Below are 72,089 nucleotides of genomic sequence, written 5' to 3' on the forward strand. Positions count from 1 at the left end.
GGCTACTGACAGCCCAGCACCACCACCACAGTCTCCACCGATTAGTATTGATCATCATGTAAAAATACCCTATCCTCAGAGGCTCGGTAAAGTCAAGCTTAGACAAGCAGTTCACCAAGTTTCTAGAAGTCTTCAAAAGACTTCACATTAACATTCCTTTTGCTGAAGCTCTAGAGCAGATGCCAAGTTATGTGAAGTTTATGAAGGAAATTTTGTCAAAGAAGAGGAAGATGGAAGACTATGAGACAGTGGCTCTAACTGAAGAGTGTAGCGCTATTCTACAAAAGAAACTCCCTCCAAAACTCAGAGATCCAGGGAGCTTCACTATTCCTTGTACTATTGGTAAAATTGAAGGAATAAATGCACTATGTGATTTGGGAGCCAGTATAAACTTAATGCCTTTGTCAGTGTTTAAAAGATTGCAGCTGGGTGAAGCAAAGCCAACTACTGTAACTCTTCAATTGGCAGATCGATCGCTAGCTCACCCTAGAGGAGTCATTGAGGATGTGTTAGTAAAGGTGGACAAGTTCATCTTTCCAACTGATTTCATTGTTCTGGATATGGAAGAAGATAGTAATGTTCCTGTCATCCTGGGGAGACCTTTCTTGGCAACAGGGAAAGCACTAATTGATGTTCAGAAAGGAGAGTTAAAGCTAAGGGTACAAGGAGATGAAGTTGTATTTAATGTGCTCAAAGCAATGACCTATCCTACGGCTAGTGACAACTGTTTTGCAATTGATGTGGTGGACCAGTTGGTGGAGACAAAGACGCATGCTGAAGACCCTCTTAATCTGACTTTGGTACAAGAAGAGGTGGTGGAACAAGACGGTAAGGAAGCTTATGAGTATGCTTTGTGGCTCGATTCTTATGGACCGCTGAATAGAAAATATTATGAAGAGTTAGGAGTCATACCAACAAAGCCTACCCCATCTACTGAAAAGCCTCCTCAACTAGAGTTAAAAGTCCTACCAGAGCATCTCAGGTATGAATATTTGGGAGAAAATAAGACACTTCCTGTTATTGTGGCTTCTTCCCTATCTTCTGTAGAGACAGATAAGCTATTACGGGTTCTAAGGAAGCATACAAAAGCCATTGGATGGACTTTAGCAGATATTAAAGGGATCAGCCCTTCAACTGTAATGCATAGAATCTTAATGGAGGAAGGAGTGAAGCCACCCATTGATGCACAACGTAGATTAAATCCACCAATGAAGGAGGTTGTCAGAAAAGAAGTCTTGAAGTGGTTAGATGTCGGGGTAGCGTATCCTATTTCAGACAGTAAATGGGTGAGTCCAGTCCAAGTTGTTCCAAAGAAAGGAGGGATGACGGTGGTAAAGAATGAGAAGAATGAACTCATCCCAACCAGAACTGTCACGGGATGGAGAATTTGCATTGACTACCGAAAACTCAACAAGGCCACAAGAAAAGATCACTTTCCACTCCCATTCATTGATCAGATGTTAGACAAGTTGGCAGGTCAAGAGTACTATTGTTTCCTTGATGGGTACTCAGGGTATCACCAAATAGCTATAGCACCGGAGGATCAAGAGAAAACAACATTCACATGTCCATATGGTACTTTTGCTTTTCGACGAATGCCATTTGGGCTGTGTAATGCTCCAGCAACATTTCAGAGGTGTATGATGGCCATATTTTCAGATTTAATAGAAAAGTGCATCGAGGTGTTCATGGATGATTTTTCAGTGTTTGGCTCATCGTTTGACCAATGTTTGAGTAACTTGGAATTGGTTTTAACAAGATGTGAAGACTCTAATTTGGTGTTGAACTGGGAAAAGTGCCATTTCATGGTTACAGAAGGAATAGTGCTAGGACATAAAATCTCAAAAGAAGGTATTGAGGTTGACAGAGCCAAAGTATCTACAATTGAGAACTTGCCTCCTCCAGTTTCAGTTAAGGGAGTTCGAAGCTTCTTGGGTCATGCCGGGTTTTATAGAAGATTCATCAAAGACTTCTCCAAGGTGGCCAAACCGCTGTCCAATCTTCTTGCTAGTGGAGTACCTTTTGAATTTGGGAAAGATTGTCTTGAAGCATTCCAGATTCTCAAGGAGAAGTTAATCTCAGCACCGATCGTGACTACACCAAACTGGGAATTACCTTTTGAAATCATGTGCGATGCAAGTGATTATGCTATTGGAGCAGTTTTGGGACAACGGGTTGACAAGGTATTCAGAACCATTTACTATGCAAGCAAAACCTTGAATGATGCCCAACTGAACTACGCCACTACAGAAAAAGAGATGCTGGCTATAGTGTTTGCATGTGACAAATTTCGACCCTACTTGATTGGCAACAAAGTGATAGTGTATACAGATCATTCAGCAATCAAATACTTGATGACTAAGAAGGATGCCAAACCACGACTGATTCGATGGGTTCTTCTCTTGCAAGAATTTGATCTAGACATAAAAGACAAGAAGGGTACTGAAAACTTGGTGGCAGATCACTTGTCAAGATTAGAGCTGGAAGAAAGTCAGAATACAAAAGAGGTACAAATAAATGAACAATTTCCCGATGAACAACTCTTTAGTGTGAGGGAAAGTCTTATGGTACCATGGTATGCTGATTATGTTAACTACTTAGCTGCCAATATCACTCCTCCTGAGCTATCTCGCCAACAATTAAAGAAATTCTTTTCCGAGGTGAAACATTACTACTGGGAAGAGCCAATCCTCTACAAGCACTGTGCAGATCAGATAATAAGAAGGTGTGTGCCTGAAGAGGAGATGTACTCTATTCTTAATCACTGTCATGCTCTACCATGTGGGGGACACTTCAGTGGAACTAGAACAGCTGCCAAAGTATTGCAAAGCGGGTTCTTTTGGCCAACGCTTTTCAAAGATGCTAGTACTTTTGTGAAGGCATGTGATCGTTGTCAGCGTACAGGAAACATCTCAAGGAGAAACGAAATGCCTTTGACAGGAATCTTGGAAGTAGAGTTGTTTGATGTATGGGGGATAGACTTCATGGGTCCTTTTCCTTCATCGTTTAGCAATCTATACATTTTACTAGCTGTGGATTACGTATCAAAATGGGTAGAAGCTGCAGCAACACCAGCTAATGATGGAAAAACAGTTCTTCGGTTCCTTCAGAAGAATATATTCACACGGTTTGGTACTCCCCGAGCAATCATAAGCGATGAAGGGAGTCATTTCTGCAACAAACAGTTCGAAGCACTTCTTTCAAAGTATGGTGTTCGTCATAGAACTGCCCTTCCCTATCATCCGCAAAGTAATGGCCAAGCTGAGATTTCTAACCGGGAAATAAAGATGATTCTGGAGAAAACGGTGCAGTGATCAAGGAAAGATTGGTCGAGAAAGTTGGATGACGCATTGTGGGCCTACAGAACAGCGTTCAAAACGCCAATCGGGATGTCACCATATCGGTTGGTGTTTGGAAAGGCGTGTCATTTACCGGTGGAGTTAGAACACAAAGCTTATTGGGCAATGAGAACTCTAAACATGGACTTAAAAGCTGCTGGCTGCGTAAAAGACTACTACAGTTAGATGAGTTGGAAGAATTTCGAAATGAAGCTTATGAAAACGCCAAGATTTACAAGGAAAGAACTAAGAGATGGCATGACCGAAATCTAGTCAGAAAGGAGTTTCAACCTGGTCAACAAGTTCTACTCTTCAACTCAAGACTAAAGTTGTTTCCTGGTAAATTAAAGTCAAGGTGGTCAGGGCCATTTACGGTGATCAAAGTGTTTCCCTACGGAGCAGTAGAACTAAAAGGTGAAAGTCCTAATACTTTCAAAGTGAATGGACAGCGATTAAAGCTCTACTTGGGAGGTCAATTTGATCAAACCAAGTCCGCCATGATTCTGGCGCCACTGTGAAGATCTCGATCAACGTCTAGCTGAGCGACGATAAAGTTAGCACTAATTGGGAGGCAACCCAAGTGTTCTTTTGATTTAGTTGAACTCTTTTTAAGTTTACTGTTATTTTTTTTCTTTTTGTTCATTCTTTTTCGTACTGAAAAAAAAAAAAAAAATTTGTCAGTGGCCGCGGCGATGGTATGTGTAGCCGCGGCTAGATAAGCCTTACAGAGAGGGCCTTATTTTCACGATTTCTAGCCGCGGCGAGGGGACATACCGCCGCGGCCAGATAAGACTTACAGAAAGGGGGTCATTTTCACGGAATCTCGCCGCGACGAGGCTACATGTGGCCGCGGCGAGAATGGTCAGATTTTATTTAAATACCCCAAATCCCTAACATTTCAAAAATCACACCCCATTCAAACCCTCTCTTCTCAACGCCGAAAACACCACTTTTCACCATTTTTTTCTTCATCTAATCCCATTCAAAACTCCTTTCCACCAATTCTAACCATAAACTTTCATCAATAATCATCCTAAACCCTTATTTCTCTCATTAAACACTAAATCCCACTCAAAATCAACCCCAAATCCCTAAAACCTCACCCAAAAATTAAAAAAACCTTATTCATCCTTTTCTTTCTCAAAAGCTTCAAGATGTCAACAATGGAGGATGATTAAAGGAAAGATTGTCATTGAGGTATTGATTCTAAGACTTCCAATCCAATTTTTATTGAAGAATTTGTGAATTTGTTGGATAGTTTTGGATTATTTGTGGATATTTGGGATTTTTGCTATATACATTGTTGAAATTGATTATGTGAATATAATTGGGTTAAAATAAAAGGGATTTAAATCCCGGGAAGTCAATTTTTAAGGGGAAGTGCTGTCGAAATTTTGAAAAATCTTGGGAGTTAGGATATAATTTTTGGTGAGATGGGTCCAAAGAGGTCAAGAGTTAATGAGGAGGGAGCTTCATCATCCAACCCACCTAGAGGACGCTCTAATCTTGATAGAGTTAGGTTTACCAACATGGATGCTCAAGAGCGGTTTTTGAAATTGAAAGATAGGGCATTCATTGAGGATAGAGGGATAGACATTGTGAACCTAAGCAAAACTGTCAACATTCCCCTTGCTTTTGCATCTATTAGGGATCAAATCCTACATAGGCAGTGGACTAAGTTCGTAGATGTCACTGAGCGTGGTAATCAAACTCTAGCTTTGGAATTTTTAGCCAACTGGCCTGAAAGAGAAGATGGCAAAGTCAGAGTTAGGGGGGTTAGAGTGCCTGCTACCACAGCCGATATTCATGCCCTTTATGACCTCCCAACTTTCACTGTGGAGGAACAACCCTTGAAACGGCAATTTCGAGAGAGAAGTTTGAATTATGTGGATATTGCTGAGACTCTAGGGTATCCTGGCCTTAGGTTCCATGAGCTTAATGGAGAACCATACCAATTGTACCGATGTGAACTCAACCCAGTGGCCAAGGCTTGGCTTTACTTTGTTAGTGCAAGGATGCTCCCCAACAAGCATTTTTCTGATGCTCAAATAGACAGAATTAAATGGGTTTACGACATTATGAAAGGGTATAATTTGAATGTGGGGGATATTGTTCGAGTGACCTTTGACATTATGGTTGAGGGATCTTCCGGTGGAGGACTTGGGTTGGCTGGAATAATCACTGATCTGTGTGAGAAACATGGGGTACCGCAGTACTCATATGATACAAAGGCACCGCCACAGCGCCCTATTAACTTGGCGACTGTTCTTCGCTTCAAACCTCCTCATCCTCATGGTCAACCGCCAGTTCAAAGAGGTCCTCCGGCAAGAGAAGAAGAGGAACGTGAGGACATCGAACCACCACGTCTTGTCGGGCCTCTTGACCCTGCCATGCAGTACACTCACGATCAGCTGAATTATCTGATTCAGCAAAACATGCATATGCAAAATTACATGGCCCAGAGGAGTATCTTCGATGAGCAGCAGGTGGCTCAATTGAATACACTTGTCACGAGGATGAATATCGGTGTGGACGAACCGAACTATTTTGCCATGCCACCCCGTTTCAACCCTTATGACCAGCCACCGCCGCCAAACCCCTTCTAAGGGGCTCAGGTAAGTTTCTCTCACCCTGTTTTATTTTCACACATTGGGGACAATGTGCATTTTGATAGTCTTGCGTGATAGCTAAATTGAAAGATTGATTGAATTGTTGTTATTCACTTGTGCAATGGATTAAAACATAACTGTGTGCTTGACTTGCAACTGTTTGAATTAAGATGGATGTGTGCTAGGAAGTGATTCATGTAGATTTAAAACATTTGCTATTCTCACATATCACCTCTGTTCTATTTGGTTTGTGGAATGATTGATTGTACATGGAATAGAATTTGTATGACATACTCTCTTGAAGCGAAATCCTTGATATTTTTTTTTTGTTTGGAAAGTGATTTAGGCAAGTTTTCTTTGGAACGATTGAGCCTTTCAAGCCTACCTAAAAATTTTTACCATAGTATACCCAAAGTTGAGCCTTAGCCTGTTTTTAAAAATTTTTCACCACTTAACTGAGCTGAATTCGTATCTTAAATTCTTTTCACCCTGAACGTAACTTATTATGCCATGAGCCTTGAAGCAAGTTTGGGGGGATAAGTGCTGTAAGTGGAAAAATAAAGTGTAGGAATGAGAGATTGAAAAAAAAGAATAATATTGTGTGCTGTGCCTATGAAAAAGAAGAAAGAAAGAAAAAAAATGTATCTTCTTGAAAAAAGTTAAGAAAATTATGAGGTACACACATAAGAAAAATTGCAATCTCTTATTTCTGTTTTTGGGATATATGGAAAGAAAGCAAAATAAATGTCTAAGCTTGTTTGGTTAATAGTGCTTATGGTATAGTATAGCCTAAATGACTTCTCACCTACCCATGTACCTAAGCCATGCGATGTTAACCGAAAAAGACCTATTGATTCCAAATAGAAATTTGTCAACATTAGTGGAGAGAGGTATGTCGTTCAAAATTATTGATCATGTGTTAGTGGGATGTTGGAAAGTTTAGAACAGTTGTGATATTGATGGCAATTGCGATGTTTTATGTTTGTATGAATTACTTACTTGTAAATTGCACATTCAACTTAGTTCTTAGAGTTGGCAAGTTGAAATTCTGGTTATTGATGGATTGAAGTTGTGCAGGTGGTGGTAACAATTAAATTGTTGGAAAGTTTAGCTATCATTGTCAGTTTGTTTTTAGTTTAGTCCTAGTTTACTCGAGGACGAGTAAAGAGTCAGTTTGGGGGAGTTTGTTAGGCTATTTTTAGCCTATGTTTTGGATCTAATTTATGTGCGTTTTTAGCTGTGTTGGGACGGAATTACGCTTGTTTTCTATGTTTTCAGGTTCTTTGGAATAAAAGAGGTCTCGGGTGCAGAAATTCGTTAAAAGATGTGCTGAGCCGAAGAAAACACAATTTCTGAGTAATTGTGCACATCTGGCCGCGGATAAACACAACCTGGCCGCGGCTAGATTTCGAAATTCTAGGAGGCTTCAGTCGCCGCGGCGATGAAGAGGCTCGCCGCGGCCATTTAAAAGATACAGAGAGACCCCTTATTTTCAATTATCTCGCTGCGGCAAGAGGAAGCTTAGCCGCGGCGAGATCCCGTACGGACCAGGGGCATTTTCGTCCATCGAACCCTAAATTTCAGCTATAAATAGAAAACTGCGATTGGAAGTCTGGGAGAGCGATCAGAAACCCTAAAATACAGCTGAGAGCGGCAGGAAGAGCACAGAGATTGAAGTGAAGATCCAGAATTCATCCACCAACAGTTCTTTTCTTTATTCCTCTTTAATTTATTTATGTTGAATATTGCTATAGGAATGGTTATGGATTTGTTTCTGAACTAAATTTCCCATTTAGGGAGGATGATGATTGTTGTTTAATGTTTTGCCTAGTTAATGTTTAATTACCATTCCTCAATTCTTGTGTGTGAAATTATCTTAATTTGTTCTTAATTTCATGTTTAAGATTGATCACCTTGTGCATGCTCTATGATCTCAATTCGAAATCTGAAAAGTGAGAATTGAGAATGCTAAAATTAAGATAATCGATGTTCTATGTGAAACGAAAGTATTTGCATGACTTATGTGACGAGTAGATTATTACTTAATGCTGATTTCATGTTAGTTTAATTAAGGAATTAATTAGATAACATGTGATTTAGAATCTAGAAGATCTGAAAGGAGCTAGGTTATTTCATAATCTGTCATTCACTCCAAGAATAGGATAGTAATTAAGCATTAACGATTTGGGTAAACAACAACAGGATTCTCCTCCCTATTATCTCATCTTGCTCAACTTTCAATTGTGTTATTAAGTTTTCTGAATTTCTTTCATATTTTACTTTTTTTTAAAATCATAATTGCTTTTGATTTGCCGAATAGAATCATAAGTATAATTTAGTGGTATTTAATCCAATTCCCTGTGGGATCGACCTCACCTGTGTGAGATTTACTACTTGATTGCGTATACTTGCGTAGCGTTTATAAAATATAGCAACACCTAGCATAACACTGAACCCAGTAGTGGACTTTCTGTCGTCGAGATTGCATGCCTAATCAGCATCTGAGTAGGCAGCTATGGTCATAGATGTAGTAGGTTAAAACACCAGGCCAAGGTTGGTGGTTCCTTTGATGTATTTGAGCACTCTTTTGCATGTATTCCAGTGAGTGTTTGTGGGGTTTTGCATATATTGGCTTAAATTGATGGCAAATGAGAGCTCTAGTCTGGTGAGGGTTAGATATTGCAGTGAACCTATGATACTTCTGTACAATTTGGGATCATGAAATTGATCATCTTTGGTGGTGAATAGTTTTTTCTTGGACACATAGGGGTGCTGCAAGGCTTGGACTCTTCCATATTGGTTTTTTTTTTTTTTTTTTTTTTTTTTTTTTTCAGAATGTCCTGAGCATACTTGGACTGGTTTAGATATAGCTTGCTATCAATTCTGTAAGCCTGAAAACCGAGGAAGTAGCTAAGAGATCCCAGCAGGCCTAGCCCTTTAAGTGTGCAACCTGATCTATTACACAGGGCCCACACAACAAAAGGGCCCAATTTTCTCTAATCTCTCTCTCTTTTCTTTTTTCTTTTTTTTTTTAAGTTGATTTCGGTCAGCAACTCTTTCAAAAAAAAAAACGTATATTAATTTTAAGGCCAATATTTTTTGGTTTTTTTAGCTGACTTCGGTCAGCACAATAAAAAAAAAGTTTTTTTTCTTAATTTTTTTTTGAATATTTTGAAATATATATTTTTCTTTTATAAACAAACTTTTCCTGGTCAATTAGATTTCTTAATTTTTAGTAAATTAACGGTACTAAATTTATTAATACCATTTAATTCTTTTATAAAAAAAACCTTTTATATTCACCTACATGACTATATAAATATATATATATATATTTAATTTTAAGTTTTTAATCAACATCAAAAATCAAAATTGTTTATTAGAATTGAGAGGAAAGACATCATATACATTTTGCTATCATCTATATTTTTAGTTTTCTTTTTTTTTTTTTCTTTCTTTATAAAAAAATAAAAGAATTGGAGAATAATACCATTCATTGGAATTTTTGGAGACAAATTTATCAACGGTTAATAAAAGGTATGTCTTTGATATTCACTCTTTGTTCATGTATCTATATTGTTTATTATTTTTAATTTCATATCTGTATTTTTGTTATATTTGATCTACTAGACTACTAGCCACCATCAATCATATATATATTCATATCTTAATTTTTATAATTGACAGTGTAGTTAGTATTAATAGTTAGTTAGTTTCTTCTTCTTTATCTTTTTATCTTTTATTTCTTAAAAAAAAACTAAATATATCTATTTATATAATTAATGTTGAAACTAATAGAAAAAAATATGTAATATGTATATGTTATAAATTCACCCTTGTTTAATACTGTCAATCAATCACATCTTTGTAATTTTTTTTTTAATTGAGATTAATTATTAATTGTTATATAGTTAATTACTGTTTATTAGTACATTTACTTATTGTAATAAATATTATTGCATAAATTAAAAAGTTAATTTTAAATGAGCATTGGACAATTGGTGACGGTGAATTTTCTCAATTTGAAGTTTTAAACTTTGAAGACGGAATTAACAGCGAATATCAGGTTTTTTCGTCCCTTTTTGAACTTCCAAATTAATATTTATTATTATCTTGATTGTTCTTTGAAATATTATATTAGTTGTTGTTATTGTGTTTTTTTTACTATGTCTCCTAAAATTAAAAAATATGAGTCTGGGTATGAAAAACGTAATAAAAAGAAAAAAATTGAGAAGTTAACTCAATTTCAAAGAGGAGCTCTTGATAAATTTATTATAAAAGAACTACAAGTTTCTTTTGAAAATCATAATCATAATGTTGTTGATATTGAAATTTCTGAAACTATGTTGCCTATTATTGAAAATCATAGTGAAAATGATGATGTGGAAAATAGAGGTGACATGCCTATTGAAAATAATAAAGTGGAACATAAAAGTGATGTGCCTATTGAAAATGATAATATGGAAAATCAAAATTTTGATTCTGAAAATTGTGATGATGATCATTTGAATAATTCACTCAAAAATAAAATTTTAGAGGATAATAATAATGACAATGCAGAGCAAACAAACTCATTTAAAAATTTACTTGATATATTTGATCCAAGAAATTGAGATGCTCTTGATTAAAAAATGATTGATTTATTAGTGATGAAGGGTCCAAAAAGAGATTGTTCTATTATGGCTGGTCCTAAAGTTAAATTTTCTAGACGATTCACTGCTAATTTGTATACTAGAATTTTATCAAATGGAGAGAAGTGTGATAGAGATTGGCTTGTTTATTCAAAAGAGTTAGATAGAGTATTTTATTTTTGTTGTAAAGTTTTTAAAATAGGGATTGTTAAAGGACAATTAATAAATGAAGGCTTTAGTGACTGGGTGCATATTGGTGAAAGACTTAGAGAGCATGAGATAAGCATGGAACATGTTAAAAATATGACAACTTGGTACGAATTGCGTCTAAGACTCCAAAAGAATCAAACCATTGATAAATCGACTCAAAGACTAATTGAAAAAGAAAAAGATCACTGGAAAAAAGTTTTACAAAGAATTATTTTAATAGTTAAATTTCTTGCTAAACATAATTTGACCTTTCGTGGATCTAATGAGAAATTATATCAAAATAGTAATGGCAATTTTCTGGGCTTAATTGAAATGTTGGCAGAGTTTGATCCTGTTATTTAAGAACATGTTAAACGTATTACAAATGATGATATTCACATTCATTATCTTGGACATAATATCCAAAATGAGTTAATATTTTTGCTTGCTTTTGCAATTAAAACTAAAATCATTAAGAAAGTTAAACAAGCAAAATATTTTTCTGTGATACTTGATTGTACTCCTGATGTTAGCCATCAAGAGCAAATGTCCTTGATATTTAGATATGTGGATGTTTCTCCACATTCTGTTAGCATTGAAGAATCTTTTTTAGGATTTTTAAATGTGAATGATACAACTGGTCAAGGACTTTTTGATGTGCTACGAAATGAGCTGAAAAAACTTGGTCATGACATATTTGATGTGCGAGGGCAATGTTATGATAATAGGTCAAATATGAAAGGAAAACATCAAGGTGTATAAAAGAAATTTTTAGACATAAATCCAAGAGCCTTTTATACTCCTTGTGGTTGTCATAGCCTTAATTTGATTTTGTATGACATGGTTGAATCGTGTAGTAAAGCTAGAGATTTTTTTGGAGTTATTCAACGCATTTATACAATTTTTGCCAATTCTACTAAGAGATGACAAATTTTAAAAGATAATGTGAAAGGATTGACTCTAAAATCATTGTCATCCACTCGTTGGGATAGTCGTGTAGAAAGTGTTAAAGATCTCAAATGTCAGATTTTAGAGAAGCTTTACTTGAAGTGTCGAAAAATTATTTCCTGGTCGTATTTTTGGTATGGAGTCTGTTCCTATCGAATTGTTACATTGTTTGGTAACAGATTTTGTTGGTTAATAAAATATTATTTTCCATTCAAAAAAAAAATATGCCTCATAAATTATATATAAATAAATTGGGTAATAATGTATAAAATTTAAAAAATATTTATATTAAATATTTAAGTGGTTGGAGAAATTACACTTTATACTCTTTTTATATTGTTATTTTTTATTTTTATCCTCTTTTTTTAAAGTTTATCATTTTTTTTTTAAATGTTGTAGTATTTTTTAACTTACACCTAAGTGGTTGGGTGGTCGATTGTTTATGCTGGCTGGCTTGATTGGGTTGCTGTGACAAGGCAAGTTTAGATTTAACGGCTCAACAAGAACAGGTGTATTTTTAATAGTTATTCTAGAGTTGTTAGAATTATAAATGATATAAAGAAATATTATAAAGTATAGATTGCATATCGTGAACAATTGAAAATTATTTAAACAAGAGAGAGACTACTTGTTGAGATTGCAAAGTAGGTAGTTGTTGGGTTAGGACTTTTTGATTGGTTGGAGCTGGTATAATAAGAGTGGCTCATATAATAACAAGTGTGATAGGAGTATAATAAGAGTGGCTCATATAATAACAAGTGTGATAGGAGCTAGTGTGTTGTCACTTTCATGGAGTGTGACTCATTTTTATCAAAAAGTAAAATAAAACTCAATTAAAAGTGACAGCTTTTGTCACTATAATATATATATATATATATAAAAAAGTTTAAAAAAAAGCTGTAATATACTGTCAAAAGAAAAAAAAAGTCTGCCGTATAAAATTTAAATTATATAAACAGTAAAAATATAAACATTACCGCCTCACAGTATATATGTAAAAAGTTGGCAAAACTAAGTATATTATGTAAATTTCCAATAATTTATTAATTTTTTGGCCCATTAATTTTGTCTTGTATTATACATTTAGCTGGTATTTAGTGAGAAAAAATGAAAATAGGAATGGGTTATGAAAATAAGAATAAAATTTAAAAGGATTAATACTATTTTGGACCCTAAATGTCGCAACAGTTATCAACTGAACTCTCTATTTTGTTAAATAAAAAATTTGATATGATATTTTCCAAAATGGTATAAAAAGTACCCTATTTTCGATATTCTTTTTAATATAACCAACTCGAAAATATTTCCTAGCAAGAGTAGAAGTAGAAAGCATAACCAAATTTGTCATAACACTTCTAGATCGAGTTGTTATTAAGTTTTATTTTGATTAAAAAAAATCAGTTTAAGGGTACTATTTAGTATTATTTTATAAAATACAAGATCCAATTCGTTATTTAACAAAATAGAAGGTTCAATTGGTAATTTTTAAAAACACAACATCCAAAATAGTATTTACCCAATTTAAATTATTAAATTATTAAATTTTTTTTTATTTTGTATTAGAATAATCTTTCCTTCTAATTTAAAATGTAATAATTATTCTACTAAAATAGTGAAATGGTCATTGACATTCCATTTCGTTAAGAACATTGCTATGAAGCACTAGATGAAGTATCACCTTATAATTAGTTAGTAACAAAGTGAGACATGATATTAAACTATACCAATAATAAAATTACACCTCACAAAAATAGTGTCGGGTACCCTTTTAACATTTCTCTTTGGTTAAATATGCCCATCATATTAGAGCATGTGATAGTTGTTGGTTATACAATTTAAAAGCTTATCATTAAATAGAACTTTGACTATTTATAACAAATCAAAACTTGAAAAATAAAAGCTAAATCAAAACTCATATCATATTTATCTCTTTCCAAAGAAAAGAAAGAAAAACTAATGGAGACTACAAAAGATTCATCAACATCATCAATTGTGGTTGTAATGGTTCCATTCCTAGCTCAAAGCCATTTGAATCAGCTCCTTCAATTTGCCCATGTCGTTTCATCCTCATACGACATCCCAGTCCACTACATTAGCTCAACTCTTCACAACTCACAAGTCAAATCTCGAGCCTCAAACCCACTTAACCAATTAACCAAAATCCATTTCCATGATTACCCACTTCCAATTTCATCACCAATTTCCCAAGAAAATCCATGTTTTTTTGAATCCAAGTTCGTTAAAAATGCTATCCCTTTATTCGAAGCCTCCACCCACCTGCGTCAACCTGTTTGTGATCTTCTCAAATCACTATCTCCATCCACAAAACGACTTGTCGTAATTTATGATGTTGTTATGGTTTCGGTGGTTCAAGATGTCGTTTGTATCCCAAACGGAGAAGCCTATTCATTCAATTGCGGTTCTATTTTTGTTGGCTTTTCGTTAATGTGTGAAGCGTTGGGACGAAACGACATCGTTCCAATGTATAACAATATGCCCTCTTTGAAATCGTGTTTCTCTAATTTTATACTTGATTTTATGAAAAGGCAACAACTTGGGGTGGTGAATTTTCAAGCTGGAGAGATTTACAATAGTTGTAGAGCTATTGAAGGAACTATTCTTGAAAGTCTTGTAAACGACATTGGTGGGGAGAAGAACAAGGTTTGGGCTGTTGGGCCTTTACACCAAACGACAGTGAGTAATAATGAGCTAAGGAGAGACCAAGTTCAAGACAAATGGTTATTGGAGTGGTTAGATAAACAAGAGTCAAATAGTGTTATGTATATCTCTTTTGGAACCACATCTGTTTTTTCAGAGGAAGAGATTGAGGAGATTTCAATTGGGTTAGAGCTAAGTGGGGTTAAGTTTATATGGGCATTGAGAGAAGGAGATAAATTTGATGTTTTAGGTACTAATGAAGAAGGTGAAGGAGCCCTATTGCGGAAGAAATTAAAGTGTATTTTGTTATTAAATGAATGAAATTACAATAGGGAGAGAAGGCTTATATAGCCACTGATACAAAGACTGAAAAGGAAAAACCAGAAAAATAGGAAACAGTTATGAAGCATAACTGAAATAACAGACTCAACAGTAAACGGAATTACTAACTGAACCCAACTAACAAGCTTAGAAGACTAAGTTCTGTTACCCCCCCCCCCCCCCTCAAGATGGACCATAGATATTACTGATGGCCATCTTGGAGAGATGAGTAGTGAGAGTTGTGGAGGGTAATGGCTTTGTAAATGCATCAGCTAATTGAAGATTGGAGCTGACAGGAATGAGCCGAATGGTTGATTTGGCTATTTTTTCTCTTATGAAGTGGCAGTCCAATTCGATATGCTTGGTGCGTTCGTGAAAGGTGGGATTGTTGGCAATGTGAATGGCGGAGAGGTTGTCACAATAGATGAAAGCCGGTGTTGGTTGAGCAATGTGGATATCGTGAAGAAGATATTGAATCCATGTGATTTCGCTTGTGGTTGCAGCTAAAGCTCTATATTCTGCTTCAGCAGAACTCTTCGAGACGGTTGGTTGTTTCTTTGTTTTCCAAGAGACAAGGCAGTCACCAAGAAAAATGCAAAAGCCGGTTGTGGAGCGACGAGTGAGGGGACAGGAGGCCCAATCCGAGTCAGAGAAGCCTCGTAAATGCAGAGATGAAGTGGCTGAATAGAAGATGCCTTGTCCTGGTGAGCTTTTAAGGTATCGAAGAAGGTGATGAAGGGCAGTTAAGTGAGGAGTTCTTGGGGAAGACATGAATTGACTTAAAGTATTAACGGCATATGTTATATCAGGCCGAGAGAGAGTCAAATACAGAAGGCGGCCAATGAGTTGTCGATAGTGTGATGGATTGTCAAGGAGATCACCCTCTTTGTCATCAAATTTTTGCCGAGGATCCATGGGGGCCTTTGCTGGTTTGCTGCTGATATATCCAGTGTCAGTAAGTAGTTGAAGAGTGTACTTACGTTGTGATAAAAAAAAAGGCCAGAAGTTGCTCGTGCTATTTCGAACCCAAGAAAGTACTTAAGGGGTCCTAATGTTTTAAGTCTGAACCTGCTTTCAAGAGTGGTTTGCAGAGTGTGAAGAATGGTTATGTTAGGACCAGCAAGGATGATGTCGTCGACATACACAAGGAGAGCGACAAAATTGTTGTTGGATCCTCTTGTGAATAGAGTATAATCGGCTTGGGACTGTGTGAAACCTTCATCAAGAAGAGCAGCAGTAAGCTTTTTATACCATTGTCGGGACGATTGCTTAAGACCATAAATCGATTTGTTGAGCTAGCAAACAAGATTAGTGCCTTGAATTGTTGATGGAAGCTTCAACCCTTGAGGTAGTTGCATGTAAACTTCTTCTTCTAAATCTCTATTAAGAAATGCGTTGTTTATGTCGAGTTGGAGAGTGTGCCATTGTTGGATAGCTACAATGGCAAGGAGCAATTTGAAGGTGACCATCTTTGCCACGGGTGAGAAAGTGTCAAAAAAATCAAGACCCTCTTGTTGAGCATAGCCTTGAGCAACTAATCGTGCTTTGAGGCGTTCAACGCTGCCATCGCTATTATATTTTATCTTATAAACCCATCGACATCCGATTGCGTGTTTGCCAGGCGGTAAAGGAACCACTTTCCAAGTGTTGTTGGTAATGAGAGCGAGCAATTCATCATCCATAGCCTTCAGCCATTGTTTGAATTGAGCAGCCTGTTTGTAAGTTTGGGGTTCGAATTCTGCTGTAACTGCAAGAATGAAAGCTTTGTAAGCTTGTGAAAGGTTAGAATATGAAATGAACTTGGCAATAGGATGGGGTGTAGGAGAATTGTCCTGAAATATGTTGTAACACTCAAAGTCATCAAGGTATCGTGGTGGCTTTCTGGTGCGGCTGGTTCTTCTAGGCTGAACTGAAGTTGTTTCAGTTTCAATTGGTGCTGCAGGATTGCTGTCAGGCTGAACCGAAACTGGTTCTGTGATTGCTGGTGCGTTAGAATTGGCAGCAGAGTTTTCATTGTCAATATCGACTTCAGTAATGTTATTGTCCTGCAATATTGGGTTAGGAGAAACAAGACTAGTATTGTGATGTGGATAATCATCCACATGTGTGTTTGTGATGTGAGAATTAGGGAGAATCAATAAAGAAAAGGGATCAATAGTAGATTTCTCAGTATTTAGTGTATGGAAAGGAAATATATGTTCATGAAAAATAACATTTCGAGATATAATAATCTGTTTTGAATTAATGTCATACAATTTATAACCTTTGATACCTCGAGGATAACCTATAAAAATGCAAGTCTTTGCACGAGGTTGAAATTTGGTTCTATGGGATGTAAGAGTGGATGCAAAAGCTAGGCAGCCAAAGCATTTAAGGTTGTTGTAATCAGGAGGTTGATGAAATAATAGTTCATAGGGAGTCTTGTTACCAAGATTAGGAGAGGGAGTCCGATTTATCAAAAAAACTGCAGTCATTATGCAATCTGTCCAAAAACGGATTGGAATTTTGGATTGAAAAAAAAGAGCCCGTGCTACATTGAGAAGATGTTGATGTTTTCTCTCAGCAACGGCATTTTGTTCGGGTGTCTCAACACAACTGAAATCATGTAAAATTCCATGCTTGGAAAATAAATCTTTGAAAGTCAATTCAGGAGCATTGTCAGACCGAAAGCATTTAAAAACACAATTAAATTGAGTTTGTATGTATGCAAGAAATTCAGGTATGATAACATGAACATCGGATTTTTGTTTAAGAAGATATATCCAAGTGAACCTTGAATGATCATCAACAAGAGTAAGAAAATACTTATGATCAGAATAAGAAGGCACATGATATGGTCCCCAAATGTCACAATGTATCAAATCAAAACATTGTTTAGAAAAACTAGTATTATTAGGAAAAGGTAACTTCCTTTGTTTAGCAAGAGGGCAAATGTAACAAGGTTGATTTTGATGTAAATTTCTAGTTTTACATGGCAAAGAATTCTGTAATAAGCCTAAGCATTTATCAGATAAGTGTCCTAATCTCTTATGCCATGTTTCAGCTGAAACATTGAAGGTGTTGACAGAAACGGCAGTGGTGTCCAAGATATAGAGACCATTAGCCAATTCACCTTTGCCAATCATCCTCTTGGAGTTGATTTCCTGTATGTAAAAATTATCAGCAAAGAATTTCAATTTAAAAAAATTTCCATGAGTCAAACAACTAACCGAGATGATGTTGTATTGAAAGTTAGGAACATAAAGCACCTCTTTGAGAACAAGTTGTTCAGATATTTTCACATGTCCACTTTGGTATACCATTACATGATTATTATTAGGCAAAATCAACTTAACAGAATTGATTGGATGTAAATTTAAAAACATTTTTAAATTGGAGCAAATATGCCTAGTCGCACCTGAGTCAATAATCCAAGATTTATCTTGGGGAAGAATTGAACAATTTGATAAAGCAATATTACTTTTACCTACTGATGTACTGGGATCTGTAGGATTGGGATTTGTGGTTTGAGCAGCAAGAAGGTTAAGGAGTTGCTGATATTGATTTGGAGTTAACTGAGGCAGTATAGTGTTATTTTCACTTGAGGCAGAACAGTTTTCAGTTGAAGTGTGAAACTGGTTTGCAGTAGCCTCTTTTCCCTTGCCATTTTTGTTATATCCAGGTGGATAACCATGGATTTTATAGCACTTCTCGATAGTATGACCATGCATATTGCAGTGAGTGCAAAATGGTCTTCCCTTCTTAGGATGATTGTTCTTAGATTGTCCTTGAGAATCTGGTTTGCCGACTGCCTTTTCGCTTTGAAAGGCAAAGGCCATATTTGAATTGGGATCTGTAGAGAGGTTCTGGCTTCCTCTCTGATTTTCTTCCTGTGTTACCAAATGAAAAACACGGTTAATTTCAGGCAAAGGATCCATGATAAGAATATTACCTCGAACTTGGCCATAAAGATCAGATAATCCCATAAGAAAAGACATGATATATTCCATGTTATAGTGTTCTTGTAGCTTCTTGACTCCACCACAAGAGCAATTGTTGCAGGTGCAACTTGGTCTGAAATTACTTAATTGTTCCCAAACAGTCTTAAGTTTGGTAAAATACAGGCTCACAGATTGATTTTCTTGTTTTAGATTCATCAGCTCCTTCCTGAGATTGTATATGTGAGCTCCATTTTTCTGTTGAAAACGAACTTTGAGGTCTTTCCAGATTTCTGCAGCCGATTCATCATAGAGGATGCTGGAGGAGATTTCTTTAGAGACTGAGTTGATGATCCAAGAAATAACGATATTGTTGTTTCGAATCCATGCGTTGTAAAGAACTGGATCAGAAATCGGTGGTTTGGGGATAGAACCATTCAAGAATCCTAATTTATTCTTGACAGAAATAGCTAATTCCATTGCTCTGTTCCAGGCGATGTAATTATCTTGTCCTGTCAATAATTGGGATACAAGAACGTTTCCAGGGTTATCACCGTGATGAAGATAATATGGATCTGAAGGATCCTCTATTGGATTTCTCATCCTCATCAACTGTGTATTCGATCTGTTGTTGACAGCTTGATTTGAATCATCTCCATCATTGATTCGAGCTGGAATTTCCTCACCAGAATTGGTTTCTTGATTATCAGAAGCCATGAACGGAAAGGAACTGAGAAGAAAGAGAAGTGTCGATGAAGAGATGAATTCTTCACTTCAGACACGATCGTCGCCGGAGAAGAACACGGCGAGAGGAAGAAGATGAAAACGAAAAAGGATCGGAGGGAAGCTCAACTTCCCTGCTCTGATACCATATTGCGGAAGAAATTAAAGTGTATTTTGTTATTAAATGAATGAAATTACAATAGGGAGAGAAGGCTTATATAGCCACTGATACAAAGACTGAAAAGGAAAAACCAGAAAAATAGGAAACAGTTATGAAGCATAACTGAAATAACAGACTCAACAGTAAACGAAATTACTAACTGAACCCAACTAACAAGCTTAGAAGACTAAGTTCTGTTCCCAACTTCCAATTGGGTTTGAGGAAAGAATGAAGGGAATGGGAATTGTGGTGAGGGAATGGGTGTCCCAAGTGGAGATTTTGAGGCACAAATCAATAGGTGGGTTTATGAGTCATTGTGGATGGAATTCTTGTATGGAGAGTATAAGTATGGGAGTGCCTTTAGCAACTTGGCCTTTGCATTCAGATCAACCTTTGAATGCTTTGTTTATCACACAAGTGCTCAAAGTGGGTGTGGCTGTTTTGGAATGGGAGCAGAGAGATGAGGTTGTGAGTTCATCCATGATTAGCAGAGCTGTTAGGACATTAATGGTTTCAAATGAAGGTGGTGAAATGAGAAAAAGGGCTGAGGAATTGGGTGGTGAAGTTAGAAAGTCAACAGAAGAAGGAGGTGTCACTCGTATGGAATGGGATTCCTTCATTGCTCATATCATTAGATAGATTGAAAGTGAGATGATAATATTGTAGGTGGAAAAACACAGATAAAATTCTATCCGTTTTAGTATTCGAAATAATTTTTTAGTCAAATTTTTTTCTCATGGTCATGTAAATTATAGTTATTTAAAGCATTCTGCAAAATTTTAAGAAATTCAGAAAAATTTAACACATCGAAAATTTCATTCAAACAGTGTGTTACACTCGTAACTATTTTATTCTATACGCGTGTAAAATAGACTGTTTGAATATTATTTTCTATATTATTGTAAATTATTCCAAATTTCTCAAAATTTTGTAAGATATCTTAAATAGCTATAACGTACATAAATATAAAGAAAAAAAATAGACTAAAAAATTATTCTAAATGCCAAAATAAGTAGACACTGCAATAGTACATCTCTTTTAAAAGGGTCCATTGTATAATTATCCTATATTATATTAATTAACATTGTTTGAGAACTTTATTTCTTTATGTTTCATTGCCACTGTCAATAATATTTCTTTATTTATATAATGAACACTACAATAAATTTAGAGTAATTTGCGGTGATAATACTTGAGTTTATCTTCTAGTTGCATATTAATACCTAAGAATTTTTTTTTTGGTGGTAAAAATACCTTCAGTTAAACTTTTGTTGCATTCGTAGATAACTAGTCATTAAGTGCCAGGTCACCATCGACATGTCACTCTTGAATTGATTCACATCATTTAATTTATATTTTGTATTTAAAAATTATTTTAAAATTAAAAATTTATTTAAAAATCATTTAAATATATAAGAAAATCAAACTTAATTTATTTAAAAAAGCATAATTAAAATAAATAATTTATTAAACATACTTTAATATTCATTTAACTTCATCCATCATCTCAACAAAATGAGAAAAAAAAATCATCGGCAATTTGAATACTATTTGAGCATTTTGAACTCAAAAAATTTATAAGCAAAACTCTGTTAAATTCATCTTCAATCCTCTTCCCTAACCCCTTCCAACATAAAAGGAAGAAAAAAAAAATCAAAATCAGTTATATTTACCTTTTTTTTTAATCATTCTACAAATTTTACTCTTATCGTACTTCACGATAGTTTTCATTCTTCTTTAATAAAAATTTTATCCTAACTTTTCCACAAACTTACACATCCATCTACAAAGAACACAAATTTATTATGTTTGAATTTATGTCTTAGTTATGTGAGTGTGTAAAGATAATTTATTAAAAAGAGATATATTTGAATTAAATTTTATTTAGAAGTAAATTTGGTTAATGTATAAAAAAATTGTATTCTTCAACTTTTTCCTTTGTTTTTTAATATATAGTGGTAAATATCTAAAATTTGGTATTTTGAAAAGAAAAAAAAAAGAGTCTCCTTTTTCTAAATAAAATATTTAAATATAGTATTTTAAAAAATAAATTGGGTCTTTGCTTACGAAAAACAATCGTTCTTTTAACAAATAGTAGTAAAAATTAACAATATGATATTTTTGAAAATTAAATAAGGGATCTTTTAATATGAGGAAATTATTTTGTATACCCACCTTATTTTATTTATTTTACTTTTATTTTTATATTCTTTAATATATACTCACTTTTATAAATAATGTCCCTATTATACTTAATAAGTTAATATAAATTATGTGATAAAGTTAAGTGAAGGGTGAGCGTATATTGGACAACTCACTCACAAAAATGGTTATATTTTAATGAAATATAATATGAAAGTATTTTTAATTAATGAATTCATAAAAGATGTATTTTTCAACTTATCTCTTTTAATTTTATGTCACGGTAGAAGACCTTGGGTGAGTGTTCTATTTGTCTTACCGTTGGATCGGTGGCCTGGTATTTCAGTTAACCACGTATACAAGGTCGACCCTGAAGAAATAGAGGCTCAAGACGATATAAAATTTTAAGCTCCTTAATAAATATATAAATATATTAATTAAATTAAAAAAAAATTGATCTAAAAAAAGTTACATGCTACATATCATAACATAAAGAAAATAAAATAAATATAGATAAATCTAAAATAAATTATAAAGTATTACAAAAATTAATAAATTTGTATTATTTAATTAACTGGATCATTCATGATAAAAAATTTATGTTGCTAAAATTTCAATGATACAATAAGATATATAAAAAAGAAATAAATTACAATCAAATCAAATAATATTCACGTCCTCAACTAATAAAATCTCATTTTTCACTAGGCTGCCATTGTGCTAGGCCAAGTTTGGACACTTTAATTGTTAATTTTATTAAAATATAGCTATTAAATAATGAGATTTTAAAAAAATTTAATGGGCCCTAGGAAGCGCCCTAAGCACGACCCTAGTCAGCCTATAAGAGTCGGGCCTGCACGTATAATAAAATAAATTAATATTGTAAACTATTTGAATTTTAAAAAAATTTATAAGAATTATTATCTCTCCATAAAAAATAAAATACTCACATCACATATTTTGTAACTTGCACTCCTAGTTTTATATTTTTTTAATTTGATAAGAGACTCTTCAACCACTTAAATTTAATCATGCAGCAACACTCAAAACTTTTATTATTATTGTTATTGTTATTTTAATACCATGCCATACTCATTTGGGTTTATTTTTATTTTAAAGAACACAATTATTGGTTACAATTTACAAAGAAGCTTATTAACTCACGAGAGTTACCAATGATTATAAAGCAAAAAGAACTTGTAATCTCTTTCCAAGAAAACAGTGTGAAAGAAAATTAAAGCCCACTAATGGAAGCTACTAGTGCAGCCTTGAAAGATTCATCAACATCATCACTTGTGGTTGTAATGGTTCCATTCTTAGCTCAAAGCCATTTGAACCAACTCCTTCAATTTGCCAATGTCGTTTCCTCATACGACATTCCAGTCCACTACATTAGCTCAACTCTTCACATCGCTCAAGTCAAGTCTCGAGCCTCAAACCCAATTCACCAACTTACCAAAATCCATTTCCATGATTACCCACTTCAATTTTCATCATCATCTTCATTACCTATATCCCATCATGAAGACCCCTTCTTCAATTCCAAGTTCGTGGAAAACGCGATCCCTCATTTCGAAGCTTCACCAAACCTTCGCCAACCTGTTGCTGAGCTTCTCCAATCACTTTCTCAAACCACGAAACGACTTGTCGTTGTTCACGATGTTATGATGGCTTCGGTGGTTCAAGATGTCGTTCGTATCCCAAACGGAGAAGCCTACTCATTTAGTTGCGGTTCTGCTTTTATTTTCTTCGCAAGTATCTGTAATGCCTTGGGACGAAACGACATCGTTTCGATAAAGAATATGCCGTCTTGGGAATCATGTTTCCCTGCTGTGATAAAAGGTTTTGTGGATAGAGAGATTGAGGTGGTGAAATTTCAAGCTGGAGAGATTTTCAATAGTTGTAGAGCTATTGAAGGAAGTTTTCTACAAAGTCTTGTAAACGACTTTGGTTGGGAGAAGAAAAAGGTTTGGGCTGTTGGGCCTTTACACCAAACGACAATAACTAATAATAAGGACAAGTGGTTATTGGAGTGGTTGGATAAACAAGAGTCAAATAGTGTCATGTATATCTCTTTTGGAACCACAACTATATTTTCAGATGAAGAGATTAAGGAGCTTGCAATTGGGTTAGAGCTAAGTGGGGTTAAGTTTATATGGGCATTGAGAGAAGCAGATAAATTTGATGTTTCAAGTACTAATGGAGAAGGTCAAGGACCCCAACTTCCAAATGGGTTTGAGGAAAGAATGAAGGGAATGGGAATTGTGGTGAGGGAATGGGTGTCCCAAGTGGAGATTTTGAGGCACAAATCAATAGGTGGGTTTATGAGTCATTGTGGATGGAATTCTTGTATGGAGAGTATAAGTATGGGAGTGCCTTTAGCAACTTGGCCATTGCATTCAGATCAACCTTTGAATGCTCTGTTTATCACACAAGTGCTCAAAGTGGGTGTGGCTGTTTTGGAATGGGAGCAGAGAGATGAGGTTGTGAGTTCATCCATGATTAGCAGAGCTGTTAGGACATTAATGGCTTCAAATGAAGGTGGTGAGGTGAGAAAAAGGGCTGAGGAATTGGGTGGTGAAGTTAGAAAGTCTACTGAAAAAGGAGGTGCCACTCGTATGGAATGGGATTCTTTCATTGCTCATATCACTAGATAAGACTGAAAAAGTAATGAAATATCTTTTACATATAAAATTTGGATATGTAACATGATTTCTTTTTATAATGTTTTCTTTTGTTTTAATAAAAACTAAAGGAATGTTAACGTTTGACGTTAACAATTATCATTTCTGAAAGAAAAAGGAAATCTCCCCGTAACCATTTATCGTATAATATAAAAATGGTTTTGCCGAATCAAACCAACACTCGTATAAGATGAAAATCAATAAGGATTTACCGTATTAACGCACCATTTAAAATGAAAAATCTCGAATAGAAAAATGATTAAAGCAAATCAATCATCTATATACAGCGATGTGGGAAATTTACAACTAAAGTGGATATTCAAAACAATTAAAATTTAATCAACAAACAATTAGCAATGATAAGATTAATAAACTACAAACAATAATTAGAAGAAAAACAAGAATGAATATACTATTCAAACAAGAAACGATTAAAGTAATAAAATAATAAAATCAACACCAATATATATATATAATGGTTTAAGTCTTATATATTTATGTGATCTTTGGTTTTACTCTAGTTTTGGAATACTACTAAATATTCTTTATGGATTGAGCAAGAATAGAGTACACTACAATTGAGAAAGATTTTCTATTGAATTCTCTCAAAGTGTTTAACTTTTACACTCTTACCTAAGAATCTTCTTCATCTATGGAAAATTCTTCATACAAATCCCAAAACCAATCTCTCTCTTTTCTCTATACCCCTATCTCTCTACCTCTCAATCTCTCTCTTCAAAACTTGTGTGAACTAGTTATCTTCTAAAATAATAAATGTTGGTGGTATTTATAGGCTCATGATAAAGATCCTAAGTCGGTGATTGCAAGTGCTAAGTTGTTAAGTTAGTTACGACTTACAAACTTAACAAACTCCTCATAAATGTATCTCCACGTCAGCATAAGTCATTAGTGCTTCTAGATGACATGCAAGCTTCCGGACCACGGTCCAAAATGCACACTGAAAGGACTTTCCAAATAGGAATGGTGCCAGTTGGAGTTAACTATCCAATAAACCCTTCAAAGGGGGGACAACTAATCATCATGAACTCCTTTCCGGAGGAAGGCTAGCTTTCCCTGGAGACCCCTTCCGGGTGGACATGATAGACATCTGGGAACTTCCTTCTGGATGACAAATATCAATCCACGAGACTTCTCCCGGATAGACAAGTGTTGGGTTTTATGCCCTAAATAAAACTCATTTCAATATAATCAGATTTGTTTATTAATATAGATCAGAAATAACATTTAATGTTGCATGGTTCACATGATTTATTTCATGATTATATGTACATAATGTATAAATTCATCTGAAACCCTTTTCACATACTTGATCATGTTTATTGTGCCGTCAACACATTGGAAAGTAAACATGACTATGTGAATAAAGTTTCCTAGATTTATCAGACACAGGGTTTTACTGATATGATAATCTACAACAAGAGTTTACTTGTATTTGGAGAAATACTATGTTCTTTCCAGAACATTGGTTAAAGTAAAGCTCAGGTTGGATGCATGGAGTATGCATCGGAAGGGACCGATATTGAACTTTGACTTAGATTTATTAAACTTACCGTAATATCTATTCAAGTCAATATCGCCTAGTTGATCCTAGATCAAATGATCTTAATCCTGATATGATTAGGCTCAATCTTGAAAGGCTATTCGTGTTCTTTGATTTGTTAGTTAAGCCTACTTTTAGGTCAGGGTGATACGTACATTTTGGGAACACGGTAGTGCAATTGAGTGGGAGCGCTATCATAAACATGGAATCTATAGCTTCTATCTGGCGAATAGTAAGCAAAGGATGATCTCCTTCGAGCTTGACCAAACGAACATAAATGGTGGAGTACTCATTTCACATTAGCTGAAATATCATTTATACGGGGTCAAGTGTTTTAAGGAATAAATACATTGTAGGGTGTAACGGTAATTTAATCCCTTTACAGTGTAGATCATTCATATAGAGGATCGTTGATCACATTAGGATTATAACAATGGATAACTAATGATGTGTCTATATGGTGGAACATATAGAGCATTCTATATACTGAGAGTGCAATTCTAAGTTCTATGCGTGGATTCAACGAAGAATTAATAAGTTAGTGAATTTTAGTGTTAAATTCTTGATCTACTTATTGGAAGCTCGGTTATATAGACCCATGGTCCCCCCACTAGTTGAGATAATGTTGCTTGTAAGACTCATGTAATTGGTTTTGATTAATCAATTATAATTCACAAATTAGACTATGTCTATTTGTGAAATTTTCACTAAGTAAGGGCGAAATTGTAAAGAAAGAGTTAACAGGGGCATATTTGTTAATTATGATACTTTGTATGGTGCAATTAATAAATATGATAAATGACAATATTATTTAATAATTATTTATAGTTATTAAATAGTTAGAATTGGCATTTAAATGATTGAATTAGGAAATTGGCATTTTTGAGAAAATCAGATACAAAAAAAGTGGTAAAATTGCAAAATTGCAAAAATCAAGGCCCAGTCCACCTAGCCTAGGGCCTGCCACTTTTGTAGGAAATTTAAACTGATATTTTCATTATTTTAATGCCATATAATTCAAATCAAACCCTAGTGGAATGCTATAAATAGATAGTGAAGGCTTCAGGAAAATTACACACTTTTCTTCTGACTTTTTCTATTCAGAAAAACTGAGCCTTCTCTCTCCCTATCTTTAGCTGACCACTCTCTCTCTTCTTCCTTAGAATTTCGAAATCCTTAGTGATTTGAGTAGTGCCCACACACATCAAGTGATACCTCAATCATAGTGAGGAAGATCGTGAAGAAAGATCATCGAAGAAAGGAGATTCAAAGCATCAAAGATTCGAGAGAAAGAGATCCAGTTCGGATATTGATAATGCTCGCTACGAGAAAGGAATCAAGGGCTAGATATCTGAACGGAAGGAGTCATTATATTCCGCTGCACCCAATGTAAGGTTTCTTAAACTTTATATGTGTTTATTTTATCGTTTTAGAAAGTTCATATTTAGGATGTTAATAAACATACTTGTGAGTAGATCTAAGATCCTGGTAAAATAATTTCCAACAACTGGTATCAGAGCCATGGTAATTGATTTACTTACATGTAATTTGGACTTTAAAACGATTGTTTGTATGTTCTTTGGATGGTATCATGTTGTATTGAGTGTTATTTGATGATTGATTGATGATTGTGAAATTTTCGTGAAAAACAATTGTTATTTCGGTTCTGGCATTATTTTTATTGGATAGTATGGAAAAAATTAAGCAAGTTAGCCTTTTACAGAACTCAATTTGGATTTTATTTGAATTAGTTATGATTTTTTGAAGATTTGACAAAATCGGAAATTTTGTCTTGATAGTTTCACCGCGATCATGAGAACTGTCCGTACAGTTTCGAATTTTTTCAATTTTCTTCAATTTTTCATACTTTTTCATGGAATTAACTTCCAATTTTTTGTATGGTTTTGTATATATACTATTACTATTCCTAATTCAATTCTAATTATCATTTTGAATTAATTTAAATTTTTTTAATTTAATTCAAGATATTAGTGTAATTTGAATTTGAATAGAATTAGTATTTATCTTTTTGCTTAAAAATCTATCTTATTTTTAAATTTGATTATATTTTTTTTAAATTTAAGGTCAGATATTTTAAGATATTTATAATATCTTTTAAAGATATTTATAATATCTTTTAAGATATTTTAAAAATATCTTATCTTTTAAGATTTTTTAATTAAATTTTTTTTAGATATTTTGACCATATTTAAATTTAAAATAAGATATTTATAATCATGTAATTTTAAATAGATATAAGATATTTTGCTAATTTTTTAAATTTTGTTATTTTATTTATTTAAATTACATTTAAAAAAATTTGAAAAAGATATTTATTTATCTTTTCTAATTTTTTATTTAATTTTTATTTATAAAATAACATTTAAAATTTAAAAGTAGTTAGCAAATTTTTGAAATGATATTTAGGTTGGTTGAAACCTAATTTTTCAAAAATTGTAGGTTTAATTTTAAAATTTTTTTTTAAATTTCGAATTTTTTTTAAATTTTTTAAAAATTTTCGAAATTTTTTATTTTTTTTTATTTAATTAATTATTTTCGAAATTAAATATTTATTTAAAATTAAATAAATCCTACATCCAACTATCCAGCTAACCTTGTTGCAGGAGTATGTGTTTTAGCTTATGTGTAAGTTTTTAAAACCTATTATTACTTGATTGCAAATAGCCATGGTTACTTTTTGCCGCATCTAATGATCCGATGGCTCCTTGGTCAAGATAATAATTTGTAACAGGTATATTTACAATCTTCTTTCATCTGTGTATGACCTAGCAACATGATAGGACCCATCCAAAGTGTGCCTGTGTGAGCCTATGTGTTTAATTTTATTATAGATGCATATAGGTTAATGTTGCTAAATAAAATGTCATAGTCATTGATAGATTTTATTTAGGCCCATTAAGTTTTGGGCTTATTCAATTAATAACAGTTGTTCTTATTAAGGTTAAATTCCTCTCTTTTGGGCCTTGTGTGAGAGTTGGGAGCCATAGAAGTGGGTACGACATACTGAACCCAGCACCCCCTCACACAAACCACCCCAATTGTGAAGGCCCATTTGCCTGATTTGAATGACTGTACTAGGTTAATTAAACTAGTTTAACCTAATAAAATTGATTAGCAACATAATTAATTTCATTTATTTTGAAATTAATTTAAGAAAAATATAGTTTAAGGAATTTTATATTCTAAGCTAAACTATATGTATTTTCTTGTATTTAATTAAATATAGAATTATAACCATCTAGATTCTTTGTGGAACTTAATTTAAATTTTTCATTAAATATTCCTATTTAAGTTGATATTTAGTTATCTACAACTAACCAACTTAAATCTGAATATCTTTTGAATTTCAAATTTCAAAATTAAGTTGAGGAATTTTAGGCATTGGTTATTAAGATTCTTTAGATATTTTTTAAGTTAATATCTTTTCGAATATTAACTTAAAATGGAATATTTTCAAATTAAGTGGTTACAACTTAATTTTTGATATTTAATTAAATTTAAATTTGAAAATATTTAAGTTCTAGATTTTTTCTAATACAACTTAAAATAGATATTTTTTCAAATTTTGTGGAAAAGATACTTAGTCAAATAAGATATTTTCTAGATAGTTATTTCTAGACTACTTATTATTTCTAATATTAAATAGGAAAATATTATACATTGTGAAATTAATTATTTAAATAATTAATTTTGGTACAATTTATTTTAAGTATATTTTTTCCTAGTATTAAACTAGAGATTAATAATTAAGCCTTCTCTACACTTAATTATTTATTTCTTGAATTTAATACATTTAATTAATTTGAAAATTAAATATCTAAGTTGATTTTTATCATCTACTTAAATATTTCTTTTTCATGACATTTAATTAAATAGAAAATTATTTTTAGTTGAAATTTAATTTTTCAACTAAATTTAAATAATTTTCAAAATATATTTTTTCTTTATTTTATTAATCAATTTTCGAAATTGCATTTCTTAAATGCTAGAATTTCGAATTTTATCTTGAAAAATAGATTAAGTTGTAAATTAATTATTTTAATTAATTCTTGGATCAACTTAAATCAATGATTTTTTCATTTATTGATTAATTTAAAATAAATTGAATTAAAGTATATTATTAGAAATTGAATTAATTAGTCAAAGGAAAATCTAGATAGGTGATATTTTTGCTTGAAGTATTTTTCTAGTGTATTTAATTAAATAGAAAATTAATATTTAAGTTGATTTTCATCATCATACTTAAATATTTGAAATTTTTCTTATATATTTAATTAAATAGGAAAATTATATTTTTTGTTGTAAATTAATTTTATTAATTAATTTTGGCCCAACATTAAATTAGAATAACTTTTCCAGGATTAATTTTTTTTATTTTAAAGTGCATTTTTGAAAATTGTATTCTTTAATACTTTAATTTTTCGAAATGCAATATATATTTATAGAAAATTAAATTTGAGTTGTAAATTAATTTATATTAATTTTGTAACAACTTAAATTGAATATTTTTCTAAATATTTATTGGAAATTATTACTAAGATGGAAGAAATACATGTTATTTTTATATCCATCTAAGTAAAATTTATAAATATTAAATTAAAATTTATATTTAGAATTTTTCATTCTAAATTGGAAATTTTAAATAAATATATATTTAAAATAAATAGATTAAATAAAGAAAATACAACTCACTTTAAATAATGAGCTTGATTATTATTAAGATATTCGATCTCCATTGTTGGTCTTACAAAAGTTAAATGTTTTCAATATAACCTCGAGACGCTAGACTTCGTCCCCCTATGGATGGTTATTCGTTGAACGCATTTAACACCGTAAGATTTCATTTGATAAGTGTTTTGTAAGTTTTCGTCTCTATTAGACTCTCCCCTACGGTGACTACTTAGAGATAAACTTATGAAACATGAAACAATGGTGGAAGCTCATAAAATGAGAATAACCTTGACTCTCGCCTACCGGGACAACGTTGGATTCTTATTTTGATCGAATAAAAGGTTGCTAGAATGGTTTATATTTTAGATGAGCTGACAACTCTATTCAATAAATGATGCTTTGACTCTCGCCTACGGGACCTTTGTATCAGTTTGTTGAAAACCTTGGAAATTATTTAGGATTGTATGTTTTAGTATTTTCACTAGTCATTCCTACTTGCTATATGCTTATAATTTCTGAATTGTGTATGAATTTATATTGAACCATGTTATTTTCTGTTATTAAGTTGTAGTTTAATTTCGAATCTTCATTGTTGGTCTAACTTGGCTTGTTTATCTAATGAGATAAATCCCTAGTGGATTTTCACCATTAGACATACATAATAGTGTTAGATTTCGAAAGATAAATATTGTACATGCGACATCTAGCTGTTCATCAATTGATGACACCTTAGACTAGTATTTTTACGATATGAAACAAGAAGATTATATAAATAAGATTACTTTGACTTTCGCTAATCGAAGCATCGTTGGATTCTTATTTTAAACGAAATTATCCTAATTCCTCTTAGCTTATTCATTTCGAATTAGCTTTCAAAACATATCATTGGATGAATGGTCTATAAATCATTTCATGTCATTTTATATGACGCATATGATTATAATCCCGAAATTCTATTCCCAATTGATATAAATCCTCAATCTTAGAAATCTCCTACTTGTATGGGCAAATCTGACTTAGAGTTTGTATTAGTAGTGTTTGGTCCAAGATAGAATTACTCATTATATTTGGTATAAATTTAAGTCTTTGACTTTAATTTTAGATTCCAAATAGAAATTTTCTTAAATTTCTAATTCCAGAATACAATACAGTTACACTTTCTCAAGTGTTTAATATCCATCTTTTATTAATGGATTAAAACTGTATGGAATGTGAGTTAGGTATTCTGTGACCAGGATCCACTTGAAGTATTCTAAAAACTCTTTGATGTAACTAAACCTATATCATCCAAAGACACTACCACATTTTTTTTTAATCTATGGCATTTGTATCTTGTTCATAGTGGTTTTGACAAGATCAATCTCTGCAAAGAGTTAATATGCCTATATCCACTGAAAGTAGTTCATCTCATTCGCAGATGGATGTACATTCAGGGGTGGATATGAGTTTTTCGTTGTATTCTTAAAACGATAACTCTAGATTATACCTTATGCAAAGAAATTTGAAATGTTTGAAAAATTTCATCAATTTCTAGCAATGGTTAAACACCATTAAGGTATGTGGTTAAAGATCTTGCGGGCGATAGGGGTGGAGAAATAGTTAGTAGATATGCAGTTCAAAGATCATTACATTGATTTTTGAATTATATCCAAACTTACCTCCCCAGAAATTTCGAGTTGCATGTTGATGATTAGTCACTAGTCGTTGCCTAATTCCTTCTATGGTAATACAATTTCAGAATGATGTAATGGTTGTATACTTAATGTAAATCATTACTAGATTCATGGATGACCTAATCAAAATCTTAAGAAAAGCTAGAACCATTAACCATGGTTTGTTAGCTATTCTAAGTGATTAGGGGTGGACCATCCCATTGTCAATAGATAAGAAAGTTTTTGTTCAAACAAATACTACTTTTCTAAGATAATGACTAAGTCTGAAAACAAGTAGCAAATAAAGGAGATATTTAATTCTTGATTCCAAAAGTGTTCTATCATCTTATATAACATATGATGATCCCACTTGCCTCTCGTTGTCTTGTCACAACCGAAGAGATCAATACCATTTAGTTTTCTTAGACATAATTCACGGTGCCTTGTCGTAGTGGGAGAGTTTCTAGGAACTCACCTTCTTATGACTTGGGAGACACTAGTGATTAAAATCCATTGTGAGTTTAAACAAGTAATGGATTGTCAAGATAAGAAACTAAGAAGAAAGCCAATAGAACTATGGTTTAATCCATTCACATGGAGTAACCTAAAGTTTTCTATTACAAGGACATAAAAGGAAATTTTAGTTAATAAGTCTATTCTATGGACTTAACAAACTTCCTGTTCCTAGCATTATAGGTTTGAGTTTATCTAAACCTATGGCTTATGGTATACCTGGTAATTACTTACTCTAATGCAAGCAACTTACTTTAGTAAAATGCTGAAGCATTTTCTTTCTAATGGCAATCTATAGAAGCTTCACAACTTCTTAGGTATAGATTTTATTTATCTAAGGAAAAGTCTTAACTATTCCGTAAAAGATAAAGCCATGAAAGAATTTCTTATATCAACAAAGTGAGAGGTCTTAGATATGCTTTTGTATGCCTTAGACCGGACATCTGTGTTGAGTGGGAGTAATGAGTAGGTATCGCATTAATCCAGGAGAAGAACATTGGAAGACAATCAAGTAAATTTTAAGATTAAGAAGAGGAACTATATGTTAGTCTATAAGGGTGTGTTTACAACTCTTAGACTACACCATATCAGATTTCGAAATTTGCCTATGTGCTAGTAAATCTTTACGATAAGATGGTGGTTACTCGGGGGTGGAATAGTGATTTTGGAGAAGTGTAAAAACCTATCCGAATTCTCTAAGTCTACCGAGAGAGAGACCGAATGTTAAAGGCTGCGGGAAAGTTACTTATTCAGTCTAAGGAAAGTTCTATACATCTTTGGCACCATTCCAAACTGCCTTAAACTACTAGTGTTAATTTCCTGATTAACCAAAAGTAGTTGCCAAAGGTATAGAATCTAGTATCCCAAGAGAGTAGACATATAGAGAGGAATTTCACATTATCAATGATTTTGTGATTAAGGAAGAGTAATAGTGGAGAAAAGGTTGTGGTTAATTCAACCTTTCAGATCCTATTACGAGGAGTTTACTACTACTACACTTGATTTGCATATCAAGGTGTTGAGATTATTTGAAACGCACTTTTTGTTTTATATTAGTGCAAGTGGGAGTTTGTTGGGTTTTATGCCCTAAATAAAACTCATTTAATGTTGCATGGTTCACATGATTTATTTCATGATTATATGTACATAATGTATAAATTCATCTGAAACCCTTTTCACATACTTGATCATGTTTATTGTGCCGTCAACACATTGGAAAGTAAACATGACTATGTGAATAAAGTTTCCTAGATTTATCGGACACGGGGTTTTTCTTGATATGATAATCTACAACAAGAGTTTACTTGTATTTGGAGAAATACTATGTTCTTTCCGTAACATTGGTTAAAGTAAAGCTCGGGTTGGATGCATGGAGTATGCATCGGAAGGGACCGATATTGAACTTTGACTTAGATTTATTAAACTTACCGTAATATCTATTCAAGTCAATATCGCCTAGTTGATCCTAGATCAAATGATCTTAATCCAGATATGATTAGGCTCAATCTTGAAAGGCTATTCGTGTTCTTTGATTTGTTAGTTAAGCCTACTTTTAGGTCAGGGTGATACGTACATTTTGGGAACACGGTAGTGCAATTGAGTGGGAGCGCTATCATAAACATGGAATCTATAGCTTCTATGCGGCGAATAGTAAGCAAAGGATGATCTCCTTCGAGCTTGACCAAACGAACATAAATGGTGGAGTACTCATTTCACATTAGCTGAAATATCATTTATACGGGGTCAAGTGTTTTAAGGAATAAATACATTGTAGGGTGTAACGGTAATTTAATCCCTTTACAGTGTAGATCATTCATATAGAGGATCATTGATCACATTAGGATTATAACAATGGATAACTAATGATGTGTCTATATGGTGGAACATATAGAGCATTCTATATACTGAGAGTGCAATTCTAAGTTCTATGCGTGGATTCAACGAAGAATTAATAAGTTAGTGAATTTTAGTGTTAAATTCTTGATCTACTTATTGGAAGCTCGGTTATATAGACCCATGGTCCCCCCACTAGTTGAGATAATGTTGCTTGTAAGACTCATGTAATTGGTTTTGATTAATCAATTATAATTCACAAATTAGACTATGTCTATTTGTGAAATTTTCACTAAGTAAGGGCGAAATTGTAAAGAAAGAGTTAACAGGGGCATATTTGTTAATTATGATACTTTGTATGGTGCAATTAATAAATATGATAAATGACAATATTATTTAATAATTATTTATAGTTATTAAATAGTTAGAATTGGCATTTAAATGATTGAATTAGGAAATTGGCATTTTTGAGAAAATCAGATACAAAAAAAGTGGTAAAATTGCAAAATTGCAAAAATCAAGGCCCAGTCCACCTAGCCTAGGGCCTGCCACTTTTGTAGGAAATTTAAACTGATATTTTCATTATTTTAATGCCATATAATTCAAATCAAACCCTAGTGGAATGCTATAAATAGATAGTGAAGGCTTCAGGAAAATTACACACTTTTCTTCTGACTTTTTCTATTCAGAAAAACTGAGCCTTCTCTCTCCCTATCTTTAGCTGACCACTCTCTCTCTTCTTCCTTAGAATTTCGAAATCCTTAGTGATTTGAGTAGTGCCCACACACATCAAGTGATACCTCAATCATAGTGAGGAAGATCGTGAAGAAAGATCATCAGCAAAGGAGATTCAGCATCAAAGATTCAGAGAAAGAGATCCAGGTTCAGATATTGATAATGCTCTGCTACAGAAAGGAATCAAGGGCTAGATATCTGAACGGAAGGAGTCATTATATTCCGCTGCACCCAATGTAAGGTTTCTTAAACTTTATATGTGTTTATTTTATCGTTTTAGAAAGTTCATATTTAGGATGTTAATAAACATACTTGTGAGTAGATCTAAGATCCTGGTAAAATAATTTCCAACAACAAGTTAGGCTTCTGGGAATGCCCTTCGATCAGACATATATATAACTTTCTATAACTAGAACTACTTTTGGAGATCTTTTCATTTGGAGCAACTATACCACAAATTCTACCTAGTTTCTTCAAATTAAAAATATTGAGGGTGATAAAGTGATAGGGGTGGGCAACATCCAATCCAATCCAATTCAATTGAATTGAACCGATCCAATCCAATCCAATTACAATTGGATTGGATTGGATGCTAAAAGTTAGATTCTAATTAGATTGGATCGGTTATTGAATGTCAATTTTAAAATTCAATTAAAAACCGATCCAATCCAATTACATTTATATATGTTAAAAAATTATTTATATAATAAAAAATATTGATAAATATAATATACATTAATTATATTTTTATTAGATTTTCTTGTTGCGTTGAATTTGTAACACTTAGTTGTTTTGTGTATTTATTTTCATGATATTATGTTCTATTTTATTACTTAGAAATATTATTTTAATTATTTGAAACTTTTAGTTACATTACACTTGTAACGATGGTACGTTTATAGAGTATTAAATTTAAAAAGATTGATACTTAGTTTTTACATATTTTTAAATTAATATTAAAATTTAGGTGTGTAATTGGATATCCAATTAAACAAAGAACCGATCCAATCCAATTAGTTATTAGATTGGATTGGATGATTATTTTTTAAATCCAATTACTGATTGGATTGGATTGGATGAGGAAAAAAATGTTGGATTAGATCGGTTCGGATTTCCTTTGCTAAATGAAGAAAGAATGTAGCCATCATGGTTGGTGTTCTAGAAATCTTAGTATACTAACTTGTGAGATTAATCAAGTCCAAGCAATGCTTGAAGTTGTTTACTGTTAATACCTTAGCCCTAACATCAACAAGATTATCGTATGTTATGATCTTTTCTAATTCAACTAATTCTTGCTCTATCTTCTCTCTAATTTAGTAAATTATTTTATGTGTTTGCTCTTTTCATAATAAATCGAATTCTTGCAAATATATGGATAGATGACTGACTATCTGAGTACACAATCACTCTACCTTTAATTTGTTTCAATTCAAACAGAATTTCTCGAAGCCACAACGCTTCCTTGAATGCTTTTGTGGTGGTCATAAATTTTGCTTCCGTAGTGGAAAGAGCAACTACGGACTTTAACTATGCCTTCCAACATATACAGTTCCGGTTTGTCATAAAAACGTAAGAAGTGATTGATTTTTTTGTATTTCTATTTGAAGCATAGTCAACGTCCACGAACCTTTTCAACTCTAGTTTTCCTTTTTTACTTTCTCATAGGCCAAATCATGATTCCAAGTACCCGTTAAGTACCTTAATAACTATTTGAGGGCCTTCCAATATTCAATGCCTAGATTGGACATGAACCCAGTAAAATATATTTTTTTCTTTTTTTTTTCTAAAGCCTGCTTAGAAAAAAAATATTTAAATTATTTTTAGAACCCAGTAAAATATATTTTTTTCTTTTTTTTTTCTAAAGCCTGCTTAGAAAAAAAAATATTTAAATTATTTTTTCTTTTTTTTTCTTTTTATTGAACTTTCTTCTTTCTTTCTTCTTCTTATGCATGTCTGCGTCAAGAAAAAAAAAATATTTTAAAAAAATTGGATTTAGGAAAAAGAATTATCTTTTCCTAAATCTATTTCTTTTAATTTAAATTTGACTAAGGGGAGGAAATTGTAATTGTAATGTGAGAAAGAATTAATAGATGTGGCTCTAAATAATTTGGTTTGTTAAGTAGTGATAGTCACATTAAAAAAAACTGTTAATTCTATTTTTGGCATATTTAATTGACAAAAATATTTTATTATTTAATGTATATTTCGGCTGGCATATATTGATTTGGTTTCCATATTTGTGTAAATCAAACTTGAAAGGAAAGTTGTCTAGCTTTCCTATTTTTGTAAAAAGGTAAAAATGGTAAGTTTGGTTACCCATTTCGTTTTTTATCTAACCAGCTGTTATTCTGATCTTGTGTTGAGTTTCCCATTTTCTAAGATCAGGTTTCTTGAAGAGAAAACCGGAGCTAGACTTTCCTTTTCTATAAAAGGAAAGTTGTAGTTACTGCCCACGATTCTGTATGTACAGAAACGGAAATTCTGGATCGATTGAAGAATTATTTTAGGGAAGTTTCTAGTGGGTTGAGGTCTTGTTCGTACCGAATGTAAGTATCTATGAGATGTATATTCATTATAAATACATCTTATAGTAGCTAGGTTTTGTATCTCTTTCATACACTTAGAATTGCTTTCATATCTTAAGGAAAGAGTGTCTTTGTTTAGTACCTCTCTTGGTACCTCTCTTGTATCTTTGAATTTCATTCATATCTTTAGAAAAGAGAGTCTTTGATTTGTAGAGAAGAGTTGTTCTACTCTTACTCTGTTTATTTGTTGTTTGTATTGTCTTGAGTCTGTATTCAAGTCTACAACGAAGAAGTACATCAGTGCACCTTCGGGAGAAGGGTATTTACAAGCTTTCGGGAGATTGCTTTTGAAGTCTTGCATCGGGAGGATACAAGCACACAACCTTCGGGAGATGGTTGTATAGGCTTTCGGGAGATAGCCTTTAAGCCTTGAATCGGGAGGATTCAAGCACTCTTCAAGGTGATCGAAGGGAGTTCGAGCACTTGGAGTTTTATCAAGATTCGGTTAGTAGGTGGAATACATCAAGCTTGCGGCATACAATAAGAGGGAGTCTATTTATGCATAAGTCAATTACTTTGTATTTTTGATACCGATCTAATGAATCTTATCTCTGGGCGTGGCCCCGTGGACTAGTAACAATCTGAAAGGATTGTTGAAACCACGTACAAAAATCTTGTGTGTTTTTACTTTTATGCCTTGTTTGTTTTTAAGGTTTCTCTGGAGTTACGAGTTGCATTCGTAACTACGTAAAAGCGTTTTCGCACAGGTTTATTATTCCGCATTTAATTAATCATTTAATTAAATAATCAAAGCTGGAATATTAAAATACGGAATTTCAATTGGTATCGAGCAAGTCACTAAATTCTTAGTGAGATCTTGAGGTTATTCCGTTTAACTTGTTTTGTGTGAGATGTCTTTGTTTGCGTAAGGAAGTTCCATCTCTGACCTCTCCTCTATTGAATGAGTCGAATTATCCTTATTGGAAGGTCGGGATGAGAGCTTTCATCAAATCGCAAGATGAGAAAGCATGGAGAGCTATTCTTACGGGATGGTCTCAACCTGCGAAAATGATGAAAAAGGTAATACTCGGGTAAAATCGAACTCGGTTGGACCACCGAAGATGAAAAAGCTGTCGGTTATAATAATAAGGCTTTACATGCTATTTTTAATGGTGTTGGTGAAGGTTTTATTAAATTAATATCATCTTGTGAATGCAAAAGAAGCATGGGAAATCCTTCAAATTCAATTTGAAGGTGCTGGCGATGTAAAGAGATCACGATTTACCATGCTTCAAACTAGATTTGATGAATTGAGAATGTCGAATCCGAAACTTTAAATGATTTCTATGAAAGATTATCGACATCTCTAATGAGTTTTTTGCCTTGGGAGAAAAACTAGATGAATCGTCTTGGTTCGAAAAATTGTTCGAGTTCTTCTGACAGGTTTGATACAAAATTGCTTGCAATGGAAGAGGCGAAAGATTTTGGCAAAATGAAGGTTGAGGAACTCATAGGATCTTTAAGAACCTTTGAGTTGAATCAACAAATCAAGAAAAAGAGTAAGCAAAATCTCTCGAATGAGAAAAGCAAAGGTATTGCCTTTAATGCTTCTGAAAATATTGTTTCTGATGATGAAAATGATGATGAAATGGTTCTATTGGCAAAAAATTTCCAAAAATTCTTGAAATCTGGTGGAAATAAAAAGTTCTTTTCAAAGAACCCAAAAGGTAACATTTCTGGTAACATTCCCTCTAAACCTTTTCCATCTAACAATAAAAAAGGTATTAAATGCAGAGAATGTGAAGGTTTTGGTCACACTCAATCTGAATGTGCTAATACCTTAAAGAAAAATAAAAAGGGATTGAATGTTACTTGGAGTGATGATTCGAGAGTAGTGAGGATGAAAAAGAAAAAGTTGTCCTAACAAGTGTTTTGTCAAGAAATTTGCGGGGAAAAAGGAAAAAGCATTTGCTTGAACAATATCCTGATCAATGACAACAAGGAAGAATCCAGATCCGAATCAGATGAGTCAGAAATTGATGAGGATTCCATGATTGAATCCTACAAGGTAATGTTTGGTAAGTGGTTGGAAACTAGTCTTGAAAATCGCTCCCACGGTTAAAGATAATAAAATTTTGTGTAACAACATTAATGAGTTGGAAGATAAACTCAAATGTTGTGAATCTGAATTGTCTTTAAAAGAGTCAAAAATTATTTCTTTAACCAAGGAAATTGATAACATTAAAAAGAATGTTAAAATGTTAAATCCAGGTTCCACCATCTTTGAAAAAATTCAAAAATCTGGCCAAACCAATCATGCCGGGTCAAGTTATGTTCCAAATCAACTGTGTCTAATACCACTAATAGTTTTGTTTGGAAGAAGCTGTTTCTACCTCGCGGGTCTCTGTCTCGACAATGAAAGCACTCGTTGTTACAGAAAAGAAGCAGCACGGTAAGTTTGACAACTTCAAAGGAAAAGGAAGACGTTTCATTCCTATTTGCCATTTTTGTGGAGTAAAAGGTCACATTCGACCTAAATGCATAACCATGCATAACATGTTTAAATCTAATTACATTGGAAATAAACATGTTTTACAAAAACAAAAATGGGTTGTCAAAAACAAATGCTTGGTAGGTTCTACTTGTTTTAAAAGCCGTGTGCTTCTAACATGTGGTATTTTGATAGTGGTTGTTCCAAACACATGACAGGTGAAAAAGAATTTCTTGTGAACATAAGACCAATGCACTGTGGAGAAGTTACATTTGGTAACGGTCTTACTGGTAAAGTCATAGGAATGGGAACTCTCAAGTTCGAAGGGCTTCCTAAACTAAAGAATGTCATGTTGGTTGAAGGACTAAAAGCTAATCTACTTAGCATTAGTCAAATTTGTGATCAGGGATATACTGTGAGCTTTGATAGCAATCATTGCTATGTATATAATATTCTTGATGAAATTGTGTTACAAGGGCTGCGATCTAGTGATAATTGTTATACTCTCACTACGCATGCCACTTGTCATTCTGTCATTGAAAATGTTACTGACCTATGGCATGAAAAACTTGGTCACATTCACTTTAAAAATGCGAAAAAATTATACGTTTCGGGGATTGTTCGAGGATTACCTAAATTAGGTAAAGAGTCATTGGGAAAATGTGGTCCATGCCGGTTAGGTAAGCAAGCGAAAATTTCTCACAAGAGTGTCCCGGATGTGAATACTTCCGCAGTTCTCGAACTCTTGCACATGGACTTAATGGGTCCAATCCGGGTAGAAAGCTTAAATGGTAAAAGATATATTTTTGTTTGTGTTGATGATTTTTCTCGATTCTCATGGGTGGATTTTTTGAGAGAAAAATGCGATACTTTTGAAGCTTTCCAAACTCTGTGTTTGAAATTACGAGTTGAAAAAGATTGTAACATTGGCAAAATTGTTAGGATTAGGAGTGATCATGGTAAGGAATTTGAAAATACCGTATATGATGAATTTTGTAAAGCTTACGGTATTTCTCATGAATTTTCTACGCTCCTAAAACTCCTCCACAAAATGGAGTGGTTGAAAGAAAGAATCGTACTCTAGCGTAAATGGCTAGAGTAATGTTGAATAGCAAGAAGCTCACAAAGCGCCTTTGGGCCGAAGCCATTAACACCGCTTGCTATACCATCAACGTAGTATTCTTGCGCCCGTGTACTCACAAAACACCATATGAAATCTGGAAAGGTAAGAAACCAAATGTAAGTCACTTTCATGTGTTCGGATGTAAGTGTTATATTTTACGAGATCGTGATTACATTGGTAAATTTGATTCTAAAAGTGATGAAGGTGTTTTCTTAGGATATTCCACAAATAGTAGGGCATATCGTGTGTATAACATGAGAACCCAAACTGTTATGGAATCTCGCTAATGTTGTTGTTGATGATCTAAAAGATTTTTCGAGTTTTCCACGGAAGAACGGCATTGAAGATTTGCTTGAAAAGCCCTTCTTTGAGGAAAAGGAACCCGACGAAGCTTCGAAGCGGTCGTCGAGGTTATTGTGCGGGAATGCATTGCTACGTAAAATCCAACAACAAAAGAAACCGAGTATCCTTTAAATTCAATCAACGATCCAATACGAGAGGGAACCATCCTCCGGGGTTAAAAAGAATCATCCTTCAGATCTCATCCTTGGAAACTTGGATGAGAGCATGGTTACAAGAAGAAAATATGCCAATATAATTCAATTTTTATGTTTTATTTCTTCTTTAGAACCTAAATCTGTAAAAGAAGCTTTAATGGATGAAGATTGGTTTTTAGCTATGCAGGATGAGCTTCATCAGTTTGTTCGAAACAAAGTCTGGAAAATGATTCCAAGACCACCGTTTGTGAACATCATTGGAACCAAGTGGATCTTCAAAAATAAGAGTGATGAGTTTGGCACTATCATTCGAAACAAGGCAAGGTTGGTCGCCCAAGGATACACTCAAGTTGAGGGTGTTGACTTTGATGAAACATTTGCTCCAGTAGCTAGACTGGAATCGATCAGGTTACTTCTTTCCATAGCTTGCATTCTTGGTATTAAATTGTATCAAATGGATGTCAAATCCGCTTTTTTGAATGGGTTGTTAAAAGAAGAAGTGTATGTGGAACAACCTAAAGGGTTTGAGGATCCACATTTTCCTGATCATGTTTATAAGTTAGACAAGGCATTGTATGGTCTAAAACAAGCACCACGTGCTTGGTATGAGCGTCTAACTGAATTCTTGCTTTCTCATGATTACAAGAGAGGAAAAGTTGATAAAACACTTTTCATCAAAAACATTAATTCTGATGTGATTGTTGCTCAAATATATGTTGATGATATTGTGTTTGGCTCTACTTCTAACTCTGAAGTGCAGGTTTTTGTTTCCCAAATGCAAAAGGAGTTCGAAATGAGTATGGTAGGTGAACTCACTTATTTTCTCGGTCTTCAAGTGAAGCAATCAGATGAGGGAACTTTTGTCACTCAAAGCAAGTATGCGAAGAATTTGGTGAAAAAATTTGGCCTTGAAAAAGCCAAACATACCAACACTCCCATGAGCACAACTTTGAAATTAAGCAAAGATGAACAAGGAGTAAAGGTAGATCAAACTTTGTATCGAAGTATGATAGGAAGTTTGCTTTATCTTACTGCTAGTCGTCCTGATATTTGCTATAGTGTTGGTGTTTGTGCACGTTATCAGGCTAATCCCATGGAATCCCATCTTTCTGCTGTGAAAAGAATCATTCGCTATGTAAATAGCACTATTGATTTTGGGATTTGGTTTTCAAAAGACACTAATTCTAACCTTGTTTGCTTTAGTGATGCTGATTGGGCAGGTAATGCTGATGATAGAAAAAGTACTAGTGGTGGATGTTTCTATCTTGGAAACAATTTTGTTTCATGGCATAGCAAGAAGCAAAACTCAATCTCTCCGTCCACAGCAGAGGCCGAGTACATTCTTTGCGGGTAGTTGTTGTACCCAATTGTTATGGATGAAACAAATGATGGCAGATTATGGGTTTGATTTGAAAACTTTAACCATTTTTTGTGATAACACTAGTGCTATAAACATTTCTAAGAATCCTGTTCAACACTCTCGCACTAAGCACATAGACATTCGTCATCACTTTATTAGAGAGCTTGTGGAAAATAAAATTCTTGTCTTAGAATATGTTGAAACTAGCAAACAAATTGCAGATATTTTTACTAAAGCTCTTGACTCGGTCCGATTTATTTCTCTAAGGAAATCCTTAGGGGTTTGTACTGTTTAATGCTTTTATTTTTCCATAATCCTTGATATTTGAGTTGTCTTAGAGTTCATAATGTCTTGTCTTTGTCCTAGAAGAAAATTTCAACCTTATAAGAATTTCAGTCACTATTTTATTGCTAATGTTGTAATATTATGATGTCATACAGGTTTGTCAGGAAAATTGTCCACTCCTCACAGGAATATTCAGGTTCATCAAACAGTGTTATGTAAGCTACCATTTTCGAATTTTGTTGTTCAAAAAACTGTGTATTCAAGCTCCATTGGATGAATAGAGCTACCTCTCTCAATGTGTGAAAGCCATATCTGAGTAAGTTGGAACTATGTAATTAGGAGTTATGTAGAAGATACGCTACCATTGAAAAGGGCTACCATTGAGGTAGTGTGACAGCGTCTCCTATGGGTACAATTTATCAGAAAAAGTCTTTTTGACAAATTGGGCAATGTTCCCTGCTTACACTTTCACACACTAATGCTTGACACAGTTTGTGGTAAAATTTGTTTATTCTCGAAAATGGTGTTATAAAGCTATTACGTACTGTTTGATGTGCTTTAATATTCTTGGTGATGGAGTCAATTTTTCCTGTGAACCGGTATGACCTCATTCTATTACTTCATTAGTTTGATAAAATAATTTCTGATTATTCTTATGAGTTTGATTTTTTCATCAGGGACAAAGACAAATGGACATTGTGAATTCTAGTTGCAAAAATATCAAGGTTATTTTATTTTTCTGTCTTTTAATCAAAAAATAAAAAAAAAAAAAAGGGGTTCGTGATCGAGTTGTCAAGTGAGCTTTGTTAAAAATTTTGTTATTTTTTTGTTATGTTTCATTATGTTCTTAGACACAATTTTTGCTCTTAAGTGGTGATTAGTGCTTTTGTGTCTTGGTGTGTTCTCTTGTTCCTTATTTGCAATTTTTTCTTTGGGGGGCATTTTCTGAAAAAATAAAAGAACAGGGGGGCATATTTTTTTCGAATTCATTTTCGAATCCTTGTATATATTTTTTCTTTTATTTTTTTATGGAAACATGTTTTAATTGTATTTATTTTAGAATGTTTCCTTTATTTGTGGAGATTTGGTCTTTTTGGTGTGTATAGGAAACTTGTAATTAAATAATTAATTATTTGTTGGTTTCCTTTTTGGTGGCAATTTCGGTTTGGTAAGGGCCTTTAAATTCTTAGATTTTGTGGGGATTGTTGGTTTCCTTTTTTCATTTAAGGAAACATTGACCAAATTTTGAAAAATGTTTTTTGGTTTCCTTTTTTCCTCTCCACACGTGGGTCAAAGGTAAGGAAGTTACCTTCCTTTTCAGTTTTTCTTTTTTAAATTTGGGCATTTAAAATTGGAAGTTATATATTCTCAACTCCCCATTATCCCACGATCACATCTCTCTCTTCTCTCTTTATTGTTTTCTCTCAAAAGTCTAACATTGTTCAAAGTAAGAGGGTTTGTGTTCTAGGGTTTCAAAGAAAAAAAAATGGCCAAAACTAAGAATGCACAACCATCCAAGAAGCCCACTCGTGGATGCAGCACGCTTCACCGGTGTCTCCGCCTGCGCCGCCTGCTCCAACAACCGGAGCTTCTGGTTCGTCTTCTGCTCCGACGAAGTCTGCCAAGAAATCGAAGACCCAAGCTCGAAAATCAGTGGCAAAATTTTCATCTCCTCTTGTTGGTGCCTCTCCTATTGCTTCTCCAACACCTGGGTTGGGTGATCATGATGAATCCCATTCATCCGATCACACATTGTCGAAGTCCTCTTCTTCGAATGGTGCTCCTAATGTCGACCAAGCTTTGGTGACTTTGCCCACGGTGAGTTCTCGAACAAGGTCCAAGGTTTCCACTCCTTCAAAGCCTGAAGTGGTTAAACCTAAAATTGCATCCAAAGGGAAAAAGGTGGTTTCTTCATCTTCAAAGGGCAAAAATTTCAAGGAGAATCCCCCTTCGGTCTCTTCCTCGGATTCTGAACCAGAAGAAAGTGAGGAGGATCATGATTCAGAGGGCTTGTCCGATTCAAGTGAAGAATTTGTGCCCAAAGATCTTCCTGTTGTTGATGATTCTGGATCCGAGAGTGAAGAACCGTAAACCGAGCCCGTCACTGGAATGCACCGCTCCAGTTGCCTCCTGCTGTTCCAAAGAAGGACAAAGGAAAAAGGCCCATTGTCTCTAATCCTGTTCTTCCACAGAAAAGAAAGAGGCCCTCTGGTATTTCTCTTGATAACTTCAAGCCTCACTCTCATTATTTTTGTTATAATGATCATGCTAGAGATATGAAATTCTATGAGAATAGAAATTTTACTGTGGAGAAAAATTTTAATGTTATTGCTCATAAGCCTTTTGGAGTGTATAACATGTTGAAAGAAAGACAATGGGTAGATACCTTGATCGGTTTTGATGGGTATGTGGATAGAATTGTGAAGGAATTTTATGCTAACATCACTGATGAGTTTCTCGATGAGGACTCTTTCATGTTTGGCAAAGTTTTTGTCAGAGGACACTGGTATTCCTTCACTGTGAAGGATGTTGCTGAGGCTCTCAATTTGCCTATGGGAATTGAGCCAACTGATGTGGAGTTTGATCGTCAAAAGGTGTTCAGTTATCTCTCTGGTGATGATGAAATTGAACTTTCCGACACCATGCATATGTCTCAACTCACCTATCAACATGCTGCTCTTATGAGGTTTGCCCTATCCAATTGGTTTCCTTGCTCCAATCCGGTAAATGTTTCAAATGAACTTGCTTTCTTTTTATATAAAGTTTCAATTGGTGCTAAAATTGATTTGGCTGACATGATTTGGGAGCAAATTGTCTCTCTTCGAAAGGGTAAGAAACCTAGGCTCAATCTCATTTTTCCTCACTTAATCTATAAAATTTTATCTGATCAAGAGGAATTGATTCTTCAGAATGAATCAATGGAGATGCCCGTCGTTGGAACCACTTTCAAAATTCCTGAGAAGCCTCCTCAAGGAAAAGTTGCTCAAAGAAAGGCTCGGTCTGCTTCCCCTGGTCTTACAAATGATCCTGCTGCTGGATCTGCTTCCACTTCTGCTCCTGCAGAAATGGCAGAATTCAACTTGCGTTTGGGAAGAATGGAGACCAGTCAGGCCTTGCTTCTTAGGAAGATGGACACCATCATGAAATACTTCCGACCCAATGATGATGAATAAGTGGTTCAATCTTTTATCTTTTGCTTTTTATTAATGTTTATTTGAATTTATGACTTTGTTCTTGATTGTTTTTATTATCTTTGGCTCCTTGATAGACAAAAAGGGGGAGTAGTCATATTTTTTTTGGATTCATTGAACTCTTTGTTACAACTCTGGACCCTTGGTTTTAGGGGGAGTTGCTTGTTTGTGGTTTAACACTTTTCCGTTTAAAAAGTTGTTTGTGGTTTAACACTTTTCCATTTAAAAAGTTGTGTTCTTCGGTTTGCAAGCTTTTCCGTCCAAAAAAAGTTATATGTTTTATGTGTTAGAGAACTTTCATGCAGGGGGAGTATTTTCTATACTCTTGTATCTTTAAAAAGCTATTTGCTTTGGTTTCTAACACTTGATGCAGGTTTTCTCATAATAAAATGTTTTGTCAATCAAAGTGCCAAAGGGGGAGATTGTTAATTCTATTTTTGGCATATTTAATTGACAAAAATATTTTATTATTTAATGTATATTTCGGCTGGCATATATTGATTTGGTTTCCATATTTGTGTAAATCAAACTTGAAAGGAAAGTTGTCTAGCTTTCCTATTTTTGTAAAAAGGTAAAAATGGTAAGTTTGGTTACCCATTTCGTTTTTTATCTAACCAGCTGTTATTCTGATCTTGTGTTGAGTTTCCCATTTTCTAAGATCAGGTTTCTTGAAGAGAAAACCGGAGCTAGACTTTCCTTTTCTATAAAAGGAAAGTTGTAGTTACTGCCCACGATTACGTATGTACGAAACGGAAATTCTGAATTTGATTGAAGAATTATTTTAGGGAAGTTTCTAGTGGGTTGAGGTCTTGTTCAGACCGAATGTAAGTTGTCTATGAGATGTATATTCATTATAAATACATCTTATAGTAGCTAGGTTTTGTATCTCTTTCATACACTTAGAATTGCTTTCATATCTTAAGGAAAGAGTGTCTTTGTTTAGTACCTCTCTTGGTACCTCTCTTGTATCTTTGAATTTCATTCATATCTTTAGAAAAGAGAGTCTTTGATTTGTAGAGAAGAGTTGTTCTACTCTTACTCTGTTTATTTGTTGTTTGTATTGTCTTGAGTCTGTATTCAAGTCTACAACGAAGAAGAACATCAGTGCACCTTCGGGAGAAGGGTATTTACAAGCTTTCGGGAGATTGCTTTTGAAGTCTTGCATCGGGAGGATACAAGCACACAACCTTCGGGAGATGGTTGTATAGGCTTTCGGGAGATAGCCTTTAAGCCTTGAATCGGGAGGATTCAAGCACTCTTCAAGGTGATCGAAGGGAGTTCGAGCACTTGGAGTTTTATCAAGATTCGGTTAGTAGGTGGAATACATCAAGCTTGCGGCATACAATAAGAGGGAGTCTATTTATGCATAAGTCAATTACTTTGTATTTTTGATACCGATCTAATGAATCTTATCTCTGGGCGTGGCCCCGTGGACTAGTAACAATCTGAAAGGATTGTTGAAACCACGTACAAAAATCTTGTGTGTTTTTACTTTTATGCACTGTTTGTTTTTAAGGTTTACGTGGAGTTACAGAGTTGCATTCTGTAACTACGTAAAAGCATTTTCGATACAGTTTTATTATTCCGCATTTAATTAATCATTTAATTAAATAATCAAACTGGGAATATTAAAATACGGAATTTCAAAAACTATTATACATTTAAAACTCTTCATAATAATAGGATGTGTTATTTACTGATGGGTCAAAATTATTTTTTTTGTTAAGATATTTGCATTAAATTTATTTTAATATTTATAATTATTATACCTGTAAGTTTAATTAAAAAAAAATAACAGTATATTGATACAATCTCTAACTGTTTCGGTATCAATAAAAAAAATTTAGTCTAAATTTTTTCAAAGTCGTGTACGTTATAGTTATTTTAGACATCCTGTTAAATTTTGAGAAATTCGAAATGATTTACAATAAAGAAATTAATGTTTAAACCGTCTATTTCACACGTGTATAAAATAAAAAAGTCACGCATGCAATAAATTTTTTTAACACTGTTTTTGACGTGTTATATTTTTTTAAATTTCTCAAAATTTTGTCAAATGTCTTAAATAATTGTTATGTATACGCAGGCCTGGCCCTAGGCATAGGCGGGCTAGGCCTGTGCTTAGGGCCCACCTAGCCCATGGGCCAAAAAAAAAATTCCCTTTAAAAATTATACAATTTTTTTTTTTTATTTTAAAAAATACCACATTTTTTTCTAAATAAGGGCCCAAAACAATTTTTTTTTCTATGGCCCACTAAATTTCATGGCCAACCCTGTGTATACGACCATAAAAAAATTAGAGTAAGTATTTTTTTTTATATAACGAAATAGATAAGAGTTCATCAATACACCCATTTTAAGGGGTGTATTGTAGAATTTTCCAATACTTTATTTTACGATTTTCTTACAATCATATTCTTTTGAGTTTTTGGCTGTTAAACCCTCCTAACTATTATTTTACTTACACTTAACTCTCTAAACTCAAATTTTGGCGGTAAAACCTTCTAAACTAATGAATTGTTAGCAAATTTAAGGTGTCATTTATTTTTTTACAGTTAACTATCACCATGAACTGCTTATGTGTACACTCTTGTACATGTGTCACGTTTATATTAGTACACCTAACATTATTATTTCAAAATAATAAAAAATAAAAATTAAAAAATATTATAAAATATGAAATATCTTTTATAATTTTTTTTAATAATAATATTAAGTGTACAAAAATAAACGTATCACGTGTACAAAAGCAGGGGCGGAGCCAGGACTTGAATGCTAGGGGGCCAAATTTAAATTTAGTATCAAATAAAATTTTTGTAGTACATATTTATATTCAATACTAAAATTTAAAACGGTTTTTTCTTATGTTGAAAATTATCTATAATAAAATATTAAAATAAAACAAAAAGTACTCTATTATTTAAATTTTTACTCTATATTATCCAAATTAGAAATATTACTACACTTCTACTTAAGGCACATTAAATTTAAAATGTGGTAATTTTTTTATAAATAAAAAATTTATATGAATAAAATAATTTTAACATAGTCTAACACTTAACTAGAGGAGATCCTAAATCCTAACTTCTACTTTAGTAATGAAAGTTATCAACTTCTATATATATTGTATATGTTTATTTATTATTAATTTTTTTTTATTTATATATACTTTATTTTATAAATATTTTTATATGTATAGAATGTGATTTTTGAAATATTTGGGGGGGTCATGGCCACCCTTTTCTTGGTTGTGGCTCCGCCCCTATACAAAAGTATACACATAAGTAGTTCATTTTAGCAGTTAATTGTAAAAAAAATAAATAACATCTTAAATTTGCTAACAGTTTAGTAGTTTGGAGGATTTTACTACCAAAATTTGAGCTTGAGAGTTAAGTACGAGTAAATTGATAGTTGAAAGATTTTAGCCGCAAAATACTCTATTCTTTTTCGGTAGTTAAGTGCCAATTAAGCCTGTTAATATTAATTTAGAAATACGTGATGACATATTTATTTAGTTTATTTAATACGTAATCTAATAATATATTACTTTATGTTTCTAAGTTGATACTTGATGGTCAAAAAAATATGACGGCAATAAATAAAATCGTAAAAAAAATATTTTTATTGTCATAAATATCCCATTTTTGTTTTTTAATAATAGACCAAAATTATTATAATTTACAAAACAATAAATAATATTAATATATAAATATATAGCCACCCCACTAGACTAATAAGTACTAGAATTATATAGGCTGAATTATTAGATGAGAAATGCAGTATTATGTTTTAATATCGCTATTGGTGTAATTAATTATCGGGTCTTATATAATTTAATCTAATAATTTTTATAAAGTATCACTAACCAATAATAAAGCAACATGTCTAGAAGATACTAGGTACTACTATTAACCAATAATAATATTTATTAATTTTGTATAGTAACGATAATATTATCATGAGCATTGCTATTAGGTACCAGTAGTGCCTAGCACCTTCTCGACATGTCGAGTTGCGATTGGCTATCGATACTCTCTAAAAACTATTATATTAAATTATATGAGATCCTATACTTAGTTAAAACAATAGCGATATTAACACATAAGAAGGTATTAGTCATCACTGGTACCTTTTATCATTTTTCTGTTATCATATATATTTGAAATCTGATTGAATCAAATCTGATCCGAAAAGAAATTAAACAGTGCGGATTTGATTCGAAATTGAATAAGTATTTAAATATTTTGCATCAGAAATAATACATCAAATTAAAACTCCGACAAACCTTAATAAATAAATCTTTTTATCATGCTTACTGAATATGATAATACCTGCAACATTTATCTTAACATTATTATATGCCATTTTGGTCAATATTATCAATAATTTAACACTATTATTTGTTATAATAACACACATATAATATAGTCTACTATCACGTGAATTAATCTATATGTAAATTATATAGTTATATAAGAGCTCTAACATTCATAAGTAAAGTAAGCCATTCAGATTTCAGATTTAAAGAAAGAAAAAGCTTGAGCATATAGCCATGGCTACTCACTCTGAAAACAAAGCTTCATCATTATCATCAGTTGTGGTTGTAATGGTTCCATTCCCAGCTCAAAGTCACCTAAACCAGCTTCTTCAACTCTCTTATGTCGTTTCATCATCATACGACATTCCAGTCCACTACGTCAGCTCACCTCTCCACATTTCCCAAGTCAAATCTCGATCCTCAAACTCTCAAGACCCAACCAACAAAATCCATTTCCATGGCTTCCAAATCCCATTTCTTACTTGTTCTTCTTCTTTTCCAAATTCCAAATCCAAATTCCCTTTACACCTACTCCCCTGTTTCGAAGCCTCAACTCACCTTCGTGAACCAGTAGCCGAACTACTCCGATCGCTATCTCCAACCACAAAACGACTTGTCGTTATTCACGATGCTGTAACGACTTATGTCGTTCAAGATGTCGTTTCGATACAAAACGCAGAAGCTTACTCTTTCAATTCCGCCTCTGCTTTTTCTGCTTTCGCTTTTATTTGTGAAATCTTGGGAAGAAACGACATCGTTCCGAATAAAGAACTTCCATCTTCAATTTCATGCTTTCCTTCTGAGGTTATAGATTTCTTGGGTTCACAGATTCATTTGGCAATGACTTTGAAATTTTCATCTGGGCTACTTTTCAATAGCTCCAAATCAATTGAGGGTTCTTTCGTTGAGCTTTTATCTAAGGAAATTAATGGAGGAAAGGAGAAGATTTGGACAATTGGGCCTTTGCACCAAACAACAATATCTGATAATCGAGCTGAGAAGAGTTTAGTATTGGAATGGCTAGATCAACAAGAACCTAATTCTGTGTTGTATGTCTCTTTTGGAACGACTGTGAGTTTTTCTGAAGATGAGATTGAAGAGCTTGCTTTTGGTTTGGAACAGAGTGGTGTGAAGTTCATCTGGGTATTGAGAGATGCCGATGAAATTGATATTTCCAGCTCTAGCTATGAAGAAGGGACAAAAAGACCTAAACTTCCAGATGGGTTTGAGAAAAGAGTTGAGGGAATGGGAATGGTGGTGAGGGAATGGGTGCCCCAAGTGGAGATTTTGGGGCACTCATCCACAGGTGGGTTTATGTCTCATTGTGGGTGGAATTCTTGTATGGAGAGCTTGAGTATGGGAGTGCCTATGGTGGCTTGGCCAATGCATTCGGATCAACCCATGAATGGTTTGTTGATTACTGAGTTGCTTAAGGTGGGAGTGGCTGTAATGGAATGGAGTCAAAGAGAGGAGTTGGTTACTTCATCGATGATCAGCAGAGGTGTTAGGGCTTTAATGGGTTCGGAAGAAGGAGATGAGATTAGGAAGAGAGCTGTGGAAATTGGTGTTGCAGTGAAACGGTCTGTCGTTGAAGGAGGAGAGTGTCGTTTGGAGTGGGATTCTTTTATTGCCCATATCACGAGATAGGTCAGCTGATTCACTCTTCAATTAAGAAACTCCACCATCAGAATTCGGCAATTAAGCGTTTGTAAGCGAGAATAAGAAACTCAACAAATAATAATATGGGTGGTGATTAGTAACACTTTTTCAATAAGTTTTCTGTTTTTAAAATTAAAAAAGTAAAAATATTTTTCAAAAATATATTCTATAAGATTATTTTTACTTTTCAATTTTTAAATTGAGAATCAAAATTTAAAAAAAAAAAAAAAATCATTTTTAATATTTTTTTAAATTATTTTTTTTTTCTTAATAAATATTTTAGACTCCAACTAAATCCGAACCAAAATCTCCCTACGGTCCAGACACTGAATTCGGCGTTTGACCCGAACCCGAATCCAATATCAGACAGACCCGACTGAAATAAAATAAAAAAATAAAAATAAAAATAAATTTTACAAAATACACTTTTGTTTTCGGTTTTTAAAATTGAAAAACAAAAATGGTTACATAACGTATTTTTGTTTTTCAAAAATAAAGTTTTTAATAAATAAAATTTTTACTTTTATTTTCTGATTACAAAATTAGAAAGCGTAAGTGTTACCAAACGGCACCATGGTTATTACTTATTAGCACAAAGTGAGTTATTAATTATTTGATTAATTTGCGGCGTAAATATTTAATTTTAACTCTTGGTTGAAGATAAATATATAATTTCAATTTTTTACGGTAATAATACTTAAATTATAATTTTAGAACTTCCGTACCTGACTATTAAATATTGTCAATGACCACATGGTAGTCCTTGATTAGTCCAAGTAATTAAATTTTTAATTTTTATTTAAAAATTCATTAAAATATGCCAATAAAAAAATGATATATAGATATTAAATTGATACTCAACGGTTAAGTATTTACGGAAGTTTCAAAAATATAACTTAAGTATTATTACTATTATAAAATTAAATTTAAGTATTTATATGTAACTAATAGTTAAATTTAAATATTTATACTAAAAATTATTCTTAATAATTCATGTAGAAAAGATATTGAATTGTACTAATGTATGAATATAGAGTTTGATATTTGGGGTGAGAAATTCGAATGGATCTACTAATAGGCAGGCAGTTGTGTCTATGAATACATTTACATTGTTTGATATTTCGTACTTAATTAACTCTTTTAGTATGTTTATGTGAAAAACAAATGAAGTATTCTAATTTAAAGTGTTATTTTATTTATGGTATAGATATGTATGTAGTTCATTTTGTTATATTTTATTGGAGCTCGTGAAACATTTAGTCATGAATCAAAACAAATCCCTTTAATTAACTTTAACTAATTTCCTTTACACGCCCCCCACAAATTTAGAATTGGTACTATCATTAATGACATGGTTTTTTTTAAATAGATTGAACCTCAAGTTGGAGATGGCTTTAGTGAGACCATTAGCTATCTATGTTAGACTATATATATACTGTATGTAATATAGCATATACAATGATATGAAATGCGGAAAATAAACTGTAATCATATCAATAATATATGCAATGAAAGGATCGATGTACCTCCAGCCATTGATCTTTGAGCTTCAATCCCTGCGATAGCTTCGGTATTGGAGTTCGGGCTTCCTCGCTCTCTCAACTCTCTTTAGATGGAATTTGCTGAATGAATTCAGAATGAGTGAGGAGCTCGGGGACCGAGACCCTATATTTATAGGTGAGATACTCCATCAGTATCTGCGCCACATTAATTGTCAGAATATTTTGACAATTAATTCAGGAAATCAAATCAGGTAATGAATATAGAAATCTGACCATATATAGAATATTACATAATTGATTTTGTCCAGATTCAATGAATATAAAATATTCATTTATCAGAAAATCAATTATTTATTTATTTCCTTAAATAGAAAATCATTTCCTTAATTAGAAAATAACTTCCATATATAAAATATTCTAATATTCTCCCACTTGGTCAGCATTTAAACTAAAATATTCAAACCCAACGTTCCTCATTATATAATAAACATACGAATCATAGCGACATGTCCTCATTATGAATCGAGTATTATCTTCCATGTATTACAATACATTTATTATATAACAATGTACTTTATGTGGCAATGTACTTAAGTGAATAAACCCTAAACCTTATGTTTATTCAGGTCCTCTGAAATTTTTCTCAAATGTAAAATTAAGATGCGCATAAATATGAGAAAAATCAAAATAAGAGTTTCATTGATAATAACTTTATTTGTACAAATTACATAAGGGAACCAAGTCCCATGTTCTCTACATGATCCTTGAATTTATGAGGTGGCAAGCCTTTTGTCATAGGATCGGCAATCATCAATTCAGTGCTAATGTGTTGAATGACCACTTTATTTTCCTTAACACGTTCTCTAATAGCTAAGTACTTAATGTCGATGTGCTTGCTTCGACTTCCACTTTTGTTGTTCTTAGCCATGAAAACAAGCACCGAATTGTCACAGAACATCTTTAGCGGTCTTGCAATGGAATCAACCACTCTAAGGCCTGAAATGAAACTCTTTAGCCATACACCATGTGATGTAGCCTCAAAACAAGAAACGAACTCAGCCTCCATAGTAGAAGTAGCAGTCAAGGTTTGTTTGTTACTCCTCCAAGACACAGCTCCACCAGCAAACATAAACACGTAACCGGATGTAGATTTACGTGAATCGGTGCAACCAAACAAAATCGAGTACGAGTAGCCAACTACTTCTAGATTGTCGGTTCGTTTGAACATCGGTTTGTAATCCTTAGTACCACGAAGATACCTCATTACTTTCTTTGCGGCTTTCCGGTGGTCTATCCCGGGTTACTGCGAAATCTTCCTAACATTCCGACAGAATAAGCAATGTCGGGTCTTGTGCACACCTGAGCATACATTAGGCTTCCGACAGCAGAAGCATAAGGAATGTTCTTCATTTGTTCTCTTTCAAAATCATTCTTTGGGCACTGGCTCAAATTTAATTTATCACCCTTCATAATTGGAGCAACGCTCGGTGAACAATCTTTCATATGAAATCTTTCTAAAACTCTGTTGATGTAGGCTTCTTGAGATAAACCTAAGATACCTCGGTATCTATCTCTATGAATCTTAATGCCTATGACATAGGATGCTTCACCCATGTCTTTCATCTCAAAGTTCTTTGAAAGAAATTGTTTCACTTCACGTAGCAACCCTTTATCATTGGATGCAAGAAGAATATCGTCCACATATAAAACAAGAAAACAGATCTTACTCCCACTTTCCTTCAGGTATATGCATTGATCCATGACATTCTCTTCAAATCCAAAGGAAGAGATGACATCATGAAATTTTAAATACCATTGGCGGGATGCTTGTTTTAATCCATAGATGGACTTCTTGAGCTTGCATACCAAATCCTGACCTTCACTAGAGGAGAATCCTTCTGGTTGTTTCATGTATACCTCCTCCTCTAGATCACCGTTCAGAAAAGCAGTTTTTACATCCATCTGCTCCAGCTCTAAATCAAAATGAGCAACTAATGCCAAGATGACTCTGAGGGAATCTTTCTTTGATACAGGAGAAAAAGTCTCTGTATAGTCAATTCCTTCCTCTTGAGTGAATCCTTTAGCAACAAGTCTCGCTTTGTACCTCTCAGTGTTGCCTAATGAGTCTTTCTTAGTTTTATAGACCCATTTACAGCCAATGGCTCTCGCCCCATTAGGCAACTTTACAAGTTCCCGTACTCGTTGCACCTCATAGAATTCATTTCATCATCCATAGCATTGTACCACAATTTTGATTCTCTACTGTTCATAGCTTGTAAAAACGTTTCTGGATCATTTCCAATTCCAATATCAGATTCTAATAAATACACAACATAGTCTTTGTAAATCTTTGGTTTGATAGGTCTAGTAGATCTTCTTAAGACTTCACCAACATGATTCAAACTTGGTTTCCAACCTTTCCATAATTCAAAAGGAGTTTTTGAGACTGCCTTTGTTGGAACTCGATTTAATATGTACACGGATGTCTTTAATGCTTCAGTCCACAAGGATTTAGGAAGATTAGAGTTGCTACTAAGCATACTCCGCACCATGTCCATTAATGTTCGGTTTCTTCTTTCTGCAACACCATTTTGCTCGGGTGTACCGGGCAAGGTGTAATGGGCAACAATCCCATTTTCTTCAAGAAACTTCGCAAATGCACCAGGTGCTTGTCCATCTTCTGTGTATCTACCATAATACTCACCTCCTCTATCTGATCTCACTATCTTAATTTGCTTGTTGCATTGTTTCTCTACTTCAGCTTTAAATATCTTAAAGACATCTAATGCTTCACTTTTATTATGAAGTAAGTAGATATACATGTAGCGTGAGTAATCATCTATGAATGAGATGAAGTATTTCTGACCATGTGACTCCATATCTGGACTACATATATCAGTATGTATGATTTCTAATATTTCAGAACTCCTATGGACACCAGTTTTGACAGACTTGGAGGTTTGCTTTCCCTTAATGCAATCCACACAAGTATCAAAGTCAGTAAAATCTAAGGTATTGAGTACCCCATCTTTTACCAACCTTTTAATTCTATCAATGGAGATATGTCCCAATCTCCGGTGCCACAATGTACAGGAATCCTCTTTCATAACACATCTTTTAGTGCCAGCGTGAACATGCATAACATTATTAGTGGTATTATTTTGTAAATTAAGGCAGTAAAGACCATCAGACAAAATACCATTTCCAACACATTCAGATTTATAATATAAATTAAAATATTTGTCTGAAAATGTAAAGGAAAAACCAAAGGGTATAAGTCTTGAAACTGAAATCAAGTTTCTAGAGAAACTTGGTACATAAAAGGTCTTTTCTAACTTTAAAATAAAACCATTACTTAAAACTAAATTGCATGTTCCAATAGCTTCCACATGTGAGCCCATCTTGTTTCCAGATAAGATGCTTTGCTAACTTGCCACTGGCTTCCTTAGATTTTGAATATCCTGCAAGGAATTTGTTATGTGAATTGTTGAACCGGAATCAATCCACCATGTGTTAAGATTAACATTAGCCATATTAGATTCATAACATACTAAGGAAATTGGATTACCTTTGTCATCCATCCATTTCTTGAACCGGCTGCACTCCCTTTTAGCATGTCCCTTTTGTTTACAAAAGAAACATTTGATGGAATCTTTCTTTATGGCAGCCTTGGGAGCCATGGGCTTTTTCCCTTTGTTCTTCTTGAATGGCTTGCGTTTCTTAGGTTGAGTGGTCAGGTGAACACTTTCTCCTTGCTCCTGTAGGAGCCTGGCTTCCTCTTGAACACACATAGTCATCAATTCATTGATAATCCATTTTTCTTTATGTGTGTTGTAGGAAATTTTGAAAGGCCCATACTGTGAAGGAAGATTGTGAAGGATGTAATGAACCAGGAAGGTATCAGGAATGATAACGTCGAGTTTCTTCAAATGAGCAGTGATGTCCCTCATTTTAGAAATATGTTCTCGAACTCCTTTAACACCGGTGAGTTTTGTGGACGAGAACTCTTGGATGAGGTTGATGAACAAGGATTTATCTGAAGTGTCAAACTGCTCATCCATAACTTTGATAAAGTCTTTCACCTTCTCAGGTGGCTCCACCGATCCACGCATTCCCATAGGAATTCTGGACATAATGAACATGATGCAGAGACGATTAGATTGCTCCCACTTTTCACGCAGTGCAATCTCAGCAGCAGTGCTAGTATCAGTGATAGCAGCTGGTTCATCTTTCCTTATTGCATAATCCATGTCAGTGCAAGCAAGGTAGAGAAGAACTCGTTCCTTCCAGATTTTGAAGTTGTCACTCCTAAGCTCAGGGATTTCACTAGTGATTTCAGCATATTTAGAGGTGGATGAAATAGCTGCAAGAATAGGATTACAAAAATTTAGATGTTAAAAGAATTGAGGCTTTAATGAATTCATGTTTTACCAATGTAGAAACATGATGAAGATGAAAATTTTATTAAATCTAAAATTGCCTGTGGGCTAAATTTTAAATCTAATAAAATTAGATGAACTTTATGATAGATTTAATGAAGTATTTAATTTAGAAATAATGGAGGAATGAAATCTATCTTTAATTAAAATTTGTGATAACACTATTAAATCAAATTCTCATAACTCCCTGTGGGGTAAATTAAGAGAATTTAACTTAATATATTATCCTAATTAATTATAAAAATATAATAAAATCCCTGTGGGGTAAAATTATTATATCCAAATAATTAATTACAAGTTTTGTTTATTAAGGTGAATTTTAATTAATATATAATTTTATATAATTAAAGATGCTGTGGCTACTCCCTAATTATAAAAAATTATATTTTCACTTTAGACATTAGGTATTGGGCTCTACCTAAAAGTAATTTCGTTATTAACATAATAGACAATCACTGAGATTAGTGCTCCTAGTGTGGTCGTCCGAAGATCATTAAAAACCGTTCTAGATATGAGCATTTGTCCAGGTTCATGTTTTCTTATGTCAAACCACAAAACTACTTACGTTTTATTCATATTTTATTCATTTTATAAAATTTTATGAATATTTTATGAATAATTTTATGAAGTTTTATGAAACTTAATTGCTAAATAAAATATTCAACCTATCTTAATGTTTGAATATTTCTAAATATATCTAGCACTATAAAAGGAATTTATGTATAGCATTTAAATCATACAAATCTAAATTAATTGCATTAAACATAAATTTGTCAATTAAATACAAAATAATACAATTAATGTATGATCATTAATTAAATGCAAATTCCTTAATATGAAATTAATGGCAGATTTTTCAAAATTAATTTAGACAATAAATTGCAGAAATTTGGTAATATATAATTAAATGCACAAATTAGCACAATTTTTACATGCCTAAATAAATCATGTAATAAATTACCAAATTTAAACAAATTTCCATTTTCAATTTATACTATATATATGTATTTAAACAAAAATGGAAAATTAACTAAATGCAATTTATTGACTAAATTAACACTGAAATGGGAAAATAATTAATATTCCAAAAAAATAAAAATTTATAAAAAAAATTCGGAATTTTTCCCCTTTTTTTTTTTTTTTTTTTTTTTTGAAAAATCCATACTGCCAAACGACATGTCGTTTTTGCAAAAAGCAAAACGACACGTCGTTTTTCCAATATTTGAAGGGGCTGAAAATGCATGCAAACGACATGTCGTTTTTTATCTCTGAAGGGCTCCTATGAAGACGAAAAATGACATGTCGTTTTTTTTCACAGTGTGAAAAACGACATGTCGTTTACTATAAACGACAGCTGAAATGAAGCCTTTCAAACGACACGTCGTTTTTGAAAAACGACACGTCGTTTTTGGGCAAACGACACGTCGTTTTTGGGCAAACGACACGTCGTTTTTTGACAAACGACATGTCGTTTGCGTCGTCTTCTTCAGCCAAACCGGGTCGATTTTGACCCGTTTTTCTGCACGCGGGTCCGTCGAACCCGACCCAAACCCGATCGGAAATTGTGTTTCCGACGACCAAAATGCGTGTTTTCAAATCTAAATGGTTCTAAATCAAATAATAAAGAGATCCACATAGATTTTATGCACAAAAACACGAAAAAATATATACTTTAATATCACGAAATTAATCGGGTCCGAAAAAGTTTTAACTGAAATTTTTTTCCATCTTTAAGTTTTTCAATGGATTTTCAATGCTTAGATCGATCTATAATACTATACGAATATAGTAATGTATATAGAATTCGAAATAAACACCGAAAAAATGAAAACGGAAAAATTAAACTTGGACCGATCGTGTTTATATATATATATATGCATGTATATATATATATGCATGTATATATCACATAAATGAAAATGAATATTATGGTTATTATTATGCGATAAAACATATATATAATATACAATATATATATATAAACATATATACACGTGAAAATGAAAAAATATATATATATACAGTATATAAATGTATATAATATATATATAAGAATAAAGATATATATATATATGTATATACGTATGAAAAATATATATATATATACTTGGAATTATATGAATATGAGTATATATATATGAAACTCAACCAAAATCAAGGCAGAGATAAATCCGCTCTGATACCAACTGTTAGACTATATATATAGTGTATGTAATATAGCATATACAATGATATGAAATGCGGAAAATAAACTGTAATCATATCAATAATATATGCAATGAAAGGATCGATGTACCTCCAGCCATTGATCTTTGAGCTTCAATCCCTGCGATAGCTTCGGTATTGGAGTTCGGGCTTCCTCGCTCTCTCAACTCTCTTTAGATGGAATTTGCTGAATGAATTCAGAATGAGTGAGGAGCTCGGGGACCGAGACCCTATATTTATAGGTGAGATACTCCATCAGTATCTGCGCCACATTAATTGTCAGAATATTTTGACAATTAATTCAAGAAATCAAATCAGGTAATGAATATAGAAATCTGACCATATATAGAATATTACATAATTGATTTTGTCCAGATTCAATGAATATAAAATATTCATTTATCAGAAAATCAATTATTTATTTATTTCCTTAAATAGAAAATCATTTCCTTAATTAGAAAATAACTTCCATATATAAAATATTCTAATAATCTAATCTACAACAAGAACATGATTAACTCGAAACATTGTTGAGACAACTTTTCACAAACAAAATATAAACCCAACTCACTATGTTTTGTTCGGACGTGTAAAATAAAAGCTAGAAGTTAGCAAAACAGTACTTAAGTTATCACGCCAAATGATAGGAGGTCAAAGTAAATGCACACGAAGTTCCCTAAAAAAAGAGTGCAACCAAGTGATTTTAGACACAACTTGAGTTAAGCTTCGAAATTATGCTTCCAAACTGGATCTCGACATAGTGTGTTGCTTCTTAAATTGCCAAGCAACAAGGTTTGAGCTAGAGAAAATGGAGTATCTTAGAGTGGAGCATCTATCATCAGGATCACTCGCCCAATCAACATCACAAAATGTTGTGACCTCATATTCAACAGGGCACTTTAGATGCAAGTCATGAGTAACAGTGCCATTGAGATACATTAGAATTCTTTTCATTGTATCCTGTGAAGGGGATTAGCCATAAATTGGCACACCTTGTTAATATTGAAGGAGATCTCATGCCTTGTAATAGCTAAATACTTAAGTGCACCAACTATAGACTAATGTAACTGAGGATTGGCAGCACGATCACCATTGAAGGCAGAAAATTTCAAGCCATTGGTCATGGGAGTTGGTGCGGTTTGACATCCCGCATTTGAGCTTTGCATAATAAGCCTCTAGTATACCCGCTGTAGCACAGACCTACTGTTAGAATCTGGATTTCTTTGCTCTTTTAAGAGTTTTCAAAAATTGAATTAAAGGAGTTGATGTAGTTCTCCAACCAAGCCAGTTTATAGTGGCTTCAAGATATTTTCTATTAAAATGGCAATCAAAGAATAAGTGTAAATTGCTTTCATCCCCTTGATCACAAATTAAGCATCTCTCATTTATGACAATGTTGAAATGAAATAACCTATTCTTTTTTTGTAGTCGGTTAAGATTAGCAAGTCAAATAAAGAATCGATGTTTAGGAATTAAAAATCTCTCCATGCCAACTTTGAGATTCATATTTCGGAGCAAGCAAGGAGTAATCTTGTTGAATTGTATACCTTTGTAGCATAAATTGTTGCATATAACACATATATAACTGTATAATTATCTTCAATTTGACCTAATTTTAATATTGTGTTGGCTTTCAAAATTGAATAAATTAGAAATGGTGAAAATGATGTATTTATCTCATATAGGTGTAGTATCCTAAGTTTTACACATAATTATTAGGAATGGGCTATATATCCCTAAATATAAACATCTGCCAGCAAAATACGGCGGCCCACCATTTTTAGAATTAGGACACGTGCGCATATCCAATAGTCTAAACACATAAATGATATAGTACACTCTTCAATTCTCTTCTCTTCTGGTTGGATTGCATTTATCACTCACAAAAATCAAACTCAAACTTTTCTTACTCTTTTCTCCTATGCTAAACTTCTTGTCTCATTCTAACTCCCCAAATTTACATTTATATCTAACTACTAGTACTAGGTGTGAGCTATAAATATATATATATATATATATATATATATATATATATATATATTATGGCCAAGAAATTTAATGGGTCATAAAAAAAAATATTTTTATTTTTATGTAAAAAATGATATTTTTCAAAAAATTTGAAAGAAAAAATGTACTTTTGAATCCCTAAATAAAGTAAGACCTTAAATAGGCTTAACCCACTCTATATATAAAGAGATAATTTTACAAATATACAAAAATAACAAAAAGAAAATGCAAAAATACAGTTTCACAGAATTTTAAATATTTTTACGAATTTTTTAATTTTATTTATAAAAAATACGGTCTTTTTATGTTGTATTCATATTAATTTGTTGTTGATTTTTTGTTATATGTATGTTATTTTTTTTATTATTGTTTTGATATTATTTAGATGCTATTTTTATGTAGTTTTCTTGTTGTTTTCGTATTATTTTTACGAGAAAACGGTAAAAATGTAAAAAAAAAAAAAATTCAATAAACGTAAAAATATAATTTTTTTTTACAAAAGATAGTATCTTATGTAATTATTCCATCTATATATCCAATTAACTTTCTTTCAGAGAATATACTCATTCTTTTAAACAAAAAAAATATATTTGATAAAGAGAAAGAAAAATATGTACTGATTAGAATTTATAAATTTACTTTACAAATTATGGATTATGGAAACGTTTTGATGTTGTGTTTTTTCCTTGTTAGTGACAAAAAGCTATATAATAATAAAATTATTTACAATAACTTGTTATTTAATATAATCAGATTGTATTAATAATATCTTACAAATATTTTAACATATATGTGTATGTTAAATTATAGCTAAACGTAATAAGAAGGTTGAGTCATTATGAGATTTTTTGTTTGGTTAGTAGTAAATAATTATAAATGGTCATGATTTTATAACAAATTTCACTAAAAGTCAAAAAGAATAATATATATATATATATATATATACTAGCAAAAAAACTACGTGCGAGGCACGTATACTAAATTTTATGCTAAGTTTTTTCTATGTTATTTGAAAGTGAGATTATTATTATGTGTATCTAAATATTATAGTTTATAATGTTGTCAATTAAAAGTGAATACTCAATGCAATATATTATGTGAATGCAATATTAGGTTTATGTGTTCTCATATCAATAATAATAAAAAAAGTCTAACCTGATTATAGAGTTTGGGTTTCTTCTATCAACAATTTTGTTTCATTAGTAGTTTGACAATTGGAGTACACTTGTCAACTTTATTCTTCTTAATTTGCTGGTGTTTTTTCAACTTCTTCTCCACACACCTTAAGTGTTAAATCTTTTGTTTACTTCTAAGCCTCCATCTTCGGCCGGTGCCACAACCGCTTTTATTGATTGTAGCAATATATATAAACTAATATATATGTTACGTGGGATATATATAGTTATCCAAGTTATCTAATAAGGTTTAGAGCGTAAATATCATGATATATGATATATTTATATTTTTAAATTTTGAAATATTTTTTTAAAAGATATTCAGTTGCAGCTAATATTTCAAACTTTTAAGTTAGATTTTTTTATAAAGGTTAAAATTAATCGATACGCATTATCAAGGAAATCCTAATAAAACTATACACTAATACATGATTTTTGAACATTTTTTGATGACATATATATTGGAATGAAAAAAGAGAGAAGAGATGAGATATAACTGGGTTTTGGATTAATGACATATATATTATTATTCTTAGCTAGCTTTGATATAAATTAGAATAAAAATGTCCGAATTATAATAGGAAAAGGAATACATAGATATTTAATTTTTAAATTTTTTATGGCCAACTAAATAATAAATAAAAAAAAAAGATAAAAAATAAAACAAAAGCTAAATAACAAAAAAATAATAAATAAAAAAAGATAAAAAAATAAAACAAATAGCTAAATAACAATTGATCTATGGATCACACCAACTATAGTAATAATAATAATAAGAAAAAAAAGAAGAGGAAGAAGAAATCATCAAAACGGTGCGTTTCGAAACACGGGATGAGGAAATACTACTATGGTTCCCTAGGACCAGCTGACTGTATCAGGAAAAGCCAAGATAAATTATCTACCCACTAAGACATCTATCAAAAATATAGTTATATATAATCTAAAGCACTATTACCCAAAGTGGTTTGTTGCCGATTTGAGAAGGGCCATCCAAGCGTCGAGGAGCGGTTGAGAAGTCTCTGAATCCATTGGATTAGGGTGTTTCATGCGTTCCTCGTACATTTTTGCTGCCAACGCACTGGCAGTAGACTGCCCAAGCACTCCTTCAGATTCATGGGGTTAAAGTAACAAACTAAAACAAAGAACATCAGAAACTCAAAATAACTTTCGAATTGATTATACTCTAAACCAAGCAAATCCTCAATTGTCAATTCAGTAATGAATTCAAAAGTTACAAGCTAAAAACAATAATCATAAACTTAATTTAACATTTTATTATTATTACCTACTGGATTTGGGGCAACTTTCCCTTCAGTCATGAAGGACTTGGCAGTAGCATGCAGTTTTTTCTTTACCAAATAATCATAAATGTACACACCAAGCCTGAAAAAAAAAATTAGAAAACAGTAATTATACTAAAAATTCAAAGAAATAGTAACTTTAAAATTTACAAAATCATAGAATGTGTTTATACATATATATACATACATCTTATCTGCTTCCCAATTACTCAATGCCATTCTGGCCAGTCAAAAATCAATCCAAGCTACCCAAAATAAAACAAAACCAACTCAATTCATCAATCACAATCTCAAAAAAAAAAAAAACCAAAACATAAAAACCTTCAAATTTCGATTCGAACAGTAATAATCACTATTACAAGAGACAATTTTTTCAACAAATCACTGAATTAAAATCACATTGATGAAAACAAACCTTAGACGAAGCCAAAACACGGATCCAAACTCAAATCAGCCACGATCTTCGTTATTCAAGCATTTGTAAATTTTTCTCCTGATAAATTCACCCAATAAAAAAAAAAGACGAAGACATTAGCTCCGGAATCCAAAACCTAAACAAGTTCAAATCTCCTGTTGTTTTCTTTTTAAATGGGTTGTGATTCTCGAATATTTAATATCAGTTCAAATATCAATTCAAATATTAATGGGATTTGTTTTATTATTATTTTATTATATATAAATAATATTTTATTATTTTATTAAATAAAAATAAAGAGTCACCCATGAATTTCTCATAAAGCAAGAATTTCAGTTATATAGGTACACTTTATATAGAATAGATATAAGGATATATGTTTGTAATTAGATAAAAACATCATACTATTTTTTATTTAGGGCCTTTATTGTAGGAATATTTTTTTTTTATGTTCAATATATTAAAAGATTATAAATTATTTTTATTTTATAGAAGAGACTAAATTATAGTTGTTGTTCTATTTTTATAAAATTCTGAATATTTTAATGTGTGAAAAATATAATTCTAATAATTAGTTATATGTATTAATTTTATTTTATATTCACGCAATAATTATTTTAAATTTATTTTTAATACCGTAAATTATTCAACAAAATTTGAAAACTTACATAATCTGTACTATAACTATAATAAATCATCAGTACAAAATTAAAAAAAAAAAATGACGGCAAAAGTACATGTGATCTTAATTAAAAAAAATGACGGTAATTAAAAATACTTTATTTTACGATTATATTGCAGTTTTACTCCTTTTTAGTTGTTAAATATACTAATTAAACTTGTTAAGTGTCAGCTCAAAAGTACGTGGCAATATATATTTTTAACTTATTTAATATATAATCTAATAATAAGTCGCACGTAATTGTGAGTGAACATTTAATTGTCAAAAAAAAGTACGTATGACTGCAATAAAATTGTAAAATAAAATACTTTTACTGTTACTTTTTTTTTTTAATTAAGATTATATGTATAATAATTGTAAATGTTAAAAGATTTCGCCATAAATAACCTTAATATATTTATATATATTAGGCTATTGGGACAAAAGCAATGACATTTAACTCCTTGAACAAAAAATTTGTTGACTTAAAAAAAAAAACAAAAACAAAACATTTGCTTACAAACTTCCTTCTCTTAATTATTTATATGTCTATTCAGCCATTAATATATTTCTGAACAAACATTTATTCTTTGGTGTTATAGTGACACTTATGTCCTCAATCAAATTTATAGTACTTATACCACAACAATTTTTCTTCCATTCAAAAAGCTATTAATTTTATTAAAAAAATGCATGTTTCAATAATAAAAATAAAATAATAAACATTCACTATGAGATTATGTGAGATTTAGATTCATAAATAATTCTATGTACACTAATTGTACTGGATAAGGAATTTATATATATATTTATATATATATATAGTACATAGGTCACTAATCACTATGTTGGTATTGGGTGTCCATATTATCTGACTATTATTTGTTAACATATTTCATATTAATAAATAATAATACTTAGATTTGGGGGATTTATATATACTACAATATGTCTAACTATTTTATTATTATTGTTATTATGTCAAAACAAAAATTATAAAATTCCATATTATATGGTCAGTCCATTTAGTCAGTGGCCGAGTCAGAATTGTATTTTTATCATATATACAATCTAATTTAATTATTTTTATAGACATTTTTATTACAAATATACATGGCAATTAACTAAAATATATATATACACTTTTTTTATTTTCTTTTTTAGCCTCTCTCGCTTTTATATTCAACTATTATTTAATATATTTCTAATCGTGGCACGTATATATATAATATTTTTCTTTTTTTAATATAAAAAACAATTAATTTAAAAATAAAAATAAAATAATAAACATTCACTATGAGAATATTATGTGAGATTTAGCTTCATACATAATTCCTTATCCAATACAAGAAACTTTTACACTAAATCCACTTCCACTTGCATATTCAAAATAACAATACATAATCTATCAAAAAAAAAGAAAAAACAATACATAAATTATCTCTTTTTTTAATAGAAAAAAGAAACAATACATATATAAATACTAATAATTAAAATATAATATATTGATGAGTAGCATAGCTGACGTGTCCTCTTACCTAGAAATATGGGCAATAAAACAGTCCAACTCCTTACGAGAACTTCCACCTTCCGCCATGGACCGTCGGAGGGCCCCACCAAGCTCCGCCGCTCTCTTTCTCATCTCAACCCCTTCATCCGAAGCCATCAATCTTCTGACCCCACATGCCACCGTGTCAGATCTCGCCACGTCATCACGCTTGGACCACTCTCTAACCACAACTCCAATCCTCAACAACTTCGTTACCAGAACCGCATTTCTCGGTTGGTCAGAATGCATAGGCCAAGTTCCTATGGGCACTCCCATAGTTATGCTCTCCACGCACGAGTTCCAACCACAATGGCTTAAAAACCCACCTGTTGATGGGTGCCCCAAAATTTCCAATTGGGGCGCCCACTCTCTTACAACTAACCCAAAATTTCTCACTCTCTCTTCGTACCCTTTTGGGAGTTGTAACTTTTTCACTGCCTCAAAAACGTTACCTTTGTCTGCTTCTCTAAGTACCCAAATGAATTTTTGGTTACTTTTTTGTAATCCAAAAGCCAATTCTGAGATTTGTTCGTCTGTGAAAGCTGTTGTGGTCCCAAACGACACATAAATGACTGAATTCGGTTCTTGCTTGTCTAACCACTTTAAACACACGTGTCTGTCGTTTGACAAAAACGACACCGGATTAAAAGGCCCAACTGCCCAGTGTTTCTTGTTAGGTAAAATCCTATCAAGTAAATTCATGTAAGGTCTCTCCAACATACGACTCGTGTTGTAGAGATTACCCGAGTTCAATTTATTGAACTCGTACTGTCCGGCTATGAACTCCAGAATCTCGGAGTTCATACAGCCTTCCAGAGAAGGAATATCCTTCGGGATATTCTCGACACTCTCTTCTACTTCGAGCAAAGACGTCGTTTTTTTCATGCCGTCGTAATAAAATAAGAAGATAGCAAAAGCCGAAACGCTGTGAAAAGTGTATGACTCAGCGTTTTGAATAGAAACAACGTCTTGCACAACTGACGCCATTAGCGAGTCGTGGATTACCACGACTCTTCGGGTTTGGGACGAGAGACGGCGCAGGAGAGCCGCGGTGGGGTGGCGAAGATGGCTAGTTGCGCGGAAAGAAGGAAGGAGATGAGAAGGGAAGGTTTGTTGGAGAGATGGATTTGGAGGTGGGGAAGGAAAAGATGGGATTGTGAAATTATGGAAGTGTATGTTTGGGATTGAGTTTGGATCCCATCCTTGGAGTCTAGCTTTGGCTTGGTGGTTGTGGATTGTGGTTCCTACGATGTGGACCGGGATGTCGTAGGCCACGATAAGGCGGGAAAGGTGGAAGAGTTGGTTGATGTGGCCTTGTGCCGGTAACGGAACAACCACCACCGCCACGTCATGAGGAGGTGGAGGAGGAGAAGGGTGTTGATATTGGTTATCCATATGTGACTATTTGTTATGGATATTTCTATATTCAATATTGCTTAGGTTTGGGGGATATATATAGTACAATTTGCATGAAGAATCTAATCTAATTATTTTATTATTATTTAATAAAAAAAAATTAAAATAAATAATAAAGTACTGTTTTTGTTTTCTTCTCCTTGTTGGAAAGGTATAGTGTTATTGCATTTTTGGGACCAAGTAAAAGAGAGAAAGTATGGGGTAGGTTTTATAATTTGTGTATACGTAAGGCTGATTTCTATCTATTCTTTTTTTTTTTTTTTTTGATTTAAGCGTTTATTTATTACAACATGTTTTATCTGGGACTTAAACTCAGAACCTTTAACACTCACACACTTATTTATGGCCACTTGAACTGGACTCGAACCCAAAACCTTTAACACTCACACACCTACTTATGACCACTTGAGCTAACCCCAAGTGGTTTCTATCTATTCTTTTATATACATTTTTTTTTCTTTCTTTTAATTTCTTAATAAAGAAAATTAATTATTAGTACGATCAAGTCCTTTTCCGTTGCTTTTATGGGAAAAAAGTAGGATGCAAGCTGTAATAAGCTGCTCCTATATACATAGATAGATCCTATTATTTTTTATTATATATTTATGTATATATATTACACAAATTAATATATATTTTCATATGACAAATTAAGAGAATATTGAGGTGGAGTGGCAATTTTTAGTGTTGTATTTGTGGTAGTTCACGTGTCGACTACTCTTATTTTATCAGAATACACATTGATCAATAAAGTTAATGTGTAGTTACGAGGAATTGAATTTTGAAATTCTTATAAATTTTTAAAAGTTTTACCATTAAATTAAGCGCTAGAATTATTATTTTATAATAGTTAAATTATATATATAGGGCCTTAAAATTTAATTTCGTTTTAGGCCCTATATACCTTAGGATCAACCCTGATAGTAGTGCAAGATTTGTGTAAAATATAGTGATAAGTGATTTCACACATCTACCTACAAAGAAAAAGTTAATTTAAAGTTTCCCTTCTCTTGTGATATTTTTAATTTGTTATGAAAATATTAAGATAAAATATACCTTAAAAAATTTACCCATCAATTAGAGATGCATGCTGTAATGTTTTTTTTTTTTTTTTTGTTAGTGGATTGAAAAAGTTAAAGGACCAATACCAAAAGGAAAGAATCTTTGATTCATACAATAAAACTGAATACAAAGATATCACAATCAAATTTTGAAGTATGTAGCTTAAAAAATTATTATAATTTTATTTTTATTTTTATTGTGATTAAAAGTAAAAATTTTGTGATTAATAATAAATTATCATTTTTAATTATGACTAAAGGATCTATAATTAAATGTATTAGTCACAAAAATTACAAATTATTTTAACTATAAATATATTACAATACTTGTTGTAATTAAAACTAAATTAGTAATGATTTAAATTTAAATACTATATTTTAGTTACTAATAATTTTTATATTGTGATTAAAAGTCACATTTAATTAAAAAAATTATATTATTGTAACTATATATATATATATACTTAAAAAGAAGATTTTTAATATTCTATCTTGTTTTTTCCATCCTCCCAAAAAAAATAAATAATTACAATTTATAATGGATTAGTAACAAGTCCTTAAAATATGAAAATTTTATACTAGAAATAACTTTCTAAATACATGTAAAAATGTGTACATGCACGTGATAATTTATGATTAGTTAGCTTTTTTTAGGCTAACCCAAACCAAACATAACTTTGTGTAAAATATCAACCAATTAAAAAAATTACATGACACTCATTAATGTTACTCTTAGGACAAACAACCAAACTCTTTGTCATTTGTATTTTGGTTGCTATAAATATATATATATATATATGTCTATTAATTGAATGACAGTTATATAAAATAGTGGTCCATCCATAGCTATATGCATGCTTTATTATTATTATTATTATTATTATTATTATTGTTTGAAGAAAAAAAATTGAAGAGATATGCATGTGGCTAAGGATGCTTTTTTATTTTATTTTATTATTAATAATTATTTGAAAATATTAAGAGATATGCATGGTTTTTACGCATGCTAATAATATGATTGTCGGTACCACATATTAATTAATACACCTACGTATATATGTTTGTTGTGCAGTAACTAAATTTAATATACTTCATATTGAAGAGAAGTATACAATACTCAAACTTTCATTAATTAACTAATTTTGTTGACATTAAAATGAGAAATATTAAAAGGTACTAATAGTGTTTAATATTATTATTATTAGTGTAATGAGGGCCAATGGCTTAAAAAAATTATTGAGTGAGTATTATTGAGCCTTTTTTATATAATTTCAAAAATATTTTTTTTTTCAATACAAAAAGTATACTATATAAAAATTTTGAATCTTGAGTTTAAGTGAGTCTTAAACACGGGCCTAGCCTGCCTTAGTCCAGGACCGAGTCTAAATGCAATTAGGTTTTTACTATAATTATTAGTGTTGGCTGAATATAAGATAATGTTCTACCGATTTATTAGACATAATATTTAATTAATTAAAGTGACTATAGAGTCCCTGCTCTCATACCCCATTAATTTGTGTGATTTTTAAGCTATTATTTATTGTGTTATTTTATTTTTTAATAATTTTTTAGTTAATTATTTTAAGCTCTTTCTATACTCGTC

General features: G+C 32.4%; 4 protein-coding genes and 1 long non-coding RNA gene across 5 annotated transcripts; 3 read left to right on the forward strand and 2 right to left on the reverse strand.

The window, feature by feature from the left end:
• Nucleotides 1–13,514: 13,514 nt before the first annotated feature.
• Nucleotides 13,515–20,318, forward strand: LOC133035587 (zeatin O-glucosyltransferase-like). The gene is made up of 2 exons (XM_061111555.1): nucleotides 13,515–14,638; nucleotides 19,687–20,318. The coding sequence occupies exons 1-2, from the start codon at nucleotides 13,672–13,674 to the stop codon at nucleotides 19,713–19,715; spliced, it is 996 nt and encodes a 331-aa protein (XP_060967538.1). The 5' UTR covers nucleotides 13,515–13,671; the 3' UTR covers nucleotides 19,716–20,318.
• Nucleotides 20,319–22,883: 2,565 nt separating this feature from the next.
• Nucleotides 22,884–24,293, forward strand: LOC115711451 (zeatin O-glucosyltransferase-like). The gene has a single exon (XM_061112304.1). It carries the CDS (start codon nucleotides 22,884–22,886, stop codon nucleotides 24,291–24,293), a length of 1,410 nt encoding a protein of 469 aa, XP_060968287.1.
• Nucleotides 24,294–51,153: 26,860 nt separating this feature from the next.
• LOC115708800 (zeatin O-glucosyltransferase) lies at nucleotides 51,154–52,967 on the forward strand. The gene has a single exon (XM_030636815.2). The coding sequence runs from the start codon at nucleotides 51,331–51,333 to the stop codon at nucleotides 52,741–52,743; it is 1,413 nt and encodes a 470-aa protein (XP_030492675.2). The 5' UTR covers nucleotides 51,154–51,330; the 3' UTR covers nucleotides 52,744–52,967.
• Nucleotides 52,968–65,374: 12,407 nt separating this feature from the next.
• LOC133035404 (uncharacterized) lies at nucleotides 65,375–65,908 on the reverse strand. The gene is made up of 3 exons (XR_009686631.1): nucleotides 65,800–65,908; nucleotides 65,572–65,629; nucleotides 65,375–65,466 (listed from the first exon to the last, which is right to left on the reverse strand). It is a non-coding gene; the product is annotated as an uncharacterized LOC133035404 (long non-coding RNA).
• A 1,814-nt stretch (nucleotides 65,909–67,722) lies between these two features.
• On the reverse strand, nucleotides 67,723–69,444 carry LOC115711257 (zeatin O-glucosyltransferase). The gene has a single exon (XM_030639595.2). The coding sequence runs from the start codon at nucleotides 69,402–69,404 to the stop codon at nucleotides 67,995–67,997; it is 1,410 nt and encodes a 469-aa protein (XP_030495455.2). The 5' UTR covers nucleotides 69,405–69,444; the 3' UTR covers nucleotides 67,723–67,994.
• Nucleotides 69,445–72,089: the final 2,645 nt, after the last annotated feature.

This window comes from Cannabis sativa, chromosome 3, assembly GCF_029168945.1.
Source record: "Cannabis sativa cultivar Pink pepper isolate KNU-18-1 chromosome 3, ASM2916894v1, whole genome shotgun sequence".
Classification (NCBI taxonomy): Eukaryota; Viridiplantae; Streptophyta; class Magnoliopsida; order Rosales; family Cannabaceae; genus Cannabis; species Cannabis sativa.

Bases quoted from the DNA above. Each gene is read 5' to 3' on its own strand.
- LOC133035587 (XM_061111555.1), top strand. From the start codon at position 13,672: ATGGAGACTACAAAAGATTCATCAACATCATCAATTGTGGTTGTAATG. The intron at 14,639-19,686 runs GTGAAGGAGCCC...TAGAAGACTAAG, and splicing joins TTTAGGTACTAATGAAGAAG to TTCTGTTCCCAACTTCCAAT.
- LOC115711451 (XM_061112304.1), top strand. From the start codon at position 22,884: ATGGAAGCTACTAGTGCAGCCTTGAAAGATTCATCAACATCATCACTT.
- LOC115708800 (XM_030636815.2), top strand. From the start codon at position 51,331: ATGGCTACTCACTCTGAAAACAAAGCTTCATCATTATCATCAGTTGTG.
- LOC115711257 (XM_030639595.2), bottom strand. From the start codon at position 69,404: ATGGATAACCAATATCAACACCCTTCTCCTCCTCCACCTCCTCATGAC.